We start from the raw sequence: 72089 nt of genomic DNA, 5'->3' as shown, positions 1-72089 counted from the left end.
TCATTTGCATAAAGTTTTAAAGGTACAGTATTAAACAGTCTGAAAGATTCAATTAGCAAATCACAACAAATCTTATTTGAATATAGTTTTGAAAGTACAGTAATAAAACAGTCTGAAACACTCAATTAGCAAATAGCTCATTTGCATATAGTTTTAAAGGTACAGTAGCAAAATAATCTGAAACACTCGGTTAGCCAATCAAAACAGTGCTCATTGGCATATATGTTTAAAGGTACAGTAGTAAAACAGTCTGAAACACTTGATTAGCAAATAAAAAAGTGCTCCTTTGCATATAGTTTTAAAGATACAGTGGGAAAATAATCTGAAACACTCAAATAGCCAATCACAACAGTGCTCATTTGCATATACCCTAATGTTACATTGGCAAAACAGACTGAAAGACTTTATTATTGCAAATACCAAACAGCTCATTTGCATTTTCTGTAATTTTAAAGGTACAGTAGCAAAACAGTCTGAAACACTCTATTATAGCGAATAACAAAAGAGCTCATTTGCATATAGTTGTAAATGTACAGTAGCAAATCAGTTTCGACCAAATGACAACATCCTGAACATTCCATTAGCAAATCAAAACTTAGTTAGTTTGCACATAGTTTTAAAGCTACAGTCCAAAACAGTCTCAAACACTTGATTAGCAAATCACAACAGATCACATTTGCATATAGTTTTAAAAGTACAATAGCAAATCAGTATCGATTAGCAATTAATAACAGTCTAGACACTCCATTAGCAAGTCACAACTTAGTTCTATTGCATATAGTTTTAATGGTAGAGTAGCAAGGCAGTCTGAAACACTCAAAAATGATGTGAAGTACTAAATTGCTGCATTTTAAGTGCGAGAAACCTTGACATTATGAATGGAATGTTAAATGTGTCAATTCTAATGTCACCAAAAGAAACCGCAAATATAATAATAATAACTGCTTTTAAGTGCGTAAGAGAAAGCGGCGGCGGCAGTCAAATGCACAGAATGTGAAACCATTTCCCAGCTAATGGCAGCTGCACTCATTTGAATCCTTTTTGCATAAAATGACCGAAATTTCTTGTCCTTTGAAAGAAGCGAACAAAAAAAATATCCATATGAGAAGAAAGAAGGCGGTAGATGGACGGCGCGACAGAGCGATTGAGGCATTGTATGGCTCCTCCATCTCTCTGCTTCAAATGATTGGAGTTTTGTCTGGCCGCCTTGAATCCTTCGCCGATGGAGCTTTTACTTTCCTCGTCCACACACACAATAAACCCCCACAGATTATTATTTTTTTTCAACCGCCGTCTCCATTCTTGCCATTTTATCTGCAAAGCTAAGAAAACGATGCTTCCTTGAAGATATTGGGATGCGAAAACAAGCGCGCAAATCTCTCGGTTTTTCATCAAAATAGTTGAAAGGAATGGTATACGACAACATCCATCATTTAATCTGTTTGTATAAATGTGTTTACAGCTCTTAAAGTCAAGCCAAGCACAACCAAAAGTCTGTTTTTGGAAAAAAAAATCTTGACGTAAACTCTTTAATGTTGTTTTTTACTGTGGAATTGTCGCTTCTTTTTCCATCTCTGGACTCCATTGAGTGTTTGAAAGCTCTATTGCGTCCTTCAGGGATGAATGGATTTGCATGCAGATGATTCAGTGTTTTTCTTTGCTCTCTGAAGGTGAAGGGTTGGTAATGATGGTGGCCAGACATGCAGAGATTACCTGGAAAATGAGAGTATTAAGATGAAGAGCAAGTGCGTCCGGGTTATAGAGAGCTGTTTGATTTCACATCACCCCATCAATGATTTTTTTCCCTCCCAGCAGTGTTTTAAAGATTGTTTTCATGGCTCTCAGAGGATGAAAGGGCTTTAAGTCTATGGTTTGTAAGAAATTAGATGGAAGATCTAGTTGTGTGAAGATGTGTGTGTGTGTGTGTGTGTGTGTGTGTGTGTGTATGTGTGCTTTGACTTTAGGATGTGCTTTAAATCAGTTATAAGCCTAAAGGTTTATTTAGTGGTAAGGGCTAGACGATAGCTATTTTATTTTATTTTATTTTATTTTATCCCAGTAATTACATAAATACAGTAAATACAGAAGTTCCTGATAGCTGTTTGAATGAGTGTGTGTGTGTATTTTCTCTTGTGTTTTCCTCACGTGTGGTTGCGTGTTCTCCTCAGTTGCCCGTCCGAGTTTAAAAGCCCGAGGTGTGACGAGAGATCAAACCCTTGCGATCACTACTGTCAGAACCAGGGCGTTTGTTCCCTCACCGCCTATAACAAACCCCGCTGCAAGTAGGTCCTCCAGCTTCATCCAGTGTCAGAACATCCCAAAAAGCACGACCACAGTATCGTCCCGCACCGCTTCCGACAGCACGATTCACGCACATCTCCCTCTGCAGTCATGCTGCTGACGTTTGAGTCTCTCATCTCTTTGTGTGTTTGCCATGACTGGAGTACTTCAGTATGTACTGTATTACTGAGTGTTATTAGCCTGCATATGCTAAGGATGACGGTGCTTTGGTCCTCTACAATACATTTTGCAGCATCCTAAATATCACTTCATATTTTCTTTGGTTGACATTTATTTATTTATTTATTTATTTATTTATTTATTTATTTATTTATTTATTTATTTATTTATTTTATTCATTTATTTATAGTTTTTTATTTATTTATGTGTTTGTTTGTTTTTTATTTATTTATTTATTTATCAGTTTTATTTATTTTTTATCTGTTTTATTTATTTATCTGTTTTATTTATTTATGTATTTACTTATTTATTTATAATATTTATTTATTTGTTTAATGTATGTATTTATTTATTATTTATCTGTTTGTTTTATTTATTTATTTAATTATTTATTTACATATTTATTTATTTATTTAATCAATTTATGTATTTATTTATTTATGTATTTATCTGTTTTATTTATTTATTTACTTATTTATTTATTTATTTATCTGTTTGTTTGTTTTTGTTTGTTTATCTGTTTTATTAATTTACTTATTGTTTTTATTTATTTATTATTTTTTTTATTTATATGTTTATTTATTTAATTATTTGTTTATCTGTTTTATTTATTTATCCATTTTGTTTATTTATCCGTTTTATTTATTTATGTTTTTATTTATCTGTTTGTTTGTTTTTTGTGTTTGTTTGTTTATCTATTATTAATTTAGTTATTGTTTTTATTTATTTGTTTTATTTATTTATTTGTTTATTTATTTATTTGTTTATCTGTTTTATTTATTTATCCTTTTTATTGATGTATCTGTTTTTATTTATTTATTTATTTATTTATTTATTTATTTATTTATTTATCTGTTTGTTTGTTTTAATTTGTTTGTTTATCTGTTTTATGTATGTATTTATTTAATTTATTTGTTGTTTGTTTGTTTGTTTATTTGTTTGTTTGCTTTTTATTTTTTTATTATTTTTTATTTGTGTTTGTTTTTGCTTGCTTGTGAGTTAATTAATTAATGTATTAATATTTTTGTTTTGTTTGTTTATTTGTTTATTTATTTGTTAATTTATTTCTCTGTTTGTTTGTTTTTATTTGTTTGTTTGTCTGTTTTATTTATGTATTTATTTAATTTATTTGTTGTTTGTTTGTTTGTTTATTTGTTTGTTTGCTTTTTATTTATTTATTTTTTTATTTGTGTTTGTTTTTGCTTGCTTGTTAGTTAATTAATTTATTTATTAATATTTTTGTTTTGTTTGTTTATTTGTTTATTTATTTGTTAATTTATGTGTATTTTTGTATTCATTAATAAAATGTGTACATTTTGTTTGTCTTTTGTAGCTTTTCATGAATATTTTACTATAGCTATTCAATGAACATCAGATTATATAATTATGTATTTTTATGTATATTTTAATTATTAGATTTTGTTTATTAAATATATTCTTATATTTTGTTATTATGCATTTGTAATTGTCAATTATAGCTAATATAAAACAAATTATAATAATATTTTTATACTATGATCATATTCTAAATGAAGTTGTGATATTATAAATAAAAAAACCTCATCGTGTTTCTTCTGGATGTTTCTGAGCAGCGTGTTCATGTGCAGGAAACACAATCTGTGTCCACAGGAAGTTTGATTAAACCACGCTTTCCAACACTTTCATTCCTGTCACCATTTCTCATAAGCACATAATCTCTCACGCTCAGTCGACGCATGCGGATCTTAAGAGTCCTCGTCACACACAAACACGCACTTGCATGAGTCTCAGAGTAAAAACAATGCATCATTTATGCCTCCTCCTATGATTTACCCAGCGCTTATCATTAAAACACGATGTCATGCTTGTCAAAGGCTAAACCAATAGAACAAATGATACTGTAATAATGCATTTATCATGTAGAGAAAAAACCAAAGTGAAAACTAATTTTTGTGGTTAAGCTTGTAGATTAATATATTTGTTTATGTGTGTGTTTTTTTTTTTTTTTGCTGAAAGTCTAATCTAATCAAACAATGACTTTACTAATCTGTGGTATTTGTTTTTGCGTCTCTGTTCACAGGTGCTCTGGAAACTGGTCAGGAACGCAGTGTGAAAGACCTGCAACCAAGACCAACCGCTTGGAAAATGTCAGCGGGAGTGAGTGTCACACACGCACACACTTTTTCTCCCAAAATAATTAAGAAATACTTTTCTTAGTTGATTCCAATGTAGTTTGTTGTTAGCATGTTTTGCTAAGCTAATAGGACTAAGGAAAGAAAAAAAAAATATGTAGACCACATAATACTTGGGTGAAATATTCTGTTTTTAAATAGGTTCTAAAGTTTTAAAAAAGGGTTAAATGTTAATCTTTATATAGTTTTGGCTGTTGGTTGTTGACACATTTTCATTCACAAATTTTCATACAGTAACAGTCAAACTGTAGCCATCAGTTTAAAGAAGGTCGATCTTAATTGTCGTCATTGTAATAATTTCTTCTCTTCATTGTTTTTATTATAAAGCATTTTTTAAAGAAGCTCCATCAGAAATAAAGTATAATTAAAGAAAAAGTTTACATTTTTTGTTCATTTTATTATACACTTGTTCAAAATCATGCATACAAATATACAAACTTTGACAAACATTTTACCTAGCTGTCTTCATATCTTTATAAATATGAATGAGATTTTATGCTTATGAAAGTTGTCATTAAGTTTTCTTTACTCAGTCATGTAATTGAAATGCAAAGATGACTTCAAGATGTCTTATGAAAACTTGACATTAACAAAAACATCATGACCTGTCAGTGTCTTTTTCATCACGACTTGACATTGACTACCAGTTCAACAAAACTTGTCATAAATCTGTCATAAACATGATAACCATGAGGGCAGAATTATTATATCAGGAATATATCTTCTTTTTTAGTTTTTTTTGTGGAACAAATTAAATTTCTCATCACATTTCACAGTATAATTGTAAATAGTCTGTCAAATAATTTTAACAGCTTCATTAATATTGAATTTGTCATTAAATTGATCAATTTAGCATCAAATTTGTCATTAAATATTATTACTGTCAAAAAATTTATAGGAGTGTAATGAATATTTTGTTTATGTGTTTTTTTTTTAAGTTTTCTCCAACAGAAATTCAGATAATAGACCATTTAAATTCTCGTTATAAATCATTTAATATAGATAGAATGATAGATAGAACAATAGATAGGTAAAACAGACGGACAAACAGACAGATACGATGGATGGATGGATGGATGGATGGATGGATGGATGGATGGATGGATGGATGGATAGATAGATAGATAGATAGATAGATAGATAGATAGATAGATAGATAGATAGATAGATAGATAGATAGATAGATAGATAGATAGATAGATAGATAGATAGATAGATAGATAGATCGAACAAAAACTGTAAAATACAAATTCATTTATTTTTTCATCTGTTATCTTTTCAGGAAGTATTGCCATAATAGTGCCTCTAGTTCTTCTCGTATGCATCATCACCGCTGTTACAGTGGGAATCCTCATTTGCAAAAGGTGTCGAAGGTAATTATCCAAACACATGATCTGTATTGGTGTCTAATCATAAAGATAACACAGATGATTTCTTTATATTGCTTCAGACTGTCCGCTGTTGTGCTAAATGTTTCTGCTATTGCCACAAAAGTAATGTATATGTCACTCCTTGGCAGAGGTAAGCAGGTTCAGCGGCAGCCCATGGCCAATGGAGGCTTGAACGTGGAGATCGGGAATCCGTCCTATAACATGTATGAAGTTGAACACGACAATCACGTAGACGTCGGAAGCTTTCTTCACCCCAGCTTCACACTTGACCCTCACAAGGTACAAGACAAATACTAATCTTAAGTGTTACCACGATTTTCTAGATCCACAATGAAAATCTGCAGTTCATTTGCTCATTCTCTGGTCATCATTTGTTTGTTTGTTTCTTTTGTGTTCAGTAGAACATTAAAGATTTTTAGTTCAAACTGTGGTCTTTGAAGATTTGTAAATATGAGCAAAATATATTCGTCACCTGGGATGTCAAAAAACAGAGAAGAGACAAAAATATTATGTATGAGTCAAAATTATCTTTTTATTTATTTATTTTTTATTTTATGCCAAATTTCATCAGAATATCACGATATGTTGTGCCTTTTCTTTTGTAAATTCCATAAAACTTGATTAATTTTTGATTAATATAATGCATTGCTGGAAACTGACCCTGGAAATGACTGCACTGTATAAAATATATTGCTGTCTAATTTTTTAAAGTTGAATCAAAGGGACTCAACTTATCTCAACTTAAATCAGTCAAACTGACTAAAAATATGAAGTTAGATTTTGTTAAACTAAAAAATGTTAGTTTAAACCTGATTAACTGATTAAAACGAGTTAAAGTAACATATTTGTTTTTATAGCTTTTTGTCATATATTTTATTTTCACAGTGTGGTTTTATGGTCCAGGGTCACATTTACGGGCAAAACAAAATTGGTCACCCTTTACAATAAGGTTCATTAGTTAATGTTAATTAATGCATTAACTAACATGAACAAATAATGAACAATACATTTACTACAGTATTTGTTCATGCTAGTTATTGTTAGTTAATGAAAATACAGTAGTTCATTGTTAGTTCATGTTAACTCATGGTGCATTAACTAATGTTAACAAGCACAGACTTGGATGTTAATAATGCATTAGTAAATGTTCAATTATGATTAATAAATGCTGTACATGTGTTGTTAATGATTAGTTTATGTTGTAAATGCATTTACTAATGAACCTTTTTGTAAAGTGTTACCACAAAATTAATATTTGTGGCTTTTGATGACACATTGAGCTCTTATGAAGTGAAACAATTGGTTTGTCCAAAAAATGACCATTATTTAGAATATTATTACCTTCAATCTACAACCTTGTTTACTGGGTTGTGGATTCAAGGTCATAATATTTTAAATAATGTTCAATTATTTAATAATGTTGGTGTTAATAATGCACAGAGCAATCTTTTTTGTTTAATTTCTCAGACTTGGGTTCTATTGTGTTGCAACTAAACTCTAAAACCTCTTCATTTTGCTTGTTTTACTAAAACATAGTTTCTTTAGTTTAGCCGTGCTCCCATGAGGACTTTGTCTTTTTGAGCAGAGATTTTAAATCAATTAAGTTTGCAAAAGTAGAAAATTATTCCAAACAGAACAGTGATTTATAAGAGAACTCTTGCTTTATTAGTAATTATGGTCGTGACTACAATTCCCCAATTGATTTAGTCTAGTTTATTAGTGCAGTCTGTACGTTTGTGTATATGTTCAGTTTTTTGGTGCACTATTCAGCTGAATCAGTGCTGTTTTTCAGGGCTGGTGTGTGAAGTCTAGCGATCCGCGCAACTTGCCCCCCGCTCGCCCTTTGACAGCACACACTTTACCAATCCAGAACGTTCCAAAGGAGCTGATTCCAGGACAGGTGGATTCCTATCATTCATGACTGCATTAAAGTGCAACTATTATGCTATTTTAAAAGTTTACTATATCAGATTTAATTCATCCAGTGTCATAAAGTCTTTAATCTTTTCATAATTTTTTAAAAGAGTGTCTGAAAAAGGATCCAGTCTCTTGAAACCCCTTCTTTCTGAAAATCTACTCTGCTCTGATTGGTCAGAGAAAGGCCTAGTTTATTTGAAAACCAACAACCTAATTAGCATATCTGAATTTCTGATATTTAAAGTGAAATCTAAAAACTCATTTTGGGGCAGTTCTGAGTGAAAATAAAACAGAAATGATTAAGGTAACATCCTGAGAAAGCAAAATACGGGCACTTTAATGCTATCGTTTTACTATTATTAACTAAATATAAACCAAACTTAAAACTATAACTTTGTATTTTGCAGGCTATGAACTACTCCAACCCCATCTACTCAAAGATGTACCATGACGGACAACACTGTCGAAAGCCCGTCATCAACCTCGACATGAGACGCGATTTACTCCCAAAGAGACTGGACACGACCATTCGAGAAACGGCAGCATAACCTTACTTTTCCACAACCTGCATTGTTTTTGTTTTTTGTTTGTTTGTTTTTTATAGAAGATCTGTATAAAATGTATTTAAAAAATACTTTTTTATGTCCAGTCAGGTTGAATCATCCTTATGGAAGGCTGTTTCTGTCATAAGTAATTGAAAAATAAGTCAAAAAAAGGCACAATTGTGAGTTTTTTATCTCACAATTTCTTGCTGTTCTGATAAACGACGGAAGTGTAAGCGAATTTGTATCTCACAATTACAAGTTTATATCTTTCAATACAGAATGCACTGAATTTGTATTTTGCATTTGTGAATTTATATTATGAAATTGTTATTTGCGTAATTATTATCATAATTACAAGAGCAGTAAGAATTGCAATAAGGTATAAATATATCGCAATCTGTATCTCGCAGTTGTGACTTTTCACTCAGAATTGTGAGACTTGAAGAGATGTAAATTCACAGTTTTTTTCTCAGAATTGCTTATTTTTATCTTACAGTGGAATTTTTTTTTGCTGCAAGATATAGACGGTAGCATTGAAATGTATAAACCACAAAGATACATAAAAAAATGTGAGATACGAATTCTTGATTCAAGTTTGTGTTTTGCAGTTGCTATTTTTTTTCTTAGAAATGCAAGACAAACATAATTAAAGATTCAAAATGATAAGTAATTCTACTAGAAGACATTTGAAATGTGATATAAACTCAGAATCGTGAGATGTAAATTTATCATTTTAAATGTTCTGTTATATTTTTTTTCATCATTAATTGTGAAATAAATGTGCATTTAGGTTATAACAAGATTCTTGCCATTTCAAATTTTAACTCCAAACTGCAAGGCGCAAACTCATTATTATAATAATAACAGTCTAAACTTTGAGATGTAAACTCAGAATTGTGATATTCTGAGACCTTGTAGACGAAAATTGTGAACCTTTGTTTTTCAGATTAACGATTTTAAAGCTCACTATTTTTGGATGTAAGCTCGCAATGAAAGTTGAGTTCGCAAATTTGTACGCAAAATTTAAATCTTACAAAATTTATTTTTTTTGGCGAAATATAAACTCATATAAAAACAATTTATTCAAAATTGTAATAGAATTGAGATAAGATTTAAATGTCTCGCAATCTGTATCTCGCGATTACGAATTTTGACTATAAATTCTGAGATATGAAGTAAATTCTCAGTTGCTAAATACAGAATATTTTTTTTCAGAATTGCAAGTTTTTATCGCACAATTGCATTTTTACTCAGAACTACAAGATATAAACTAAGAATCGGAAGTTATACAAACTCTTGATTCGAGTTTATATCTTGCAATTACGTTTTTTTGTTTGTTTTTTTACGTATAAATGCAACATGTAAAGTCAAAATTATGAGAACAATCTGAAAAGTGATAATAAACTCAAAATTCCAAGGGATCAATTTGTCATATTGATTATTTTCGCTGTTAATTGTTATATATAAATACGCAATGGCAAGTTCGTTTTCTTCTCAGAACAGCGAATTTGTTTCTTGCAATTGCTAAATTTTACTCTGACTTAAACTTGTTAATATAACAACAGTCGGAATCATGAGATATAAACTCAGATGTGGTATACTAACTTACAATTGTACCTTTTTACGCACAGTTGTGTGTTTATGTCTCACTATATAATTTTATACTCAAAATTGTAAGATATAAGCACGCAATAAAAGTCAGAATTGTGAAAACGTTTATTTTCATGGCATAAACAACCTTCCATAAATCTCACTTTGCGTCCCACATAAATGTGCCAATTTTCGTTTAACGTTTTCTTGTTTTGTTTTTTCTGTCGCAACCAAAACGTCTTTTATAAACGACCAATGCAGTATTTTGCTTTGTGACTTTGTAAATGCACTACACAAACACGACTAAATGAAACGAGAATCATTCAAAGCTGCTCAATCTCAAAAGGCTTTATATACACATAAAGACATTTAAGGAGAATTTTATATAGGTTTATTTACGTACACACTATGTATATGTTTTCCTGTTGGTGGTACGATCGCCAATGCCTAGATATTCCCAAGTTGCCTCTTACATTTAGCCGTATTAGGGGAAGAAAAAAGAAAGAAGAGACACTTATTTAATAAATGCATCCTATGCTCATCACAGATTTTATTTTTGATATTTCTCATCGATGTTTATCTTTTAAGTTAACCAGACGCTTCAAATATGCAGTCAAATCCGAAAGTGAAACCAAACCACGACGGTTGCAAGCTGTACAACTTGAAAACATTTCATTTGCATATTGCAAAACATGTCTTTCAGCACTTAAAAGGACTACAAAAAAAAAAGGACTTCATGTCACACACGACACACTTTCACTCACGCGGAACTCTTGTAATGCCATGTTTGATGAGCAAATGTAAAAATCACATTCTCTGTGCAAATGTACACAACTATAGGAGGAGGAAAAAAAAGGTTTTATAATTTTATAGTTGATTTGTATGTCCGGTTTGCTTGTATTTTCTGGAAATGTATTAAATGTAGAACTTTTTTATACAAAACGATGTACACAATATATTGGTCCGTCTTCACTTTGGGCTGAAACTGAGGCGTTTGTTTTTTTTATTATAAAATAAAACAATCTTGCACTGCGCAATCGTAGTGGTTGCCGATTTTGAAGGTGAAACGAAGGACATTTGTCGTTTAAATGCATATAAATACACCTGATGGGATTTTGGACCAAGAACTATGAAATAAAATGCTTTTTCTGGCCATTTTAAATGTTAAGTTGTTATTGAAATGTGTACTGTTGCATAACATGCAAACAATTGTTGTGTTTTTGCATGTCATATTCCTTGTTAAACCGGCTTTCATTATTAATATTTACATTTCAGGAACGGCAGATGATATTTACATAGATCAGATGATATCCAAACCATCATCAGAGTAACTGCGCTTGCACTGGAGAAGATGTCGTTGCCTGAGCAAATGACAAACAATCTGGAAAAGATGAAAAGTGGATTTGGCACATTTCCATTTACTATTGCATTATTCGGATTGGAAATGTTAATGGATCGTGAATTTTCTTGCCCGTGTGACCCAGGTCTCAACGTGACCCTGATCGTCTTCCTCTTCGTCGGTCCTGCTTTCCTGGCTCTGACTGTGTTGGTGTTCATTCGGAGACCTTGTAAACGTAAATCGCAGAGTTCCGCTGAGGTCTTTTCATTTTGTCTGATTCCTCCTTCACTGTGGATCTTTCTGCTGTTGTTTGAGGGGGAATATTTGGCTTGTGGTTTGGCGCACTGGGAAGGAGACTACGTTTTGGATGAAGGGCGTCAGATTAAATGGTGCAAACCCAGTGGATTGAATGACAACAAAACGATCAGAACCGACTTGCTAGAACTGACTGAAAAGGTCACTTTCTACTCAAGGGTGAGTTTACGCTACATTTTAATGAACAAACAATTCAATTGAACACATTGACATTTTATTAATGCAGGGATGAATTCGCACCAAATAAATAAATAAATAACAGATTTAAATGCCATCTGAATACACATCCTGTAGTGTCTAAAGGAAATCAATCAAAATGTTTTGGCCACATGGTAATTTTCCACAGAAAAGTGGCATTTTGTATATTAAAAATGGACACATTGCCAAAATACTAAACATTTAGTGTTCGAGCACTCTGTTTATCATTGACTAACTGTCAAAAGCCAATTTTTTGAGTTGTGTTGTGGTCCAATAGTTAATTGGCTGTCTTGACAATCATGCCAGCTAACATGCTGCAATTATTTTCAGATAAACAGGCAGTTAAATTAGTTGCTTGCAGGTTTTGACCATATAAGAGTTCCATTAGGGTTACATCAGTCATGTCCAATCAAAGAACGTCAATATAAAATATAAGGATTTAGATGCCATGCGTTCACACTGCAGCCAAATGTGGCCCAAATCTGGTTTTTTTGCCCCACATGTGACTGTTTTTGACATGACAGTGTGAACCGCCCAAACCGCATGAAATCTGATCTTTTTTTCATTCCAATTTGTGCCACTTTCATAAGTGGTAATAAATCAGATACAGATCTAATGTTTTCCAATCAGACTGCACTGTGAACAGATATGTAGGAATTCATGTGACTTTTACATAATTTTTGATTGACACATGTCTTTATTCTGTATTTGTTCATCCTGCAAACATCCTCTATTCCTCAGCAGCTTAGAATTACACATCAGGCAAATAGTTTACCCCAAAAAAGTTTAAAAGGTTGTCAATTTTGAGCTAGTGCTCATTAACCAAACATTAACCATTAACCTGTAACCCAAAACAATGCTTCTTTCAGTTAGATTTAAAATACCACCATAGTCGATTTGCATATTTAAAAATGGTAAAGTGCATAGGGCTACATGAAACTACATGAAACGGTAGGCAATGTTTCAGGTTTACTTGTATGAGTTTGACTGGATACAGCCTATGTTGTTTATAACAAATTAAAATGAATTAACAGTAAGCTAGATTATCAGACTCTGCAAGCAATATCATTTTCAACACAGAAAAACAGGCGTGAGGCATTACCCCTTAATGAGTTCTCCACATCGGTGGTTAGAGAGACTAGGACCATGCTTGTCATAAATGACAATTATCAATTTGATCACAAAAAACACTAAAATGCACATTAGAACCAGCAAAACAACCATTCAGTTCATAAAAAACACAGCGGTTGTCTGTGAAAACATCAATAATCACATATAACACCATCTGACAATGTTATTTATTAACTTCACACTATACACAATTGTTTTGTGCGTAGTTGTACTTTTGCTCATTCAAGTCAGTTTAGAATCAGGATCTGTTTACACTGGAAATCTGATATTGGCCACATGTACAACAACAATGTGAACCCTTATGCAAAAAAAAAAAAAATCTGATCTGATAAAAAATCAGATTTGAGCAGATTTGAGTCTTGCAGTGTGAACGTAATCAAAGACTGTAAAATACACAAGATGTGTCCCTCATATACTTTTGAATGGGCTGAAGTGTAACCGTCAATAAGGTGAATGAAGCCCCACCTTCTAGTACAGGAGCCAATCAGCGATCACTATAGAATGACAATTCTCTGGGGGAGGGGCTCAGACTAGACATGAGTTTCTGCAGATTTTGTGTGATACAAAAAATTAGAAATGAAACTAAAGAGACAGTTGTTGTTTAATATTATTGGTTATCCATGATATGTAATGTAATCGTAAGATTGGCAGGTAGTTTTGGAGAATTTGATTCTTCCCCGTTTAGACAGAATGCCCGAGCATACTGCCCAAAAGGTGTTTCAAATATGGCTGCCAAGTGAAATGACTTGCCTTAAAGGAATTTAGACATAATACTACACACAGTAGCCCTTTGAGGACTCAACTCTCCATGAGTGTCTTGTAATCCAACATTTAAACAAAGTCTGGAGAGATTGGTAACCATTATATTCGTTATTCTTTGTCCTTGTGTTTAGTCCCTTATTTTTTAAGAGGTCGCCACTGTGGAATGATCCACCAACTATTCCGGCATATGTTTTAAGCGATGGATGCCCTTCCAGCTGCAACCCAGTTCTGGGAAACACCCATACACTCTCGCATTCACACGCACACTCATACACTACAATTTTTGTTTGTTTTTGGAATTGTGGGAGAAACCAGAGCAACCGGAGGAAAGCCAAGCAAACACGGGGAGAGCATGCAAACTCCACAGAAATGCCAACAGGCCACTTCGGGACTCGAACCAGTGACCTTCTTTCTGTGATGCAACAGTGCTAACGTTCGAGGTTACAGAAGTAACCCTTCGTTCCCCGAGGAGGGGAACGGAAGTGCCATGAATGGGAGGATTCGGATCAGAAGCCGCTTATCTGGAGAGTATTGAACGGGCCAATGAATGAAATTAATTGGCAGCGTAAGCTTGCGCAGGTGTGCGACATCTGCAATTATCTCAGCATATAAGCACACCTGAAGCCAGCAGACGCCATCCTTTTAAGCTGAAGAGACTTTCAAACAGCTAAGGGACAGTCATTATGGCGACGGAATATGGCACTTCCGTTCCCCTCCTCGGGGAACGAAGGGTTACTTCTGTAACCTCGAACGTTCCCCTTTGGTTGGGGAACTTCAGTGCCATGAATGGGAGAATATGGAAAGCGCCACAATGACTGCACCTTACCAACGCCCCCGATGAGGGGATAGTCAAGCAAGCGTGACGCACCCACATCATGGGAGGCGCGGTCCTCCAACGTGTCCCTGGCCCTAATTTATCCTACTTCAACAGAAGTCTTACGGATTTCGATATACTTTTTGGGAAGTCATGAGCATCTAGATAACTCTAGCAAATACGACAGTACGTTGGGAAGCGTGCAATCCCGATAGGGAGGACGCTGCGGAGGCCATCCGTTACCCAAGGGGGGATAGATGGCAGAATTTACATATGGACTAGCCCTAAAAAGGGGGAGTACGCATAGCAAAAGAGTGGTTAGCGGAGAGGGAAGACACGGGTCCGCCCGGGGGGGGGGGGACTTAACCGTGGCGGAATAAGCATATGGGATCGCCTAGTGGGGATCACGCATAGCAGGCACCTATACCCAAAACGCGGGCTGACCAGTGGGCAGACCTACAACGTAGTTGGCCAGCAAGTGACTCCTCCGCTGAGTCAGTGCTGGGGGCCACGGAGGAATCTGCAGGGCTCACCTGACCGGGAACTTTACTGACAGATAAAAAGGGCGCACTTATCTCCGTGTTAGGGAAAATGGCGCAGCAACCGTGTCTCAACACCCTAACGAGTTGTTTCCTCAATCACCGAAGGGTTACCTAATACCCTTGAGGAAACCGGCTCCACTTGCAGATTGTAAAACCTTGCAAATGTGTTGGGTGTCGCCCAGCCCGCAGCTCTACAGATGTCTGTTAGAGAGGCGCCGCGTGCACGCACCCAAGAGGATGCAACGCTCCGAGTGGAGTGTGCACGCACTCCCGGGGGACACGGCTGACCTCGACTCGAATAAGCGAGTGAAATGGCATGGTTTCGATACGGCACTTCCCTGCTGCCGACCGCCATAACAGACAAAGAGCTGCTCAGATGATCTAAAATTCCGAGTATGGTCCACATAAATGCACAGAGCGCGAACTGGACAAAGTAAAGAAAGGGCTGGGTCTGCCTCCTCCGGGGGCAGCGCTTGCAGGTTCACTACCTGATCTCTAAAGGGGGTGGTAGGAACCTTGGGCACATAACCCGGGCGGGGTCTCAGGATGACGTGAGAGTAATCCGGCCCGAATTCCAGGCACGAGTCACTGACTGAAAATGCCTCCAGGTCCCCGACCCTTTTGATGGAGGCCAACGCAACCAGCAGAGCTTTCTTCAGGGACAGAAATCTTAGAGATACTGATTCGAGTGGCTCAAAAGGATCTGCTCGCAAACTCGTGAGAACGAAGGCGAGATCCCAAGAGGGCATGAGAGGGGGGCGAGATGGATTAATTCGCCTAGCACCCCTAAGGAACCGGATGATGAGGTTATGCTTTCCCACGGTGCGCCAGCTACCGCGTTATGATAAGCGGAGATGGTGGCCACATAAACCTTGAGAGTGGAGGGCGACAGCCTGCTGTCCAACTTCTCTTGAAGGAAAGAGAGCACAACACTAATCTGGCAGTTTCGGGGGTCTTTTCTGCGAGAGACGCACCATTCAGTGAATAGACTCCACTTCAGGGCGTAGGCGCGCCTCGTGGAGGGGGCTCTAGCCTGAGTGATGGTATTAACCACCGCAGTCGGTAGGTTACCTAAGTCTTCCTTGCGTCTAAGGACCACACGTGGAGGTTCCAAAGATCGGGGCAAGGGTGCCAGATGGTGCCCTGTCACTGAGAGAGTAGGTCCTCTCTCAAAGGGATCCGCCAGGGGAGGGCCATCGCGAGGAGTTCCAGGTCCGGTTGGGCCAGAGGGGCGCAACTAGGAGAACCTGCTCCTCATCCTCCCTGACCTTGCACAGTAACTGCACGAGCAGGCTCACTGGGGGAAACGCATACTTGCGCATGCCCCGAGGCCAGTTGTGGGCCAGTGCATCCGTGCCGAGAGAGCCCTCGGTCAGGGAAAAAAACAACTGGCAATGAGCATTCTCGGGGGAAGCAAACAGATCGATCTGGGCCTCCCTGAATCACGCCCATATCAGCTGAACAGGCTCGGGGTGGAGTCTCCATTCTCCAGGGCGTAACAGCTGTCGTGAGAGCGCATTGGCTGCACGATTGAGCGTGCCTGGAACGTGAATGGCGCGCATCGATTTCAGCCGCGGGTGACTCCAGAGGAGCAGACGGCGGGCGAGCTGAGACATGCGGCGAGAGCGCATACCCCCCATGCGGTTGATATACACCGCCGCCGCCGTACTGTCCGTCCTGACCAGCACGTGTTGCCGCTCCAGCACCGGTAAAAAGCAGTGGGGAGCGAGGAACACTGCCAACAGCTCTAAGCGATTGATATGCCAATGCAACTGGGCACCTTTCCACAGGCCCGCACCCGCATGCCCGCGACACACGGCCCCCCAACCCGAGTTGGAAGCATCTGTTGAAACAACAACATGGCTGGACGCCTGTCCCAGAGGCACACCGGCCTGTAGAAACGAGGGGTCGTTCCAAGGGCTGAGGGCGCGGCGACACAGCGCAGTAACAGAGACCCGGTGTGTGCCCGCGTGCCATGTGCGTCTTGGGACCCGATCGTGAAGCCAGTGCTGAAGTGGTCTCATCTGGAGCAATCCGAGCGGCGTGACGGTGGCTGCGGATGCCATATGCCCCAGGAGCCTCTGAAAGAACTTCAGTGGGACCACTAGTTTGCTGTCGAGCTCCCTCAGACAGTTCAGCAACAGGCGAGCGCGTTCCTCGGAGAGGTGCACTGCCATGTTGATGGAGTCCAGCTCCATCCCGAGAAAAGAGATCCTCTGCACGGGGGCGAGTTTGCTCTTTTCTCGGTTGACCTGAAGCCCCAGTAGGCGGAGATGCCGAAGCACCTTGTCCCTGTCCACAATCAATTGCTCCCGCGAGTGGGCTAAAATCAGCTAGTCGTTGAGATAATTGAGTATGCGGATGCCCGCGAGCCGAAGGGGCGCTAAGGCACCCTCCGCGAGTTTGGTGAAGACCCGCGGAGACAGAGAGAGCCCAAAGGGGAGGACCTTGTACTGCCACGCTCGACCCTCGAACGCACACCGCAGAAATTGGCGGTGGCGTGGAAGAATGGAGACATGGAAATACACGTCCTTCAGGTCTATGGCTGCAAACCAATCCTGAGGATGAACACATTGGAGAATGCGCCTCTGCGTTAGCATTCTGAACGGCAGCTTGTGCAGACAGCGGATCAAAACGCGCAGATCTAGGATTGGTCGTGACCCACCGCTCTTTTTGGGTACGATGAAGTATGGGCTGTAAAACCCACTCTCCATCTCGGCTGGAGGAACTGGCTCGATTGCACCTTTACCAGGAGGGCAGCAATCTCCTCTCGCAAGACAGGGGCGGACAGGGGGTTGACCCTGGAGAAATACACACCCGTGAACTTGGGGGGCCATTTCGCGAACTGAATCGCGTAACCGAGTCTGATTGTGCGTATGAGCCACCGCGAGGGGCTGGCCCGCGCTAACCAGGCAGGCAGACCCCTCGCTAATGGAGTCATCGCTACAATCGCTGACGTACCAGCGGTGGGGCAGCGCGGAGTGGGTGTGCTGATCCGGGAAGCACGAGGGTCCCGCGGAAGAGCTGGAGGAGAGCGATTCGCTCTGTCTCCGCACCCTGACTCCGGAGAGGGGGCTGGAGGGCTGAGGGAAGGGAGACCATCCCCCCAGCGCTCGTGAGCCACTGGCGAAGCACGTAGAATCTGCGAGCCGGAAGGCAGCGCGTCCTGGACTGGCAGAATTTGTGCTGTCACATCCGGGAAAGGGGAAAAATGCTCTTTGATTGATGTTTTGGTGGCACTGAAAAGTACCGTTGTGATCGGGGCCCCGCCCTCCAGCGGGGAAAGAGCAAGTTTCCTCTTCTCCGGATGGCCTGTCTCAGGGACGCTTCGCGGTCCGTTTGCCGGACTTAACGGCACCCTGGGCAGGGGGGCTGCCTGCTTTCGAGGTGTTGGCCGGAGGCGCAGGCGGGGGCGGGGCAGCACTCGTTGGCGGGCGCCCTCAGCGAGGAGCAGCAGAGGTGGATGGCTCGGCAGGCGGAGCGGGCTTATGGCCACGCCGATAGATGACATTGCCCATCGCATCCGACTGCTTTTTCACCGCCTTGAATTCCTGGGTGAATTCACAGACGGTGTCGCCGAACAGGGTAGCCTAGGATATGGGCGAGTCAAGAAAGCGAACTTTGTCAACATCGCGCATATCGGCCAGGTTTAGCCAGAGGTGGCGTTCCTAAACCACAAGTGTGGACATCGGTCTCCCCAGCACACATGCGGCGGACTTAGTAGTCCGAAGAGCATAGTCGGTCGCGGTGCGCAGCTCATGTAATAAGCCTGGGTTAAACCCGCCCTCGTGCAGCTCGGCCAGCGCCTGCGCTTGGTAGCGCTGGTAGGTGGCCATCGCGTGCAAAGCAGAAGCAGCTTGGCCCACCGCTTTATAAGCTCTGGCTCCGAGGGAGGCAGACAACCTACAGGCTTTGGACGGGAGGCGGGGCAAACCCTGCCACGTAGAGGCGCCACGCAGACAAAGATTGACCGCGATAGCGCGCTCCACTGACGGGATCGCCTCATACCCCCTGGCAGCTCCGCCGTCAAGGGCGGTAAGGGGAGAGGGACACGCAGCACGGGCAGAGAAAGGTGCCCTCTGAGACTGCGTGAGCCTACTGTGCACTTCTGGGAAGAAGGGGATGAGAGGCTTCGAAGGCTTCGCCTGGTCCTTTACGTAGCACCCATCTAGTCGGTCCGGCCGCGGAGCTGGGGCATGAACCATCTCCAACCCCACAGCCGAAGCAGCCCGGGAAAGCACGACTAACATGTCCGCTTCAGGATACGATTTGATGGTGCTCACCTGCCCGGAGGGGGTGAGCGGGTCCGGATTTTCGTCGGACAGTGAAAGCCCACCCTCCGATGCCGCGGAGGACATCTGATCTCCGGTGTCAGCGAGCGTGAGAGCTACCATCTGGTTAGACGGATCACTCCCACTACCCGAAGCTTGGATGGAGCGCCGTGAGGAGCGAGAGGTCCGCGAGCCCGTGGGCGCCGGATTATCTCCCACTGGAACCCTCAGATCTGCCCGAGCGCTCGCTGCTTTTTTAGAACAGGAGGCAACTGGGGTGGCTCTCTCTCTTACGAAAGTTAGCCTCGATCTTAACTGTGCAACGGTCATGGCATCGCAATGATGACATGAACCGCCCGCGAGCACCGCATTAACATGCTGGACCCCCAAACATGCAATGCAGTGATCGTGTCCATCATCCGGAGCCAGGAAACCCCCGCATCCAGAAACGCACAGTTTGAGCGCCATCCTGAAAAGGACGTGCTGCACGACTGTGTTGCTCTTATAGGAAAGTTGCAACAATACGCACCGCTCTGGAGGACCGGACCCAAAGAACCGCAGGCAAGGGAGAAACCCAGCTCGACTGTCTGCCGCCGCGAAAACCCACTCTGGACCAGGAGACACTCGTTCGCTCTGAAGTGCTGAACAGCAAGAGGAACCCTCATCGACTCACTCAGAAAGGATCTGAAGCGAAAAGGATGGCGTTTGCTCACTTCAGGTGTGCTTATATGCTGGGATAATTGGCGATGCAGCACACCTGCGCAAGCTTACGCTGCCAATTCATTTCATTCATTGGCCCGTTCAATACTCTCCAGACAAGCGGCTTCTGATCCGAATCCTCCCATTCGTGGATTTCAATCAATCCACTCTATGGCACTGAAGTTCCCCAACTGAAGGGGAACATAACATCCGTCTGCTCTGGATACTGGCTGGATCCATGAATATGTGAACCCAGTGATAAGGAGAAAGAGACTGAGTAATATGAGCATAGATAGCATTCAGATTACAGTGTCTTTTTTGGGAAGTGTCTCAGACTAACAAACGGGTAAAAGAGTCAAACAATGGTTGTCCAGTAACACAACATGGTGTTGCATGTATCTGGTGGACCAAGTAGCCATGTGATCTTCTCACTGTTGTCCTCTGTGTCAGGAAGAGTTGGCTTTCCCAGATGCCAGATGCCATTTATCTTGATAAGTGGGGAGATCAAAAGAAGAAAGGAGCTTGCTGAATGATTTTGGTGCAATGTGAGAACATTTGGGAAATAAAAAAAAACTTAAACCTGACTTAAGCTAACCATTAAAGTTTCCCTTCTTAAAAACATATAAACATAAAAAGTACTGTATGCAAAAATTCAAAAGTTATGTTAACAGATTTTACTGAAATTAATAATATGGTACAAATTATTAGCTATTAGGTCACCAACTAGTAAGGAATTGCAGTCATATTGTATGGTTAATTTTGGCATCCATGTTCAGTTGGTCTCAGACATTCATCCACATTGCCCACAGACTTAGTTTGAGCACGATATAAGTCAATAGATTTTTTAAAATTTTACTGGGATTGTACTAATGTGGCTGCACTTACATTTTAACAGAAAGGGAAAAAAAGTTGATACATTTTCAAATGTTGATATGAAAGTATTTTATGCATTGTAGCCTCACTGGTACTAAATAAGAAAGACAAAAACAGCCATAACTCACTATAATTCTAATCATGTGACCAATGGTCTAACGCAAAATACTGTAACATTTCTTTAAAATAAAAAATAAAAAAATAAATAAATAAATGTGAGATTAAGTGCAGAAAAGATTGAACACATGTTTAATAATAGTTGCAGAAACTGAAGGGAAAGGTTCAATAATATGTTATCTTCTTACATGTTCTCTTTATTTCTATTTAAGCTTTCTGCTTTAGCTCTGCTGTCCCTCCTCTGCATTTCTTTCATGACTGTCCTCGTTTGGAGTGACTGTAAAACCAGACCTCTGGAGCAGCTGAAGAAGTGGGATGAGCAAACACAACAAACATCTCTAAGCGGCACGGAAGCAGAACTACAGCAGCCACCAGTTTGAACACTTCAAAAACAACCAGTATAGGTTTATGCTTTTATCTGGAACAACTTTTGAATTTTGGAAAATTTGTCACTATACAGGATATGAGTACCACACAATCATTTTCTAAAGCACTTCTGAACACTAGTAGAAAGAGACGCTCTTGGCAAGCAATACTGTCTTAATAGTATATTTTAAATGAATAAAGCTGATTATTAATAACACTTCTGTTTTTAAAAAAAATCATGTGCAGCTAAATTACAAGATTTATATTTTCATTCATTCATTTTCTTATCGGCATAGTCCCTTTAGCAATCTGGGGTCGCCACAGCGGAATGAACCACCAACTTATCCAGCATTTGTTCTACGCAGCGGATACCCTTCCAGCTGCAACCCATCTCTGGAAAACATCCATACACACTCATTCACATTCATACACTGGGCAATTTAGGATACCCAATTCATCTGTACCGCATGTCTTTGGACTGTGGGGGAAACTGGAGTACCCGGAGGAAACCCAAGTGAATGCGGAAAGAACACGCAAACTCCACACAGAATCGTCAACTGACCCAGCCGAGGCTCGAACCAGTGACCTTGTTGCTGTGAGGCAACAGCACTACCTACTGCGCCACTGCGTCGCCCCATTTATATTTTTAATTTGAAATAATTGATTCAATAAGTACAATTTTTCACTGATATCTCCATTGTGTATGTGACTTATGGAAGTGAAATAGTTGTCCAGAAGTAGTTTCATATGTTTATTTATAACATAAAAAATAACGATATTTTGTTTGTCAATCTATTTTTTATAAACTGAGTAGGTGCCTTGATTATCTGTAAATCTTTTCAGCTGAAATAATAGTGGGGTTTATTTATAATCTAGAAGTGTGAGATATATATATATACATATATATATATATATATATATATATATATATATATATATATATTTTTTTTTTTTTTTTTTTCATAAACTGGCTGACAACTTCCTCTTGAAGCTCATCCCACACTGCACAGGGCTGTGCTTTGTCTTTTAAATTTGTAAAAATTGTTTTGGTGTATGCACCATTTGACGTTTGTCCATGTCACTTGGAAATGTAAAACAACAGAATATATATATAGGCACATGACTTAGGGTGTACTCACACTAGTAACGGTTGTCCTGGAATGTGCCTGGGCATGCTTGTCCCCACTCGGCCTGCACTCACACTGTAATTTTACCTGTTCTGAGCTGGAGGATGCTTGCGTCATTGTTGGTGTGACTGTTCAGTTAGCGCTCTCGCTCAGTACAATAGAGATTGCTTTAGTTATATAGTTTTACATTTGTTGAAGTCGTTTGGGATGCGATGACACACAGTCAAATATTTTGCTGAACAGATCCATTGCTTTTGATGCTTGAAAGTTTTCATGAAAACCATTGTGCTGCACGTATTGTTGTGCAACAGGGGGTTTGTTCTTTAATAAACTATGACAGCTCGAGTTCATTGAAAAGTAATATGGATTAATAAATCCATATAAAAAGTCCCTTAAAAGTGACGTCACGTCTTCAGTGCTCATGCGCGCTTTGCACTCACACTACAAGCGTACCCAACCAAACAACGCTCCAGACCACCACTTCCAACTGGGCCTGGGCTGGCCAACTTAACCGTGCGAACCAGGAAATGGGGGTCAAACATGCCCGCGCACAGTTCTGATGTGGCATGCACTAAATTCCAGGGGTTTCATTACCACGACGTAAAATGGGCGTGGCTCGGTCGGTGTTTGGGAAACGCCCCCTTAAAAAAAAAACAATACTGAGAGGTCACCGATCATGCGCAGTACAGGTTCTTTTTTAGCGCGGTCATTTCAAACAGGATGATAATGGATAAAGAACCTACCGCGGTGGATAACGAGGGAAAAAACAATCATACAGGTTGTTTTTTTGGTTTTATAATGTTATATTTTAAAGATTTCATTAGCAAAAACGGCTGACCTCGTTTTACTCCGTTTTACTGTCTCTGGGCTTTTGTACTTCCATTTTAAACCAAATAATAATAGTTGTGGTAAGATTAACCGTGTTTTTGTAGTTTAAAATATGGTATTCAGTCATGTTTAAACAAATAAATACCACATTTTCTGTAATAAATCGTGGTTAATTTTTCTTTCTCGATCTTAGTTAATTAACATAACTCATATTTATTTTCTATTTTTATTTAAAGTCATCATACACAAAACAACTGGGATCAGGACAGGTATCTGATGTTAACTAATATAAAAGTGATCATACATAAAACCCCTGGGATCAGGACAGGTATCTGATGTTAACTAATATAAAAGTGATCATACATAAAACCCCTGGGATCAGGACAGGTATTTGATGTTAATGTATATAATATAAAAGTGATCATACATGAAACCCCTGGGATCAGGACAGGTATCTGATGTTACTGTATATAATATAAAAGTGATCATACATGAAACACCTGGGATCAGGACAGGTATCTGATGTTAATATATATAAAAGTGATCATACATGAAACACCTGGGATCAGGACAGGTATTTGATGTTAATATATATAAAAGTGATCATACATGAAACCCCTGGGATCAGGACAGGTATCTGATGTTAATAAATATAAAAGTGATCATACATGAAACCCCTGGGATCAGGACAGGTATTTGATGTTACTGTATATAATATAAAAGTGATCATACATAAAGCCCCTGGGATCAGGACAGGTATCTGATGTTAATATATATAAAAGTGATCATACATGAAACACCTGGGATCAGGACAGGTATTTGATGTTAATATATATAAAAGTGATCATACATGAAACCCCTGGGATCAGGACAGGTATCTGATGTTAATAAATATAAAAGTGATCATACATGAAACCCCTGGGATCAGGACAGGTATTTGATGTTACTGTATATAATATAAAAGTGATCATACATGAAACCCCTGGGATCAAGACAGGTATTTGATGTTACTGTATATAATATAAAAGTGATCATACATGAAACCCCTGGGATCAGGACAGGTATCTGATGTTAATGTATATAATATAAAAGTGATCATACATGAAACCCCTGAGATCAGGACAGGTATCTGATGTTAATGTATATAATATAAAAGTGATCATACATGAAACACCTGAGATCAGGACAGGTATCTATTGTTAATATATATAAAAGTGATCATACATGAAACACCTGAGATCAGGACAGGTATTTGATGTTACTGTATATAATATAAAAGTGATCATACATGAAACACCTGAGATCAGGACAGGTATCTGATGTTAATATATATAAAAGTGATCATACATGAAACCCCTGGGATCAGGACAGGTATCTGATGTTAATGTATATAAAAGTGATCATACATGAAACACCTGGGATCAGGACAGGTATCTGATGTTACTGTATATGATATATAAAGTTTTTGGCACAAAAGCCGTGGGATCGGGACAGGTATCTTAAGTTATAACAGTATTAATGTAATCTGAGAGGTATCTTAAGTTAATTTGTTTAATATAACATTCACTGACTTCACATGAAACACCTGCGATCAGGACAGCTATTTAGTACTGCATATAAAAGGCATTTGACACGAAACCCCTGCAATACGTACAGGTATCTGAATCAAACGGCTGTTTTCACAATCTGCGCATGATCCGTGACCTATGCAAATTCACAGATAGGCCACGCCCACCCGATGACGCAGTAGCGGTTACGCTGTACTGAAACCCCTGGAAAAAAGTGCCTGCCGTTCTGATGTAGTGTGAGGACACCCTTAATCTCCTTGTACCCTTTTCCTAAATAAGAATCCTTCAGAGTAAGTTTATTATAAGCTTAGAAAAAAATTTAAACAAAAGAAAAAGTATCATTGTTGTAATATTACTAGGAAACATTGTGGTCAATCAAATGGGTTGAGCATAATAATGATTCTATGCGCAACATATGTATCAGTAGGTGGTTGTTCCGACTGGCCTGATTTTTTACAGGATTTTACACTCAGCTATGCGTAGTATAGCTAAATTTTTATTATATGGCCTTTACCTTTTAGACAACACAATGTACCAGCATGTTGGAGATTTTCAGATGTTTTTATTTCATTATTATGACCAAATGTCATTTTCTTTACTATAGCTTTTTTTTTAATCATAGGAAATAGAAAATGTTATCAATTATTTTAATATTTCACATATTTATTCTCATACCTCTTTAACACAGCACTAATAATAAACATTTAGGAATACAATATAGCCATGTTTGTTTTTTGTTTGTTTGTCTCAAAATAATATATTGAGTTTTAAAGTTGTACTGTATGATGTCATTTTCATAATCCTGTTTGAATTGCTCGATCACATGTCTTCCTTGTCAGAACAGCTCCACATCTGAGCGAGACAGGTAGGGTGCAAATGTGCTCTGTAATGTGGTGTAAAAATGTATGAGGCTAGGGTGTTAAAACTTTGGTGGATATCGATAAATGAAATGTATTCATGCTGGTGTTGTCAAATAATCAGTTTGCACATTGTTATTTTAAGATATATTATACTTTCTGTGTTAAGGAACTGTTTATGAGTTAGATTAAGTTATTACCAGCATACATTTATAGTATTAATTATTTATTATGTTGATATAATTAATATTTGCTTGTTTGTTTATTTATAATATATCATAATTTCTTATAAATGGTCATGAAACCTCTTTTTATTTGTCTACCTCAGATATATGTATAAATGCAACTGAGTTGGGTGTGGAATGTGGATATCTGCCAGCAAAAGTCAGAGGTGTAGACGTGGCAGGGGCGAAAGAGGGGGCAGCAACTGTCATCTGTCAGTGACATATACAAACTAATAATAAGAGGTAAAAGGTGAGGAAGTGCAAAATTTAATGTCTGGTGAAGTTACTTGTTTAAAGCTATAGCTTCATAATGTTCCGATTGTGTTGTTGGTACCTTTCTGGGCTTTGAATGTGTCAGGATTGCATATGGAATAAAATGTATGTATATACACTGTATACACAAATATTATTTTACAAAAATATTTAGGCCTAAAAAAATGTGCTTTGTGTATTCTTATTGCATATAAAATTTACATCCATTTGGATCACATACTTTTAAAATGACTGTACTAATGAACTTGATGTTCCCCTTCGGGGGGAACTTCAGCACTATAAGTGGATTTGATTGTAAAATCCACGCATTGGGAGGTTCGGTTCAGAAGCTACTCGTCTGAAAGAGTATTGAACGGGCCAATTAAGAATGAATTGGCAGCGCAAGCCTGCGCAGGTGAGCGGCATAAGCAATCAACTGAGTATATAAGCTCACCTGGCGCAGCAGACGCTATCCTTTTCGCTTCAGAGACTTTCTGATCGAGTCGATGAGGGTTCCTCCTGCTGTGACCAGCGATTCTGAGCGAACGAGAGCATTCTCCCGGTCCAGAGTGTGTACACGCAGTGGCAGACGGTCGAGCTGGGTTTCTCCCTTGCCTGGCGTTCTTTGGGTCCGGTCCTCCAGAGCGGTGCGTATAAAGTTGCAAACTTCACAGAAAGAGCAACACAGTCGTGCAGCACGTCCTTATCAGGACGGCGCTCCGACTGTGCGTTTCTGGATGCGGTGGTTTCCTGTCCTCGGATGATGGGCGCGGGCACTGTGTTACATGTCTGGGGGTCCAGCATGTTAATGCGCTGCTCGCGGGCAGTTCATGTCGTCATCGCGATGCCATGACTGTTGCGCAAGATCGCGGTTAGCCTTTGCAAAAAGGCGAACCACCCCAGTTGTCCCCTGCTCTGCAGCGGGCACTCGGGCAGATCTGAGGGTTTCAGCGAGAGATAATCCGTCGCCCGCGGACCTCCCGCTCCTCTAAGCGCTCCATCCAAGCTTCGGGCGGAGGAAGCGATCCGTCTAACAGATGGTAGCCCTTACGCCCGATGACACCGGAGACCAGATGTCCACCGCGGCATCGGAGGGTGGGCTTTCATTGTCCGATGATGATCCAGACCCGCTCGCCCCCTTCGGGCTGGTGAGCGCTGTCACTACGGATCCTGAAACGGACATGTTAGCCGTGCTTTCCCGGGCTGCTTCGGCCGTGGGTTGGAGATGGTTTATCCCCCAGCTCCGCGGCCGGACCGACTAGAGGGGCGTTCCCTTCTTCCCGGAGGTGCACAGTAGGCTCACGCGGTCTTGTAAAGCACTTTTTTTTCTGCTCGTGCTGCGTGTTCCTCCACCCTAACCACTCTTGACGGTGAAACAGCCAGGGGGTATGTGGCGATTCCTCAGGTTGAGTGCGCGATGGCGGTAAATCCGCGCGGCGCCTCTTCTTGGCGGGGTCCGCCTCGTCTCCCATCCAAAGCCTGTAAGTTATCTACCTCCCTCGGAGCTAGAGCTTACATAGCTGCGGGCCAGGCTGCTTCCGCCTTGCATGCGATAGCCACCTACCAGCGCTACCAAGCGCAGGCGCTGGCCGAGCTGCACGAGGGTGGGTCCAACCCAGGCTTACGAGCTTCGCACCGCCGCCGACTTAGCTCTTCGGACTACTGAGTCCGCTGCGTGTGCGTTGGGGAGGACGATGTCCACATTAGTGGTCCAGGAGCGCCACCCCTGGCTGATATGCGCAAAGTCGACAAAGTCCGCTTTCTTGACTTCCCCATATCCCCAGCCAGGTTCGGCGACACTGTCTGTGAATTCACCCAGGAATTCAAGGCGGTGAGAGAGCAGTTGGTGGGTGATGTCTTATCGGCGGTCCGTAGCCCGCTCCGCCCGCCGTGCCATTCATACCTGCTCCTCGCCGAAGGCGCCCGCCTACGAGAGCTGCTCCGCCCCCGCACACGCCTAAGGCGAAGCGAGCGCGTCGGGCACCTCGGAAGCAGGCAGCCCCCCTGCCCAGAACGCCGCTAAGTCCGGCAACGGACCGCGAAGCGCCCCTGGGACAGGCCATCTGGAGAAGAGGGAACTTGCTCTTTCCCCGCTGGAGGGCGGGGCCCCATTTCCAACGGCACTTTTTACTGCCATGAAAACATTATGAAAGGGCACTTTTCACTTCCCCAGATGTGACAGCCCGAAATCTGCCAGTCTGGGACGCTATGCTTTCTAGCTTGCAGATTCGGTGCGTTTCGCCAGTGGCTCACGAGCGCTGGGAGGACGGTCTCCTTTCTCCCACCCCTCGAGCCTCCCCTCCGGAGCTCGGGTTTGGAGTGAGAGCAAATATCTCACCTCCAGCTTTTCCGTGGGACCCGCGAGCTTCCCGGATCAGCACACCCACTCCGCGCTGCCCCACTGCTGGTACGTCAGCGATTGTAGCGATGAGTCCATTAGCGAGAGCTCTGCCTGCCTGGTTAGCGCGGGCCAGCTCTTCGCGGTGGCTCATACGCACAATCACACTCGGCTATGCGATTCAGTTCGCGAAACGGCCCCCCAAGTCACGGGTGTGTATTCACCAGGGTCAGCCCCCTGTCCGCCCCTGTCTTGCGAGAGGAGATTGCTGTCCTCCTGGCGAAGGATGCAATCGAGCCGCTCCCTCCAGCCGAGATGGAGAGCGGGTTTTACAGCCCACGCTTCATCGTGCCCAAAAAGAGCGGTGGGTCACGGCCAATCCTAGATCTGCGCGTTTTGAACCGCTGCCTGCACAAGCTGCCGTTCAGAATGCTCACGCAGAAGCGCATCCTCCGGTGCGTTCGTCCTCTGGGTTGGTCTGCAGCATTAGACCTGATGGACGCGTATTTCCATGTCTCCACTCTTCCTCGCCACCGACAGTTTCTGCGGTTTGCGTTTGAAGGTCGAGCTTGGCAATACAAAGCCCTCCCCTTCGGGCTCTCTCTGTCTCCGCGGGTCCTCACCAAGCCCGCGGAGGGTGCCTCAGCGCCCCTTCGGCTCGCGGGCATCTGCATACTCAATTTCTTTACGACTGGCTGAATTGCCCTCTCTTTTGATTATGCACAGAGTTGATTATGCACAGAGACAAAGTGCTCTGGCACTTCCACCTGTGGGGGTTTCAGGTCAACCGAGAAAAGAGCAAACTCGCCCCCGTGCAGAGGATCTCTTCTCTCGGGCTGGAGCTGGACTCGGTCACCATGGCAGCGCGCCTCTCCGGAGAGCGCGCTCAGCTGATGCTGTACTGTCTGAGAGAGCTCGACAGTAAAATAGTGGTCCCACTGAAACAATTTCAGAGGCTCCTGGGGCATATGGCATCCGCAGCCGCTTCATGCCGCTCGGATTATTCTATATGAGACCACTTCAGCACTGGCTTCACGATCGAGTCCCCAGACGCGCATGGCACGCGCGCGCACACCGAGTCTCTGTTACTGCGCTGTGTCGCCGCGCCCTCAGCCCTTGGAGCGACCCCTCGTTCCTACAGGCCTGGGTGTCTCTAGAACAGGCGTCCAGTCTTGTTGTCGTTTCAGCAGACGCTTCCAACACGGGCTGGGGGGCTGTGCGTTGCGGGCATGCGGCTGCGGACCTGTGGAAAGGTACCCAGTTGCATTGGCATATCGCCTGGAGCTGTTGGCAGTGTTCCCCGCTCTCCACCGTTTTTTTCCGGTGTTGGAGCGGCAACACGTGCTGGTCAGGACGGACAGTACGGCGGCGGTGGCGTATATCAGCCGTATAGGGGGTATGCGCTCTCGCCGCATGTCTCAGCTCGCCCGCCGTCTGCTCCTCTGGAGTCATCCGCGGCTGAAATCGCTGCACGCCATTCATATTCAGGCAAGCTCAACCGTGCAGCCGATGCGCTCTCACGGCAGCCTTGCGTCCTGGAGAATGGAGACTCCACCCCGAGTCTGTTCAGCTGATATGGGCGCGATTCGGGGAAGCCCAGATCGATCTGTTGCTTCCCCCGAGATCGCTCATTGCCAGTTGTTCTTTCCCTGACCGAGTGCTCTCGGCACGGATGCACTGGCTTACAGCTGGCCTCGGGGCACGCGCAATACGCGTTTCCCCCAGTGAGCCTGCTCGCGCAGTTACTGTGCATGGTCAGGGAGGACGAGGAACAGGTTGCTGGTTGCGCCCCTGTGGCTCAACCGGACCTGGATGTCAGAGCTCTCCCTCGCGATAGCCCTCCCCTGGCAGTCCCTTCGAGAGAGCACCTACTCTCTCAGGGACAGGGCACCACCTGGCACCCTCGCCGATCTTTGAAGAGATTTTTAGACGCGAGGAAGACTTAGGTAACCTCCGATTGCGGTGGCTAATACCGTCACTCGGGCTAGAGCCCCCTCCCCGAGCGCGCCTATGCCCTGACGTGAAGTCTATTCACTGAATGGTGTGTCTCTCGCTGAGAAGACCCCCGTAATTTGCCAGATCAGCGTTGTGCTTTCTTTACGCCGAGAGAAGTTGGAGAGCAGGCTGTCGCCCTCCACACTCAAGGTTACGTGGCTGCCATCTCCGCTCTCATAACGCGGTGGCTGGCAGCACCGTGGGAACGCATAACCTCATCATCCGGTTCCTCAGGGGCGTTAAGCGAATTAATCCACCCCGCCCCCTCTCATGCCCTCTTAGGATCTCGCCCTCGCTACACAAGCCGCGTCAGATCCCTTCGATCCTCGACTCAGTATTTTCTGTCCCTGAAGACAGCTCTGCTGGTCGCGTTGATATCGATTAGAGGGTCGGGGACCCGGAGGCATTTTTCGGTCAGTGACTCGTGCCTGTAATTGGGCTGGCTTCTCTCACGTATGAGACCCCGCCCGCGATATGTGCCCAAGGTTCCTACCACTTCGTTTTAATACGAGGTAGTGAGCCTGCAAGCGCTGCCCTCGGAGGAGGCAGACCCAGCCCTTATTTATTGTCCAGTTCGCGTTTGCGTATTATCCGGACCGCACTCAGAGTTTAGATCATCTGAGCAGCTCTTCGTCTGTTATAGCGGTCGGCAGCAGGGAAGTGCCGTACCGAAATAAGTTCCCACTAGATTGTGGATGCCTTTCTTTCACTATCAGAGCCGAGATGAGCCGCGTCCCCCGAGAGCGCGTGCGCACTCCACTCGGAGCTTCGCATCCTCTCGAGCGCGCGCACGCGGCGCCCCTCTAACAGACATCTGTAGAGCTGCGGGCTGGGTGACACCCAACACATTTGCAAGGTTTTACAATCTGCGAGTGGAGCCGGTTTCCTCAAGGGTATTAGGTAACCCTTGGTGATTGAGGAAACAATTCGGTAGGGTGTTGAAACACGCTTGCTGCGCCATTTTCCCTAACACGGAGATACGTGCGCCTTTTTATCTGTCAGTAAAGTTCCCCGTCAGGTGAGCCCTGCAGATTCCTCCGTGGCCCCCAGCACTGACTCAGCGGAGGAGTCACTTGCTGGCCCACTACGTTGTAGGTCTGCCCGCTGGTCAGCCCGCGTTTTGGGTAAAGGTGCCTGCTATGCGTGGTCCCCACTAGGCGATCCCATATGCTTATTCAGCCACGGTTAAGTCCCCCCCCCCTGGGCGGACCCGTGTCTTCCCTCCCCGCTAACCACTCTTTTGCTATGCGTACTCCCCCTTTTTAGGGCTAGTCCATATGTAAATTCTGCCATCTATCCCCCCTTGGGTAACGGATGGCCTCCGCAGCGTCCTCCCTATCGGGATTGCACGCTTCCCAACGTACTGTCGTATTTTCCTAGAATTATCTAGATGCTCACGACTTCCCAAAAAAATATATATAAATCCGTAAAACTTCTGTTGAAGTAGGATAAATTAGGGCCAGGGACACGTTGGAGGACCGCGCCCCCCATGATGTGGGTGCGTCACGCTTGCTTGACTATCTCCTCATCGGGGGTGTTGGTAAGGTGCAGTCATTATGGCGCTTTCAATGGGCTCCCAATGCGTGGATTTTACAATCAAATCCACTTATAGTGCTGAAGTTCCCCCCGAAGGGGAACGTTCGAGGTTACTAAAGTAACCCTTCGTTCCCCGAGGAGGGGAACGGAAGCACTATACTCCGTCGCCATAATGACTGTTCCTTAGCTGTTGAAAGTCTCTTCAGCTTAAAAAGGATAGCGTCTGCTGCGCCAGGTGAGCTTATATACTCAGTTGATTGCTTATGCCGCTCACCTGCGCAGGCTTGCGCTGCCAATTCATTCTTAATTGGCCCGTTCAATACTCTTTCAGACGAGTAGCTTCTGAACCGAACCTCCCAATGCGTGGATTTTACAATCAAATCCACTTATAGTGCTTCCGTTCCCCTCCTCGGGGAACGAAGGGTTACTTTAGTAACCTCGAACGTTATGGATATCTTGATATCAAATATTAACAGGATTTATGTAATAATATCATATGTTTAAATGTTTCTTATTAATCTATTGGTGGAGTATAGAGCTGCTTCAGTTTTGCCAATGAATATAAAGTAAACCAATCTCATAGAATTTAACTAAGTGGATCTGGCTTTTTCTACAGTTAGATATGTATACCATGTTCATATCTTTGAACTGATTAAATCTAATAGTATTCAATATTAAAAGATTTAGATTGATTCTATGAAATCTGACAACATAAAAACTGACAAATTTAATAAAACCTAAAAGTTACAAACAATTAATGATAAACTTCATCATGATCCTTTTTTTTTTTTGAGTATGTGTGTATATAATTTTGTTAATTAATTAATAATCTGCTACTAATGAATTGTCTGACCTCACCTCCTGTTCTGATTAAATCTACTCCCAGACTGTCCCACCCTAACATTTCTGTTCACAGAAATGTTTACAAGTTTTTATATTTCTTAAGGACTGACCATACCATTAAATGTTGACGCTGTAGAACAACACAGACTAAGTCTAAATTATACATCCTTAACTTTGAAATACATTTGGAATAGTCACAAAAGTCAAATTGTGTTTTTATTTGTTATTTTCTGTCATTGTGTTTTTTTGCAGATCCGACCTTCACATTTAAACTTCTCTTGAGGATCTTGTCCACCCAAATACAAACCTTTCCATACAACAACAAAAAAAAGACAAAAACATCCCCAAAATATCAAAAAGAGCTATGTGCAAACAAGGCATGACTTCCTTGAAAAACAATATAGGCTCTTTATTTAAGAGCGCACTGGCCAAAACTGATGTTTTCAAATCTTTTCCAGCAAGTCTTTTGTTGTTTCCACTTGATTTTCTGACCGATAAAAAATTTTCATGTCCGTGTAATTCGAGTGAAAAAAAAAACTGCCTAACAGTCTTTGTCTTCGTTGCACCTGCTCTTTTCAGCTTTGCTTTAACCTTTATTTATCTGTGTCTAAAACCTAAAAGAGAAGAGGGAAAGGAAGAAGTCAACAGAAATGATGATGAAGAAAAAGACAAGATAAAAGAAAATAAGAAAAAAAATAAATACCTCAAGTATTGTGGTTATATAGCCATTAGCCTGATTCCACTTGTCCTGTGGATCATTCTAATGCTGTTAGATGGGGATTATGTTGCCTGCATTGAAACACAATGGAAAGGACAGTACACATTTGATGACAAGCTGCAAATAAAATGGTGTAAACCACTTGACTTCATCCCTGAAAAAAATGAGACTGAATATAAAAACCTGACGCTTGGATACATTGAAAAATCACAGGTGAGTATTGGGGTTGTACAGTATTTTTTTAAAGTTAAAGAAAAAAGTAATTTTATATAATAATCGTCCAATAAAAGTAATGATATAATAATCGTCCATTTATCTAAAAATATAGTATTATTATTATTATTATTATTATTAATATGCATGAGTAATTTGTTATTTATTCATTAATTCACTTGTTGATTTTCATTTTCAGAAGTCTGGTTATATCTGCCTCATTTCCTTCAGCTTAATTCTCGCAGTCATAGTGGGTGTTTATAAGTGCTGCGAAGATAAAAAGCCCACAGAGAAAGCAGTAAGATCTCAAGCTGAAGAGGCTGCAACTGCATTGAACCAGGAGGATCAGGTTTAAGGAAAACAAATGTCTATTACTATTTTGGGGTTATTTGACAGCAAATTTATTTTGTTTTGTTTCTTGTTTTTTTCCCCATGAACCACCTCTTTTTTATTTAATACTGGCCTTATTCCCTTTAGGATAGCATTTATAAATCAAAGCTGAGTGTTTAAGTTTTTAGTTGAACAGTAGTCTAGAGCATCTTCACGTTTTGTTAAATGCGTGAGTTGTACAGTTTATCGTTGTAAATCGTCTCTACTGTGTTTTACTATCTTAATATTCTCGTTTATGTGAAGCACTTTGTATTAGCATTGTGTATGAAATCTTCTATGTAAATAAACTGGCCTTGTCTTCCCTATGTCTCTACAGTATAACTATTAATGACTTTTGTTTTTGGACGAATTTTAATTTAAAGCAAGACAAAGCTCTCTCTTTTTCTTGATGAGCGACTTCATACTTTATTACTTTTTTTACTCCAGTTCATTTTGATGTTTTCCATATTCTAGCACGGCGAGAGCAGACATAATTATTTTGGGGGGTTTGAGCGAGAGAAGTGTGTTGCTGTGAACTGGGAAGTGTTTTGTTTGAAAAACAGGAAGAACGTTAAAAAAAGTTTCTAGGAAAATGATTTGCAAAAGCACGCATTTCCTCAAAATATGTCAGGGATAAGTAGATCAAAAGTATGTGGTAGCTTTATTTTAAACCATTCAGACTTTTAAACAAAAAGTAATCTAAAATATAAAGCAATTTGTGGTTGCCACTTTTTTAATGTTATATTATATTTGTATCACATTAATTACAATAAATGAAATTAAAGGGATAGTTGAGCCTTACAGGGCTTGACATTAACAACCGCCAACCCACCAAATGCGGGTAGATTTCAGCTGTGATGGGTTAGACGGACACTCTCACTAGCCACTTTGGCTGGTTGAAAAGAATTTTTAAATCGTAGTTTTCTTAAAAGCAGGGTTCGACAAAAAGGATGGCCCAATATACGTGCAAATGCAAACTTGTGTGAGCAAAAGAAAGCAGGTAAATACCGAATGAGAGGATGATCACTCGTGCAAACAGCTCATGTGCACAATTGTTTAAAACAGCTCCCGTTTTCTTGCGTGAAGCAACCGTGCCTAGCAGAGATGGCAAAAGTACACAAATCCTTTACTGAAGTAGAAGTACAGATACTCATGTTGAAAATGACTCTGGTAAAAGATGAAGTACTTACTCCACTTCTGTACTCAAGTAAAAGTAAAGAAGTATGGCCTCAAAAATGTACTTAAGTAAAAAGTACCCAATAGTACAACATGGTTCATTTTTTTTACTAGGTATGTAAATATCTGGTCCCTCCCGAATTTATTGCAAATATATTTTTGTTTTTGACTGCAAACTATTATTTTAGTGTTTGTTTCCCCAGGGTTTTCTGGATTGTTAATACTTTTATTCTATGCTAAAAGCTACATACATAGGCGTGACTACAACCTCCAAAATATGTGGATGATCTTTTATTAACATGGTGAATTCAGGATTTTTTTTGTAGGATCTTAAATATTTAGGATGTTTTTCTCATTGTATTTTTATTCATGGATTGCCCATATAGATACTTTTGTTGTTGTTAAACATTTGATAAAAAATGAATTAAAGTCTAATATGTAAAATCACAGTAAAAATTCAATAAATAAAATAAAAAAAAGTAGCAGGGTGGAGTGAAAAAGCAGACACAAGTTGTAGGTGAACACACCCATCTTTATTTACAATAAAGGTAAGGTGAAAGTTCGAGGAGTGCAGGTGTCTTTGGTGAACTTCCCTCGATCCCAGTGTTGCCGTGCTCCAGGTGAGTTGTGGGTGAGTTTATTGTGAAGAGTTTATTTATTTTAATCAGTGCTGCTGTGAAACGCCGATTGCCCAATCCGATCACTCTGTGCTTTCTGTATGAGAGAGAGAGAACTCATTAGAGTCAGGGTTAGCGGAGAGGAACCCTGGTAAATCAGAGTTTAAAAATCCTGCTAAATCAGTACTGGCAGTTTTCTGAAAAAAGAAGTAGTAACGTTACTGGAAAGTAATACAAATTACTAGAAGTGAACGGTTTATGAGGATGTACAAAGGCAGAATGTGCTGAGGTAATAATAAGTCTTGCTTTTTTAACATGCAAAAACTGTCAGTCAGTTCTTCTTATCCACTTGAATGAAGGATGTAGCTTCTAACTGTATACCAGTGTAATCCCAGCAATCCCATTAATTTATATATATATATATATATATATATATATATATATATATATATATATATATATATATATATTAATTAATTAATATTCAGTTGGCATTTCTGTGTGTAGTTTGCATGTTCTTTCTATGTTCGTGGGGGTTTCCTCCAGGTGCTCCACAAGTCCAAAGACATGCAGTACAGGTGAACTGGTTATAAGGTAAATTGGGCATAGTGTATGTGTGTGCATGTGAGAGTGTATGGGTCTTTCCTAGTGATGGGTTGCAGCTGGAAGGGCATCCGCTACATAAAACATGTGCTGGATAAGTTGGTGGTTCATTTTGTTGTAACGGCCCCTGATTATTAAAGGGACTAAGCCAAAAAGAAAATGAATGAATATGTTTCTCGTTTGTAACAAAAATATCTGGTGCATATAGACAGAAAACAGTGTGTTTCCTACTGGTGTTTTGTTATGTCCACTCCATCAGAATGCCCAATGCTTTTCAGGAAACATGGGAGTGTATGTATAAAATTCAGTGTCAGTTGTCACCTATTAATGTGTAGCTGTTGTGTGAGCACTTCTGGTTTTTCTGCACATCCTTACAAAAAGTGGTACCTAAAGTAGTTTTTTAAAACAATAACAGAAAACAAAATATTGCAAATATGTTATGAAGCTACTGTTAATAATACTAAAACTAATTAATGTACTCATTATACTACAGTTTTTTTAAACAACTAACAAGAATTGTGATGTTCACAAAATGCATGAAATGTTTACTCTTTAAAAAAAAAAAAAATAAATAAATATATATATATATATATATATATATATATATATATATATATATATATATTTTTTTTTTTTTTTTTTTTTTTTACTTGTGACAAAAATAAATAAATCTCTAAATTGCAGTTTAGCGAATATTTTGAAATATTTGCCAAAGAGATTTAGAAAAACTGCAGAAGTTTTATTTTTATTTTTTATTCTTATTACACATTCTTAAGCACAATCAAGACAGTGAAGTAGTGGTAAATGAAAAATTGCATACTAATGTATATGAAAATTCAGAAATAAAAGGTGTAAAATTCTGAAATGCTCCATGTTGTTAGAGTGTTTATGTCAGTGTGTTATGAATGAAATGTATGTTTTCGGAATTAAAATTGTGGTCAGTGGTTTGCTGAATTAAGCTTAGTTCGAGGCTTATATGAACTGTTGTGTTAGTCTGAGTGAGTTTTGGAGATGAGCTGAACTGTTTGGTAAAGAATCATGTTGGTAATGCACACTTTGTGTGAACACTTTTTAAAATATGGTTTAATTATTGTTAACAATTAAAAAGGAAAAACTGTAAATACCTCTGAATGGCCAAATGATTGACCTATATGTCTGTGAATAGTTGCATGTCTGCAATGTTGAGCAAACACAATTACTCAATTATTTATAATATATTTTTATAATATAATGTGCATGCAGGCTTGTCTGCATCTGCGCAGAATAAGAAGGATCTGAGAAAGGGTACAGAAACTAGATGAGAATTACAGCTTCATGGTTATTCTGTAACTATATTTTAAACATGGGAAATAGATTTGCTGAAATGACAGAACTAACTATAAATATATATTTTTTCTGCTTATGGTGGTACTTAGAACAAATGGTTAAATGTTTTCACTTTCGCCATTACGCTTGCACATATGCTTTATCCTACAGTATATAACCCTCTGTGTGCACTTGTTTTGCTCTGTGAGTCTTTCTGCTGCAAACAAGAAGGTGCCTGATTGTGAATCAACACAAAGACAAAGAAAATTTTTTTTTTTATGCTGCAAGGTAGGACACATGATATGAATTTAAGTAGTTTTAACACAAGATGTAAAAAAAAATAAATAAATAAAATAATAATAATAATAATAACAATGCAAAAGGTGCTCATGTTTTTCATCACCAGAAATAATTTTTCTATTGTTTTGCTCTGTAAATATGTTGCTTATAAATGTACTTTACAATGTACTTGTTAAAATGTATAAATATCTTCAGCCATCAAATGCTGATTGCTATCTTGGTCATTGCAGGAGATCCATCTATCATTCCAATATAATTTGACCTGCATTTTCTGGACTGGACAGACAGCAGATTGCTATAAACCCTCAACATCATTCAAATTTGTTGTGTATTATTTGTTTGTTTGTTTGTTTGTTTAATATACATTGTTAGTTTAGAAAATGCAGTCTGCAGGAAGTTTGTCTAGCCTTATTCAGATTTCCAGTCCACTTCAACAACAGGATATTATCACCACTGTAGTGATGATTGTTTTGTTAGTTTCAATGCAGGCATTGATGGATTTCACATTTTCATGCCCATGCAATGGACACTGGAACTGGATTTTATCATCCTGTGCCTTTCTTGCACCTGCTGCCTTTGCTTTCTTTGCATTGTTCATTCTTTTTACACTTTCTAAATGTTCTAAGCAGAACGATGGTAGTATTTCTTGTGCCAAAGCTGTTTTAGTTTCACTCATTCCGGCATACATTTGGATCTTTCTGATGTTTCTCCATGGTGATTATCTAGCATGTTTACTGACAGACTGGGATGGACAGTATGCCTGTGATACAACACTGCGGCCTGAATGTTTGAATTGGTGCAAACCAGATTCAGCTGATGCATCCTCTGGGGCTGAACAGAAACAGAAAAAAACACGAAAGTGGATACTGATATCAAAGGTAAGAATTGTGTAGGATTTTTTAAAATGCAAGTTAAACATATAAAATGAAGGGTTCCTTTATGTAAAAAAAAAACATTTATAAGGATAAATACAAATATTAGTAATACTTTTATTATTATTATTATTATTATTATTATTATTATTATGGTACAGGCTTGTGCACTTGTTTTAATATACTGATTTATTTACCCCCCTCCCCCGTTTTATCTAGTTAACAGGTTATGCTATGGTCTTCATCTTCTGCATTGCAGCATTCTTTGTGATCTGGTTTGGGCGGAAAACTAAAAAAAACAATTCAAATCGTGGACGCCAACAGCGTAGTGGTTAGTGCATCAACACATAACACCGAGGTGCTCACGGCGACCTGAGTTCAATTCCCGGCTCAAGGTCCTTTGCCGATCATTCCCCTATCTCTGCTCCTCATACCCTGTCTCTAATCTCCACTGTCTTATCAGTAATGGTGAAAACCGATAAAAAATAACAATACTAAAAAAAAAACAATTCAAGCGTACAACATGGTTAAAAATGCATGTATGGACAATTTTTTGAGACATTGAGATGGTCATGCACTGTATGTCGACATGGCAATATTGATGTGTGGGTTTGATGGAATACAAGTATTTTGTATTGTGTTTTAGACATTTTTGTTAAGTATATGTAATCAATTGTTGTGTTGTGTTAGTTTTTTTAGTTCACTTTTATTTTACAACTTGCAATTGTTGAAATATGTGTATCTTATCTAGCACTGTACTTATCATGCTTTTGTAGAAATTTGAATTTGTAAAATAATTTTTTTCATGTTTTCATAATGAAATGTTTTATATATGTCATTCAATATAAATAAATATGTTTTATTGTTTCATTAGTTTGTTATGAGACAAAATAGGCAAAATAGTTCATATAAGAAAAATCATATATATATATATATATATATATATATATATATATATATATATATATATATATATATATATATATATATATATATATATATATATATATATCAATCAGAGGTCGCGTTAGACTTTGTCATTGTCCGTCATTTTGACGGAGAGGGTAGTAAAAATTCCGTCATAACTTATTGACCGTCATTTGATTTGCATATTTTCTAATCGTCTTTTTCATTCATATTTTAATAATGAACTTGCACGACGAGCATATAGGCTAAATTATTCATTCATTTATTTAACAAATGAACAAAAACTCATATCTGCCTTACCTCATATCTTCCTCCTGCGTCGACCTGAACTGGGTGCTTGCCTGTGCGTAATCAAACGCATCAAGAAGACAAACTGATGCAGAGGCAGTTGTCATTAAATTCAGTTTCTTTGCCTCGGAATTTCGACTTCTCGTGACAGTTTTAATTTTGTTCTGGAGGCTGAAGCCGCGTTCTGCTGCCACACAGGAGAGTCCTTGCCAGAAGCGGCTCGGACTCTACAGACTCGGGCCAGATATGGTTAACAGGAATAGGGCCAATGCTTTACAGCCGCATCACAAAGGCATGTGCGGGAGCGAGCTGTGGGCCATACTCAGCCCGGATAACACTGTCCGATGCCGAGTTGGAGCTGGAGGCGCCGAAGGGCAGCCAAGCTGTGGCCGATTACTACCTGCTATCTGGGTTGCGCCACTTCAGACTGCGTTTTGTAGTTAGGAAACATTGCTCCTAAGGAAGTGATCAGAAGTTTGGTGGATTTTCTGAATGTGGGATTTTCCGGTCCTGCAAGCACTCGTTTCACCGGGAAAAAATACTGCAGCGCACGCTTCTTCTGCACCAGGGGCGCGGCTTCACCCCACTGCGTTCTCACAACGTACTCCAAAGCACCTGACCTCCTTGCTGCCGCTTGGTTGGCCCGTAACAACAGCTGTCGGCGACTGAGGATTTTTGTCTGTTTGTTCTTCATCGTCCACTGCATCACTTCCTCTTTTTTCACCTTTATCATTAATATCGCAACTATTTGGCCGTTTAAGGAAACTTCTCACACTCAGCTGCGGTGAGATTTTTGTTCGCTGCGCAGCGGTGACAAAGAAGAGACAAAACAAGGGCAATCGCCGTCAGCTGGACAGGAGTGGGAATTAAAGCTAATTTACAAACTACAAAAGATCACTCTCAGCATAATTCGTCAAAACAGATCACCTTCAAATTTTTCCATTACAGCTGAAAAAAAAATCTGTCAATGACGGAAATATTCGGTTAACGCAACCTCTGATATATATATATATATATATATATATATATATATATATATATATATATATATATATATATATATATATAYAYATATATATATATATAAATATATACGCTTACGATAAACGCAAACAAAAAGCATTGCGGTGTGTAGGCGCCTTTAGCCTACTATGACCAAACACTTTGGCAGTGGCAGTGAAGATGAATCAACCACTGGAGCATGTACATTAAGTTCATTTTCATTTGTGACTTTTTAAAGTCTGCTTTATATTCTGAATATATCTGCAATGCGTGACACCTTTAACTTTATTTTTTTATTTCTATACTGTATGTATTTGTAAAAACCGAAAGTGTCCATGTTATAGATATCTATTTTAATTTTTAAACAACAACCAGCCTTTCAACTCTAGAAGAAATCCAGATTTGGTAGAATAAGCATGACTTCAGTCTAAATAAATGAAAGCATCTCTTATTCTGACCAACTGTCCTTTTCTGAGCTATAGCTTTTTGTTTTATTCACAGGAAATTAAAAAAGTACACGTTATTATATTATATATTTATTTTCTAAACTTTTTTTTACATAACACTATTATAAACCATCTAAGAGTATAATTAGGCCATTTGTTGATGTTTTAATATTGTGTGATGTCATTTCCATAATCCTGTTTCAATTGCTCGATCACGTGCCGTTCTTGTCAGAAGAGCTGCAGATCTTAGCAAGACAGGTATGTTGCAAATGTACTGTTGTGTCATCAGATGTTTCAGGTTGAGTTCAAATCTTAGTTGATATTAATGGATGACATGTTTTGATGCTGTAACAAGTCTATTCGTGTGCTCATAGGTTTATTTTCATGTAATTCTTTTGTGTTAAGGAGCTGTTAATGAGCTAGATCAAGTTACTGACTGCACTGTTTTTATTAGATTTGTGTTTTTTTGTTTGTTTGTTTGAAAAATATTTTGTATTTTGCTGTTTGTTCAATCTACTTATTTAAAATAAGCTGAATCAACAATTTATTTTTTTTTTGGGGGGGGGGGGGGGGGGCAACTTTATTGTTTTATGTTTAATCCACTTTTTAATTATTAATACAATTAAGTTAACCTAATTAATTTGTGCTGGGAAAACATGAAAGTATTGTGTGGAACTCTCGTCGTTTTTACAGTGAACTTTAAAGGGTCATGAAACTTTATTTCACTTTAACTTTCAGAATAAAAAAAACAAAAACAAATGCAACTGAACTGGGAGTTGAATGTGGATGTCTGCAAGCAAAAGATAAGCAAGGGCAAAAGAGGCTGCTGCAACTGTCATCTGTCAGTGACCCAAACAGATGAAAAATCAGCAGCAAAACATGAGGAAATGCTTGATTTTACAGCAATTAAAGTAGCTTAAACATGTTTCTGTTGCATATGGTCTGTTTTAAGGATTGTTGGTGCCTTTCTTTCTAGACTTTGGGCCCTATCATACACCCGGTGCAATGTGGCTCAAGGCGCGGTGCAATAGTCTTTTGGTAGTTTCAGCTTGGCGCAAGTGTCGTTTTGAGGCGTTGCACCACGCTGTGTAAATAGCAAATGCATTAGCGCTCATATGTGCACCCATAGGCGTTCTGGTCTAAAAAGGAAAGCGTTCTGAGGCGGACCGCTGGCGCATTGCTATTTTGAGAAACTATAATAGATTTTTCATTAGACCAAAAAAAAACCCGGTCTAAACTCTGGCGCAGAGTTGCACCTCACTTACACACTGCTTAATACGCACAAGAGAGCAATAGGCAAATATCTTTACATATGAATATATATATATGAATATATATATATATATATGAATATATATATATGAATATATATATATATATATATATATATATATATATATATATATATATATATATATACATATATATATATATATATATATATATACATATGAATATACATATATATTTGTTTTATTAAAAACAAGCTTAGATTTGCCTACATGCAGGTTTTAGACCATAAGGGGCACTGCATGTGTTTTAGGATATAACTCATTATTTTATATCCTTATATATTTTATGAGCACATTTTGCCATTATTATTAATTTATTCGTTTGCTGGAAATTAGAACTGAATTAAGAAATAGTTTTGAAACAAATATTTGCGCTTAACAAACTAAATTAATTATTTATAGACTAATTGATGTCTGTGCGTAAAGGTTTCCCTATCCAAGAGCGAAAGTGAAAGTAGTTCCATTATCTCTCATTCTCACGCAGTAGATGCTCTGTTTAACAGTTTTCTGTAAAAAAACAACAACAAAAAAAAAACTGTTAACTGTTTGCTAGTGAAATGCTCATTTTTTCCACTTAGACTTACTTTACGTCCTGTAAATAACGAATGCGCTTATGGCGCAATGCAGCTGGCTCCTAAAGGGAATGGAAGATGAGACTATAATTGGTTTATTCTCAAAACACACCTATAACTCATTAAGAAAATAAACTCAACCCTTTTAGACCATGTGCCACGGTGCAAAGCGGATTTTCCCGTCCTTAAATTAGCAAAAATGCGTTCTGACACGCCCTGATAGTGTTTGCGCCCTGCGTTTTGCGCTCTGCGCATAGCCCGTCAAAATAGAGCCCTTAGAATGAGTCGGTACTCAAGTGTATGGGATAAAATCCCACATGTTCAATGTATGTGACTTAGTTCTCATACACTGAAAAAAATTATTCAAAGATGATTCCTTGGATTTACTAAATTTTTTTTTACGTTAAGTGGTTGTAAACAATTTATTTTGGCTGAATTTAAACAAAAAAAATGCTGAGCATTATTAAATTTAATTTGTTTGTTTACATTTAACACAAATTGTTTGCCACAGTTCTGCATGCAACACTTTTTTCAGTGAAGAAGCTGTCATTACCAAAAGGCTTTTATACACTCAAAAACATTTTGTTACTTGTTCAAACTCCTTGTTTAAAATGAGCTGAATCAACACAATTCTTGAGATGTCATTGGGACAACTTAATTTTTTTATGTGCAATCCACATACATTTGTTAAAAGTGTTAAGTTAACTTAATCAATTTGTGTTGGAACAACATGAATGAATTGTGTGGAACTCACAGTGTGGCATTTTTTTTCAGTGTAGTATTACTACTATAAATAAAGTGGTAACACTTTACAATAGGTTGTATTAGTTAATATTAGTCAATACACTTACTAACACGAGTGATACATTTATTAAAGTGCTTATTCATGCTTGTTAACTAATCCTCATCTTAGAAGTATAAGGTTTGGTAGTTTCAGCTTGGCGCAAGTGTCGTTTTGAGGCGTTGCACCACGCTGTGTAAATAGCAAATGCATTAGCGCTCATATGTGCGCCTATAGGCGTTCTGGTCTAAAAAGGAAAGCGTTCTGAGGCGGACCGCTGGCGCGTTGCTATTTTGAGAAACTATAATAGATTTTTCATTAGACCAAAAAAAACCCGGTCTAAACTCTGGCGCAGAGTTGCACCTCACTTACACACTGCTTAATACGCACAAGAGAGCAATAGGCAAATATCTTTACATATGAATATATATATATATATATAAAACCTTGTTGTAAAGTGTAACTAATAATGTAGTACAAATAAATTAAGTCATAAACACATGTTAGTATTTCAGCAATTTATCTTTGTCGTTCATATTTTATACAAATAACCATTTCTAAAAGTTTTTTTTTTTTGATTGTTTGTTCGTTTTTTTAACCAATACCTGCTACAATTTCATGTTGCTGCTTTAGAAATATATTTACCTAAAAAAAATCATGTCATGTTCAATACTTATTTTACCCTCTCTCTCTCTCTCTCTCTCTCTCTCTGTGTGTTTTTCATGTTTCTTGTTGAGACGCACATCGCAGATACCGACGCAGCAAAACCACACACAGAGAAGAAAACACAGAGCAAGTCTGAAAACATATAAGTCTTTAAAATATATAATAAGTTCTTGAAAAAATAAAGTATGTAAGTAAACGTATAAGTAAACATACCTTTGCTATTGTTATAACGTCAATTATTGTGTTTGCATTTTGATATTTTTGTCATTTTGTGTTTTTGCAGACCTGTCCTTCACATTTTAACTTCTCGTGAGGATCTTGTGCACCAAAAAAAGACCAAAACATCCCCAAATATCTAAAAAGAGTGATGAGTAAACTAGACATAATGCCCGTGAAAAACAAAATATGTTCTTCGTTTAAGAGTGGACTGGCCAAAACTGATGTTTTCCAATCTTTCCCGATGAGTCTTTTGTTGATTCCACTTGATTTTCTGACTGATAAAAAATTTTCATGTCCGTGCGATTCAGACTTGAAGAAAACATGCCTGACAATCTCTGTCTTCATGTCGCCGGCTCTTTTCAGTTTTGCTTTAACCTTTATTTATCTGTGTCTAAAACCTAAAGAAGAAAAGGGAAAGGAAGAAGTCAAAGGAAATGATGATGAAGAAGAAAACAAATGTTGCAAGTATTGTGGTTATATAGCCATTAGCCTGATTCCACCTCTCCTGTGGTTCATTCTAATGCTGTTAGATGGGGATTACGTGGCCTGTATTCAAACACAATGGACAGGACAGTACACTTTTGATGACAAGCTGCAAATAAAATGGTGTAAACCACTTGAATTCACCCCTGAAAAAAATGAGACTGAATATAAAAACCTGACACTTGGACACATCGAAAAATCACAGGTGAGTACTGTCTCTTCAGAAAATATGAAATGTTTGAACAGTATTTGTTCAAGTTAATCTCATAATCATAAAGGTAAACACAGTATAGTGCTTTATTTTGAAAGACTGTTTGTCTGTTTACAAACTCACAATATAACTCAGGGTGCTTTCACACTAGCACTTTTGGTCTGCTTCCTGGTTCGTTTGACATCAGAGTATGGCACGCTTCACTAGTGTGAACGTGCTTTCTGAATTTGGGTGCGCACCCGTGAACCGTACCCGAGTCTGCCTAGGAAGAGATGGTCTGGGGAATGATTCCTGCGAACTCTGCTCTGGTTCACTTCTGGTATGGATGCAATTGTACCAAATAACGGAAGTAAACCGCCAACTGTACAACAAACTGTTGTTTTCATAACATTCATTTGTGTGTGTGTGTGTGTGTGTGTGTGTGTGTGTGTGTGTGTGTGTGTGTGTGTGTCACGTGTTGTACCTTGGTGACAAGCTGGACCAAGCCAGGGCAAACACAGTGATAATGTATGCTTGTCTCCTCTAAAAACAGCTCATGCAGACACTGTGAATATTTTTTGCGGCAGATAGATGTAAGTCGCTTTCTGTATGTTCAAAACCAAAAGGTTCAGTAAAAGCAGAATGACCACGATGTGCGAACGTCTCTCCCTATTTTGGCTTTCGTGACCATCACCTAGCAACAGCTATAAACAAAAGAGCAGCTCGATGACACAAGCGTACCAGAAGGAAAAAGACAGTGGCTGCGTCCAAAACTGCCTACTACTCAGCAGGTACTGCATTTGAATTTAAACGTACTACTCGGCTGTTAGAAAAGTACGTTCTATACAGTATGAATGTGAAAAGTACGAATGGAATTCGGACTTACTACATCCGCCATTTTGTCATGGTCACGTGGCCTGCCTGCATCAGTTTTGTAGCTTCACTCCCATTCATGAATTCTCTCGCATGGCGAGATGGGATCGCGCATTGTGCATGGGATGCGCACTTCAGAATCTTGCCGGAAGTAGTAAGTCATCCGGGTACTTCTCGCATACTTATTTTCGAATTCTATGATTTTGGACATACTACTCGGCTCGCATACTGATTTTAGCATACTATATATTATGAAGGTATGCGGTTACGGACGCAGCTAGTGTGAACACAAACCATCCGAGATGGTGGCAAGGGGAAACAATCGAACTTGGGTACAGTCCAGGCAATTGAACCAAGTGTGAAAGCACCCTTAGACTAATTGCTGGGACAGATCAAGTTGACAGTCAGCCACTGGGTCATTTTAGTCCAAACGGAACCAGATATGAGCCAACACAAGGTGACAAGACTGTTACAGTTACAAAAAAAGGCCAGTTTTATACTGTAGGTATACTATTTAAACACAGAAAAAAAAAACACTTTTTTACTGCTGATTTGCTCTTAAAAGCACAGAAAATAACCGTTTTTAATATAAAAAACCTTAAATTAATAGAAAATGTTTCATGTTTTCACAGAAGTTTAACTGTGAAAAAACTTTTTTTGTTTGTTTTTGTTTTTTTCAACAATGGCACACGGTCAATTAATGGAAGTTTCTGTTTTTAATTTATGGTAAAAAAAAGAAGTAAATAAATCCGTGTAAGGAGCTGCCAGTACATTTTCCCATTTTTTACGAATTAGAGTGTATGCTAGTTGTTTGACCCGGCCTGAAATAATCTCCTCAGATCACCACAAGGGTGCACTGTTTTAATTTTATTCTATATTTACAAAGCACTAACTTTATTTATTTAATCTTCAATAAATCTTGAAAATATATTGTTATTTTTGTTACTAACATTATCATCCTCATTGTTATTTTTCTACATGTGTGATTTATTTCTTCAATTCTTCATTTTTTGCTTTTATTTTCAGTGTATTGGCTATATCTGCCTCATGATCTTCAGCGTTTGTATCGCATCCATAGTGGGTGTTTATAAGTGCTGCACTGACAAAAAGCCCAAAAAGCCCACAGTGAAAGCAGTAAGATCTCAGGCTCAAGAGGCTGCAACTGAACTGAACCAGGAGGATCAGGTTTAAGGAACAATCATCAGACCATATTTTGGTCAGTTTAATAGTAGTATGAATTAAATTTGCGTTTTGTTAAATACATGACGTACGATGTTTGTACAGTATATGTACATTTATGACTTTTGTTTTTGAATGAACTATTTAGAGCAAAACCAAGCTCTTATATTTGCTTATTTATTTATTTAAACAATTTTCTTTCATATTTTGCCATTTACACTGTGTACCTTATGACTTTTTTTTATTTCTGTTCATTCAGATTTATTTATTTATTTGTTTGTTTGTTTATTTATAATTTTTTTATTTATTTTTTTATTTTTATTTATTTATTTTTAATTATTTTTGATTTTTTTTCCCTAGCATAGCAAGAACAGACAGAATTATTTTTGGTGATGTTACCTTTGGTTTGTAACCTTTGGCTTCATGAGCATCATTTTACTTAAAGACTAGTTAAATGTGTGATATTGATGTTGTGCAACTCATTTTGTTATTCAGAAAATATACATTTGTGGTTGTTATTATTATTAGATGCATATTTAAATTTTCTGCTTTTAGGCAAAGCAAACATTTCAATGTTTTTAGGTTTAAAAATGCCTTTACAATGGCAATGTGATTATTTTTGATGTGTTTATAATGTTCATATAATGATCATATTACAATAATAATGTCATAATTATTATGTGCAGTTTTTACATTACATTACGCTACACTGTTATAAACTCTAGAGAATGTTTTGCTTAAATGTCAAATGCAAATGCTTAAATGCAAACAACCCATGCCACATTCAAAGTCACTTAAATCCCCCTTTTTATTGTACAGCTTCAATGTGAATGCATGGGTGTTTGCATTTAAATAATAATCCTGTTAAATTGCTGTGTGATCCATTAAGCTAGTAAAATCGGATTGATAACTTCTCAGTGGCATAACTATATATTGTAATTTTCCAATGTGTGTAAATTTGTTCCAATGCAAATTTAGTTACAAAATATACAGAAATAATTACTGAAATAGTTTCACCATAAAGTCAAATTAAATAGTGAATTTAAAGTCATAATGAGAAATGAGCTCATAACAATGACTTTCCCATTATAATGAGATACTTTCTTGTAATAACGACTTAATATCTTGTAATAATGACATATATTCTTAGATTAATGACTGACTTTCTTATATTAATGACTTGCTTTCTCATAATAATGAGACAATAATTAAATGGCAGAAATAAATTTATATATTTTACAAGCATTTTTTCCAATCCAGTGTTGAGCTTCATTGCAAGTCAATTTGAACCATTTTTTTTCTTTTCTTTTGAGTTGTTGGAAATATTTAATAACATATTGCACTGTATTTACGTTGGTGTTTAAAGGTCAGTTTCACCCACAAATTTAAATGCAAAGAGGCTCATTATAAACTCATTTATAAGCTGTAACGACGGGGAGTGACACTGACAACAGAAGGTAGGATCCAATATGCAGGTTTATTCACAGTCAGGCAAGCAGTGGTCAATACGGGAGCAAACAGGTATGTGAGGACAATCCAGAATCGTAGTCAATTAACAAGCAAGAGGTCGAAAGGCAGGCGGCAGACAAGGATAACTAAATAAACAAGGCTAAGATCAAAACACGGGAAAACAAGACCAGGATAACGCGTTGTAATGTCACCTTACAGATAAACAAGACTCGGCAAACTGAAGGGGTGAATGTGTGGCTTAAATAGTGTGTGTTAATCAGTCTCTGAAAGTCCTCAGGTGTGCTAATGTAATCAAGCTAGATGAGAAAGCAGGTGTGTGGGTGAAGAGCATGTATGAAGTTGAAGTCCATTAACTGGCAGATTTGTTGTTTCATGAGTGATTGTTTACCAGCGACATCTGGTGGTTTGTTCACTGGTAAACATGACAGAGCCCCCCCTCTAAAGAGTGGCTTCCAGACACTCGTAATACTGTTCAGGCGGGAGGTGGAGCGGAGGCGGAACTGGGGGAGGGATGGAGGGCCAGGACCATGCAGCTGGGGCATACCTGGGGCGTGGAGCTGAGGCGGGCCTGGAGCGTGGGGCTGCGGAGGGCCTGGAGCGTGGGGCTGCGGAGGGCCTGGAGCGTGGGGCTGCGGAGGGCCTGGAGCGTGGGGCTGCGGAGGGCCTGGAGCGTGGGGCTGCGGAGGGCCTGGAGCGTGGGGCTGCGGAGGGCCTGGATCGTGAGGCTGCGACCATTGAGGAAGCTTAGGTGGCAGCGCCATTCAGGAAGTTCAGCAGGCGGCGGCGGCCATTCAGGAAGCCCAGGAGGCGGCGGCCATTCAGGAAGCTCAGGAGGCGGCAGCCATTCAGGAGGTTCAGGAGGCGGCAGCTCTGGAGGGTCTGGCAGCTCTGGAGGGTCTGGCAGCTCTGGAGGGTCTGGCAGCTCTGGAGGGTCTGGCAGCTCTGGAGGGTCTGGCAGCTCTGGAGGGTCTGGCAGCTCTGGAGGGTCTGGCAGCTCTGGAGGGTCTGGCAGCTCTGGAGGGTCTGGCAGCTCTGGAGGGTCTGGCAGCTCTGGAGGGTCTGGCAGCAGCTCTGGCAGTAACAGCTCTGGTGGTGGCAGCTCTGGCAGTAACAGTTCTGGTGGTGGCATCAGCTCTTGTAACTCAGGTGGTGGTGGCCATTCTGGTGGCTCAGGTGATGGTATTTCAGGAACTAGAACAGGAACTATGGCAGGAACAGACAAGGAACAGGAAACCATCTTCTGAGCTTGTGTCAGATTAACTCTTACCACATTCTGAGCTGGAGGGCTGGATGCGGCCATTTTGTGAGCTGGAGGAGCAGCCATCTTGTAAGCTGGAAGACTGGAGGCGGCCATCTTGTGAGCTGGAGGAGCAGCCATCTTGTAAGCTGGAGGACTGGAGGCGGCCATTTTGTGAGCTGGAGGAGCAGCCATCTTGTAAGCTGGAGGACTGGAGGCGGCCATCTTGTGAGCTGGAGCAGCCATCTTGCAAGCTGGAGGACTGGAGGTAGCCATCTTGTGAGCTGGGGGACTGGAGTCGGCCATCTTGTGAGCAGGAGGACTAGATGCGGCCATTTTCTGAACTGTGTGTGTGTTGGTGGAATGAGCAGTAAGCCCCGTTGCCAGCGGGTCTTGCTGTCCTTTGCCCCCCCCCAAAAAATATTTAGGGGTGTCCTCCACCTTGCCAACAGAGAAGGAAGACCCACTCATTTGCAGTGCAAGATCAATGTATTTTTCCATTGTCCAGTGGGGTTCGTACAGTGGTATACATGAATACAGAGGTTCAGATAACCCGCCATGGAAAAATATCATCTGGCACAAATTGTCCAAAGCTGTAAGGTGGGCTACCTGAATAAAGTTCTCCACGTATTCGTCGATGGGGCGATCTCCCTGACGAAGACACAGGAGTTGAATTCCTGCTGGATCCATTTTGTGGCCGAGTCTTCTGTAACGACTGGGAGTGACACTGACAACAGAAGGTAGGATCCAATATGCAGGTTTATTCACAGTCAGGCAAGCAGTGGTCAATACGGGAGCAAACAGATATGTGAGGACAATCCAGAATCGTAGTCAATTAACAAGCAAGAGGTCGAAAGGCAGGCGGCAGACAAGGATAACTAAATAAACAAGGCTAAGATCAAAACACGGGAAAACAAGACCATGATAACACGTTGTAATGTCACCTTACAGATAAACAAGACTCGGCAAACTGAAGGGGTGAATGTGTGGCTTAAATAGTGTGTGTTAATCAGTCTCTGAAAGTCCTCAGGTGTGCTAATGTAATCAAGCTAGATGAGAAAGCAGGTGTGTGGGTGAAGAGCATGTATGAAGTTGAAGTCCATTAACTGGCAGTTTTGTAGTTTCATGAGTGATTGTTTACCAGCGACATCTGGGGGGTATTCCAGAAAGCTGGGTTAACTTACCATCTGCTAAAACCTAAACTCTCGGTTGATTTACCCAAAACCTGCTTACCGCGAGTATGTTGGTTCCAAAACAGGTGACAAGAGTTAGTTAAATCAACCTCCTGAAGATAACCGCGGGTTAATGCGCGTGCACGGCACACACCTGAAGGCATTTTCAGTAGATCGCCGAATTCACCATAGAAAGTCACGGTGAGGAAAAAAAGGGCAACGCACTTTACAGAGGCGAAGCTGGAGGTTTTAAACACAGAGATTACACATCTGCTTCAACGAAGGAAAGAAATATAGAGTAAGAAATAGATAAGAAAATAAAAAATAAATAATAAGAATTTTTTTAGTTCATTAAATTACACATGCCACCCTCCATTTTATTGTAATGATAAATTAAACTACTCTTTAACATCCTTTTTGAGTATGTTGTGTAACCATTCATGCATTTATTTTTCTTGCCATTAATTTCTTAAGGCCAATATGTGTATTGACTAATAAGGCTTATAGAAATTGTAATCTTTCTGGAGCTAGAACTCTGTCCAAAGTCATTAAACACAGAAACATTATCATAAAAGGTAATATTTAATTACTGGAGCTCTTTATTTAACACTCTAGAATATTCTTTCTGCCATGCAGCTTATAGAAAGAGGCCTGTCTAACTGCTGTGTCCTATAATAAAGGCTTTTCAGTGGTTGAGTTTTTGACTTAAACCACACACTCTGTCACTGTTGTAAGTGATTGTTGTCAGATAGCTTTAGGTTCTTTTTATTTTGCATGCAGACGAAGTTCCTTCTGCCTCAACTAACAAGCAGTGTAAGAATTTTCTGCACTTTTCCATATTTGAATATTACTCTTGGATCACAAAATCTTTTATCTACATATTTAAATTCTAAAGTAGCTGTATAAGGTCCATCTTCAAAGATAAAGTCACATGAGCATCAACTTAAGGGGAGAAATGTATATGAAAAATATGTTACACGTTGAAAGGTGTGTGTATAAAGCAGTGTACAAAATCATTCATTTTATTTCAGGAAATGAAGAAATCAACAGATCAAACTATTTGATTAAACATAGTTTTTTGACTAATTATATTTTTTTAGCACTCTTCCATCTGTTTTGTCTGCTTGGGTCACTGAGATTTCCTCTGGGTCAGGCTGCAGGTACGTGTCATCGTATAAGGCAAAAAAAGGTATCTTTTGTCCTCCAGCAAGTAACAATGTAGTGCCCAGTAATGATTCTATTTTATAATACAAATATAATAAAAATAAACATTGTGTTAAGCAACATTTGCTTTATAGTTTTTTTTTTTTACTATATTTGTGTTATACACTTGAATCATTACTTCCTGAAAATCAGCCATTTAGCCTCAACATAGTGATGAGGTGGAGTGTGTGATGAGCTGGTAAGTGGAAGCAGTAATGAGTTTAATAGTTAAAACACCAAAAGATTAAGGATAGAAAATTAAGTTGTACCTGCACACCTATACTTTGGACAAATTTTATATTATCAGTGTCCTTTAGTGACTGATGGAGCTTTAAAATCGGCTGCAATTAATGCACACAATAGCATTTAGAAACCCTGAAAAAAATATTATATTAAAAAATGTAGGTGTGTGTGCGTGAATGTATATATAAGAACGATGTCCTACATCTTAAATTAAAGATATATTTTCCTACAAAAGACAAAGCTGCCACTTATAATATTATACAGAAAAATGTGAGGGTGCAGAAGGAGAGAAAAAACACAAGATCTGTAAGTGAGATACGAACTCGCTCCGTTGTGTGCTCCGTTGTTCTTTATCGACGCACTGTCCACTACGCTATTCCCGTGCTCTGAATCAGCTGTGTAATGATACGCAGTAATGTATGACCAAGGAACTGTTCAAAAGTGTAAAAAACAGTTCAGTGCCAGGCGTACTGTACAGGTGGTCATACTGCCACATTGTACAGTTGCCTAAAATGCCCTGACGCGAATACAAAGAGCTGCACTAAATGTTTTTTATGGTAAGCACAGACCCGCGGTTTGTCACATTTGATTTCAAAAAGGTTTGTTAAATACATTAACATTATGAATTTGGTTATGAAAAAAACTATGCACTTATAACCCTCTCACAACGAAAAAACTTGTATCTGTGTGTCCACATCCATAAATATTCTCATCAAAAGAGCACGCAATGCTCAGTAAACTCTCTGAAACAGACAAACTCTGAAACATAGCAACTTACTCTCTGAACATAACCTGCTCCGGAGCAGGTTATCTTCAGAGAGTAAGTTGCTATGGCTATTTAACACACCCAGAAGTTACCTCCGAATTTGGAACCAAAGTTGAGGTTATCCACCTACTTACTCTCAAACTTACCCGGGTATGTCACATAACCTGCTTTCTGGAACAGCCCCCTGGTGGTTTGTTCACTGGTAAACATGACATAAGCTCATTTATACAAGGTGTAAAACAATTTTTAAAATATTGATGCTAAAATAGTAGTTCATTTAGCTAATAAATCAACCCTGATCTCACAGAGAAGTATACACTACCGGTCAAAGGTTTTGGGTCAGTAGGATTTTTAAATATTTTAAAATATGCTTCTCCTGCTCACCTAAGCTGCTCAAAAATACAAAACAAATTGTAGAATTGGGAAATGTTATTGCACTATAAAATAACTGTTCAAAAGTAGTTTATCATTTAATTTAATAATTTATTCCAGTGAATCTTCAGCTTCATATTACTCTGGTCTTCAGAATCACATGATTCTTCAGAAATCATTCAAATATGATTTATTATTATTATTATTATTATTATTATTATTATTATCATCATCATCATAATTATTATTATTATTATTATTATTATTATTATTATTAATGGTAATAGTAATAAAAAGCAATAATAATTGGACTAATCATTTCACAAACGACATACAATAAGTAATACAAAATTTTTAATAAATTAGTATTTAACAATTTACCTTTTTTCACATTTAATAACATGTCACCTTAAAGAATCAAATCATATTCTTAAAAAAAAAAAAAAAAATGAGAGAAAAAGAAAAAAACGACCCCAAATTTTGACCGGTAGTGTACTATTTTACATATTGTCAGAAAAGTGGCTAATTCTGGTACATATTCAAAATATTTTTCATTATCATATTGCTTTTTAAAAGGAGGTCTCCCCCATACCCCACCTCTAAAATATCCCCCTCATTAGGGGATGAGCAGATCTTACTAAAATCTAGCAAATCAAATTAACACGATTTAGTCACTAAATCAAAAGTTAAGGATTCTTATAAGATTGTATTGGATAAAGCAGAGACTAAACCTAAGGTGAGTGAGTGATGCTAAATGTTTAAGTAAGTGATTCTTTGTTATTTTTCCATGTATGTTTTTTTAAAGCTATTTCCATTATTACATAAAAGTCATAAACAAGCTACACAGAAATGAAGCTGTTCTAATTTATATCCAGAGTTGCCTCCTATACTCTCATTTAGAAGAAATACACTTAATGCAAAAAATATCTTTTAACAAAACAGCAGGAAAACCATTAAACAGATTCTTAAGTTTAGCAAGGTGGCGCAAGTAGGTCAGCAAGTGATGCAAAAGTCAAGAGGATGTCAATTCAAACAAGCATGCGCTAATGGAAGTTGTAAATTACACTGTAAAACCCAAAAAGTTAAGGTAACCCAAACCAATTGAGGAAACCGATTGCAACAAGCCATTTACGTCCGAAAACTAATCCTAATGAGTGCTGTGAACTTAATCCATTTAAGTAAAAGAAGCAATTTGAGCACAGTAACACCCAATAAATGAAGAGAACTCAAACCAACTGAGTACTGTAAAACCTACTGTAATAAGTTAAGGCAACTCAAACCATTTGAGTTAAAAAAAATTATCTATATGAGTACTGTAAAATTACTCCATTTAAGGTGAAGTAATGAGGTTGACATTGAGTTCAAAACTCTTTTCAAATCAGTAGAATAAACATTCAGTCAATTTTGAGTTAACTACACTCATTTCATTTGATAAAGTTGACTGTTGGGTTTTACAGTGTAGGACAACTACTTTGTTTTATCGTTATTTTTTTCTCTGATTGTTCGACAATAATCATTTTTCTTGCAAGGATATTGTTAAGTTTTGTTTGTCTTACTGATCTTGCGATTTAGTTGTTACATCAGCAAATATTAAAAATCCTGTACTTGTTTAACAGGTTTTGTGATACTGCAAGCTCATTCTCTCTCTGTTCACTACTGATCTCACCAGGGTTTTTACTTTATAACAGTTTCTTGCTGGCGAATATTCTCATTCTCACGTGCTCTGATAAAACTGTCCACATTTCACAGACTCTGAAAAGACTGAACACTACAATCTGATACACTTTATTAATGCTTTGAAGGTAATAGTGAAGAATTAGTGCTTATGAAATGATAATGTGTTTCTTTACTGTTGGATTGTTTTTCACCAACTTTATTGATCACTGATATAAAGTTTGTTCAAATTTTGCTATTATTTATTCAATCTCATGACGTCATTCCAGTTTTCTTTTGGTTTGTGATTAAAATGTAAATAAACATATTTCATGAAGTATATAAAGTATATACTGCGGTGGCGCAGTTGGCAGTTGCCTCATAGCAAGAAGGTCATAGGTTCGAGCCTCAGCTGGATCAGTTGACATTTCTGTGTGGAGTTTGCATGCTCTCCCCGTGATCTCGTGGATTTACTCTGGGTGCTTCGGTTTCCCCCACAGTCCAAAGACATGCTCTATAGGTGAATATGGGTGTTTCCCAGTGATGGGTTGCTGAATAAGTTGGCGGTTCATCCCGCTGTGACCACTGAATAATAAAGGGACTAAGCAGTTTTTGTTCTGGGTGTACTTTTTCCCTTACTTTGTTAATTACAACATTTACCAATGCATTATTAAACGTTGTGCTTGTTAACATTAGTTAATGTATACTGTGACTATATGACTATATGTTTATTACCTAACATTCATTAATTCGTTCATTTGCTTTTCGGCTTAGTCCCTTTATTAATCCGCGGTCGCCACAACATAATGAACCGCCAACTTTTTCAGCCTGTTTTTTACGCAGCGGATGCCCTTCCAGCTACAACCCATCTCTGGGAAACATCCACACACACTCATTTACACTCATACAATACGGACAATTTAGCCTATACCCAATTCACCTGTACCACATGACTTTGGACTGTGGGGGAAACCAAAGCACCCGAAGGAAACCCACACAAACGCAGGGATAACATGCAAACTCCACACTAAAATGCCAACTGACTCAGCTGAGGCTCGGATCAGTTTGAACTAGTACCTATAGCTAGTATGTACAGTAAATGTCATAAATTGCATCTTTTATACCTATAATTTTTTATTGACCCTCAATCTGTACTTAAGAATTATCTAAAAACACATTTTCATTTTTGATCTGTTTCTGGCTGGATAAAGAAGCGCTGGTACAATGTTACAATCTTTACTTGTGTCATAATTTCTTAACACCCTGACACTTTAACATCAGAACCAAACACCAAAATATACAAAATCACACTAAATCTCAGCCTTTTACCCAGTTTTCAATTTTACAAAACGTTTTTGCAAAACACAACACACAATTCCCTAATTAACACACACACATCGAACACGAAGCATCATTATTTTATTTTCCAAACACACCTAATCAAATGACCACACTAACTCATCAGTGCCTCACACTCACTGTCTACATTTGCAAATTTCATTACTTTTATACTCTATTCACACACAACCACACACACACACAAAATATTTTGGATTCTTGGATCTTGCAAAGGTTACAGAAAAGGTTTTGCATTTTGAGACAAATTCCAGTGGGCACCTTAATGGCAAAACAACATCAAAAAACACATCAAAATGACGACAGGACAGTCCTGTTTTTGACGCCAATGTTAGATGTCAACGTGATGTCGTTTAACATCCAAAAAAATGCAACTCAATTTAACATCAGTTGGAAGTATGAATTTCGAATACAGTGCTTCATTTTACACGATATGTAAGCCATTTTGCATTTCGTGTACAGTTTAACAAATGTATAGCAGTTTTAAAAATAAATACTCTTCATATTAACATCACTACAGGTATGTTAAACAGCATTTCAGTTACCACACATTTAGTTTACATGTAAACTAGCATGGTTTTACACTGAGGTAAACAACACAACATCTGAGGAAACAAAAAATCTGCTTTCATAATGTACAACAAATCAACAATAATTGCAGCTACTATTCTCTCACTAGTCATTTTCTAATGATACTTAGTTTACTAAGAGTGCCAAAATACAGTTTTCATCACATTGTTATGACAGACAAATAACAATTATTACGTTGTTATTTTATGACTCTGTTTTTTGCCATAAATGTCATCGGTTTTGCAAGGTTATGCGAGATAGCCATTACCACATCACAGCACAGTGGACATGCTGACTCGACACCCACATGTTACAAATCAGGCAGGCTGGACTTTCTATTCAACTTTGTTCATGTCTTTTAATAGTGTGTAACAATTTATTATAGGTGACTCTCAACGGCCACTTAATTAGGCACAACTTAGTATTAGGTTTGACCCCCTTTTGCCTTCAGAGCTGCCCTAATTTTTTTTGGCATAGATTCAACAAGGTACTGGAAATATTCCTCAGAGATTTTGCTCCATATTAAAAAGATAGCGTCACGCAGTGATCCTGCTGGAAGTATCCATCAGAAGATGAGTACACTGTGGTACAACAATACTCAGGTAGGCTGTGGCATTGACACAATGCTCAATTGGTACTAATGGGCCCAAAGTGTGCCAAGAAAACATCCCCACACCATTACACCACCACCACCAGCCTGAACCGTTTATACAAGTCAGGATGGATCCATGCTTTCATGGTGTTGACACCAAATTCTGACCCTACGATCCGAATTTTGCAGCAGAAATCGAGACTCATTAGACCAGACAACGTTTTTTAATGTTCTATTGTCCAGATGGTGTAACCATCAAATTGTGCAAATTGTAGCCACAGTTTTCTGTTCTTAGCTGACAGGAGTGACACCCAGTGTGGTCTTCTGCTGCTGTAGCCCATCTGCCTCAAGGTTCGACATGTTGTGCATTCAGAGATGCTCTTCTGCATATCTATAACGAGTATTTATTTGAGTTACTGTTGCCTTTCTATCAGCTCCAAGTCTGTCAACTCTCAGACCAGCCCGTCTGGCACCAACAAACATGCCACATTCAAAATCACCTAAATCACCGTTCTACCACATTCTGGTGCCTGGTTTGAACTGCAGCAGATTGTCTTGACCATGTCTACATGCCTAAATGCATTGAGTTGCTGCAATGTGTTTGGCTCATTAGTAATTTGCATTACCAAGCAGTTTGACAGGTGTACCTAATAAAGTGGCCGGTGAGTGTATGTGTGAAGTAATATATACAATCCACTTGTAATTAAAACGTGAAACTGGGACTGATTTTCTATTACCTGAAAAGGCTCCACTAAACTTGAACCCACTTAACATCCAATACGCTCGTATGGGTTATGTTTATTTGTATTAATCTTGGAGATGTTTATCATTGTGACACATCAATTAAACTCCATCTAATACCTATTGATTAAATTACATGATTTTACCAGAGAGTGTGTATACCTTATCAAATAAGAGAGTGTTTGTTTTCATTATGTTGGGCAAACAAAAATGTCACTTAGTTTTGATAAATTTCCTTTAATCTCGTTGTGGAATGGAGCATGTTTGAATTATTCCCAACCCAAATAAACTCTCATTTACACAAATCGTTTCCATTGTTCTTCTTCAATATTCCTTGTCTAGTTTATTAATGACACGTAAATAAATACAAATGAGCTTTAAATGAGATCCACCATTTCTTATTGTCTGGTGAACAAATACAGATGCTCTGTTCTGTTTTAAAAGTACTGAAGTAACCTTCAAAGGCAGCAGTTTCATCTCGTTCATCAAAGATGGTGTTTCTCGAGATGTTTTTGAGCAATCCAGAAAAGAAGAAAAAGGATTCTGTTGTTGTGTTGCATTTTTGCTTTGCATTGATTGGACTGGAGAAGTTGATGGATCGTGAATTTTCCTGCCCATGTAACCCTGGGTTGAACATGATCCTGATCAGTTTAATCTTCTCTGCTCCTGCTCTTCTGGCTCTGACCGTGTGGGTGTTCATTCAAAGGCCTTGCAGACGTCCATCTTCTCATTGCCTTGGAGTTTTTTTAATAAGTCTGATTCCTCCGTTGTTGTGGATATTACTGCTGTTGTTTGAGGGTGAATATGTGGCTTGTGGTTGGGCGTACTGGGAAGGAGACTACATTTTAGATGAAAATCTTCAGATGAAATGGTGCAAACCCACTGGAATGAATGACACTGATATGACGGGAACTGACCTGCTTGAACTGACTGAAAAAATTAATTTCTATTCAAGGGTGAGTTGAGTCTACTGTACAGTTTCTAGCTTATTATTATCTAATAGTGTTTGTTAGAGTAATATTTTGTGTTATTTGTTAGTTTTCAGCCTTGGCCCTGCTCGCGTTCCTTGCTGCTGTTGTCATTGTCACTGTAAGCTGTTTGGATTGTAGAGCAAAATACCTGGAGAATCAAGAGGAGGAAAAACCTCAAGAACGGCCAGAATCATCCATCAATGGCTCTGAAGTTGAACTGCAGCAGACTTTTTGATTTCTTCATGATTGTTTACTTTTCCATATTTTGTAGGTGAATGTTACAGAGAACAACTTGATGAGTCAATTGTTTGATGGTGTGTGCTGTTTGATTTATTATTGTGCTGTTTGTTATTATTAACTCTGTTAATAATAGTGGTGATATGTTAGCTAAAAGATGTGATGAAACAAGACTACTGGAGCTTTTGTTGAACAAAAAAGAAAATTGTAATCAAGTTGAATGGCCCCCTGGCCATCAAGAAAAAGGTGGCGGAGAACCGACAAACTTTTAAATAATTGAAATAATAAAAAATAAAAAAAAACACTAAAAAGGCTTGACTGGGCTGGCGAGTGAGGGCAAAGACATGATAAAACCAGGTGCAACAACACTGGGACAAAAATAAATATAATATCAACATTTACATAGTTCATTAACATACCAATGATGAATAAGCAAATTATTTCACAGACATGATGTACAACTCACGCATGGAAAAACTCTTGAGACGTGTATAATATACAGTGTTCAGCATAAATGAAAACACACACTTATGAAAATGAATAGTTTTTATCCATTTCTCAGTTAATATAGACAATATGTGTTGGTGCATTTAAACAAAACTGTTTTATTAAACATTTATATTTGTTAACATCTTTAGATATAAACGATAATACATTTTAATTCTACAAAATTTAACTATAGCTTAAAAAATGAAATTCAGTTTTATGATTCTCTTGATTTTTATTTTATTTTTTCATTTTTTCTTAAAATTGTAATATTTTAACATTCATTAGGATGTACTGATTTTTACACCATAATCTTAGGTTATTTGTTTAGATTTTGCTTTTAGTAGTCACTAATCTAATGTATACACACAGATATTTTATTGTATAGCATCGTATAGATCATTTCAATTTAAAAGAGCGATCTGGATCTGTAAAAGATTTGCAAATTTGATCTTCTTTGTAACTGTAAGATTGTGAATCTGTTTTCCTTAAAAGCAAACTAAAACAGTCTAGCATGGCAATGATGCCATTTTTAAAAGCTGGCATTTTCAACATGCTCTAATTTGCCAACATTGCAATCACTTAAAATTGATTGCAACACCTATAAACCATAGAATACTGAACATGTATTTAGTTGTATAATTCATTCATTCATTCAAATAATTTGTGACAATCTCCTTTGTCTTTTGCCTGTGATGAAGCATTATTTAAATGATTAGAGCTGTCCAATGGAAAACAGTTTTAAATAAGATGCAAAACTTAAAATGGAAAACAATGAGTGAAGAACAAAACATCACATTCCGGCACGCAACACCACAGCATCACCTGAAAGTAAGTTTAAAGACACACACACAAACTGTATACTTAATTTTATTTATTTTTGTAATATTTCTTTGCCCTGCTAATGCATTACCTGTGCTGAACAAATGTTAAGAAAATATTGAATTTGACTAGTGTTCTTTTGATTTGGTATGGGTTTTTGCGTGTGCGTAGACCAAACTTAACAATAAACAGTTAGTTAATTAAACTTATGTAAGTTTTATCATGTCAATGTGTGAACCAGTGCTAACAACAAATTGGTATACTAATGAAACTAAACACTACACCATTATGAACTCTATCTATTTATTTAATTTTACTTTTAATGTCCTTACTTATGCAGAATCTGCATTTGATAGAGATGTATTATACTAGCTCTTTTTGCTTTTATATCTAAAATCTTGGGAAATTCATTCATTTCAAAAGGATGTTTTGAAAGCAAAGCTTTTGTTTGTAAAGTATGTAAGATACAGTGCTGCAAAAAAGTTATCTGTGAGTTTGTTTGATTGTAATATAATGGACATTTTTGTTTTGTCAGAAAGAAAACCTGTCAAAAACGATTTTTTTAAAACACCAAGGTAACATTTCCTTTTCTCTCCCCTCTTGTTTATAACCTATTGTATTAACTGTTGAATTGATTTGAGACTATTGAGAAGTTTGTGATTATGTGAATTTTTTTTATCATTTAAGAAAATCTGTACACACTGTAAAATCTCTTTCTGTAGATGCCCCAAGCAGAAGTCGTTGTAAGCAAAGTGCATGAATATCTAAAAGGAACTGCAGCTTTTACAACTTTTCCATTGAGTCTTCTGTTAATTGGATTGGAGGAGTTGATTGAAGTACAAATTTTTTCATGCCCATGCAAAGTTGAGCTTAATGCCCTGCTTACAGTGGCTATCGCTTTTGGGCCCGCTCTTTTTACTTTTACTTTAATATTCCTTTTTTTGAGGCCTTTTAAACATGGATGCAGTCGTTGTTGTGGAGGAGCAAAAAACAAAAATACCCAAAACTGTCCAAAAGCATTTGCCATTTGTCTGATTCCCCCAGTTGTTTGGCTTTTTGTCTTCCTGCTTGATGGTGAATATGTTGCTTGTGGCATGACAACCTGGAAGGGAGTTTATGTGTTTGATAAGGAGCTCAACAGGTCTTGGTGCAAACCTACTGATATGAGCCGAAATGAGACAGAGCTACGAGAACTGACTCGCTATTTCATTCACCAGTCTCAGGTAAATATCACATACTGTATCATAAAATACTATTCCTGATAAAAAAAATATTATAATTTAAATAATTAAACTCGCCCTCAAATCAAACTAAAATGAGATGTTAGTATCTATAAGTAAAGAATAATGTACATCCAGGCAGTTGTTATCGTAGAATATACCCTGACAGGCTTATCTGTAGCCCTATGCATGAAACGGAGAACTGTATAAAACTGCAGTGCCTTATTCTGTGATAACAACCGCCTGGATGTACTTTATTCCACTGATAACATACGTAGCTACTTGACACAAAATGTAAACATTAAACACACAAAAAAATGTTCTGATCAAAATGGTCTATTCATTCTTCAATTAAATACCTGATAGATGCTTAATTGGTTGAATGGAGCATACACTAACCTGCGTATTATATAGTCACAAGAAGGTACAAACTGTCAAAAACAGGTGTGTGACATATTCACTGACAGTCAAGATGACTCAAAGAACCCGGATGAGCATTTGTTATTAGTTTCAGTTTCAGTGGCTGGAGTAACATATCTTGGAATGTTGCAACTGACCAATCAAAATCAAGTTTTCCAAAGAGCCGTGTAGTGCATTGGCTCCAAAACAATGACAAAAATTTTATTTATAAGTTTTACAAGCTTTCAATGTTTCAACAGAGTTTTTCCAATTCTCTCAATAGGAATCAACAATTTCCATGAAATCACTATGCACTTTAGCTTCTCATCAGATCTTCTCATCCAATTAGATTCTCTCAAGACAAATAAAGCTTCCCACCCCACCACTGAAATCAATCACTTACTCACGAAATTGATAGTTCACACAGGTGGTGCTTCTCCATTACTATTTGTGCATCCTAGATTCTTTTCTAGCTTCCATTCTTTACATCTTGGCTCCACCCCTTCACGGCCACAGCCATAACACCCTGCAGCACAAGACCAGTTACTCACTAAAGCTAAGCAGGGCTGAGCCTGGTCAGTACCTGGATGGGAAACCACACAGGAAAACTAGGTTGCTGTTGGAAGTGGTGTTAGAGAGGCCAGCAGGGGGCGCTTAACCTGTGGTCTGTGTGAGTCCTAATGCCCCAGTAAAAGTGAAGGGTACACTATACTGTCAGTGGGCGCCGTCTTTCGGATGAGACGTTAAACCGAGGTCCTGACTCTCTGCGGTCATTAAAAATCCCATGGCACTTATAAGATATTATAAGTGCACGTAATATATTACATGGCACATAAATGCCCCATTCACACGAGGCTTCAGCGTCAATGCTTCCCATTCACTTTGAATGGGTGACGTCAGGCTTTGCCGAACTGGATCCGTCAGCGCTGCTTCAAAGGTGTTGCTCGCTGCAGAAGTTGCGACTGGCTCAACTTTTCAAGAGCCGGCGGAAGCGTCAGCCAATCAGATTGCTGTATGCAAATACACAAGCTCAGACAGTGGCCTATTGCTGACTTAATTTCATTGGCTGACGCTTCTATGACGATCGCTTCAGCTCCAACTTCAGACACGCCTTCAGTCAAGCGTTGACGCTGAAGCCCCGTGTGAATAGGGCGATAGACCAGGGGTGTAACCTCAGTGTCCTGGCCAAAGTCCCTTAATTGGCCCTTACGATCATGGCCTCCCAATCATCCCCATCCAACGAATTGGCTCTATCACTGTCTCTTCACTCCCCCAATAGCTGGTGTGTGGTGAGCGTGCTTGTGCCGTTGTCCTGTGGCTGCCGTAGCATCATCCAGGTGGATGCTGCACACTGGTGGTGGTGTGGAGAGACCTCTTTCATGATTGTGAAGTGCTTTGGTTGTATTGCCATACACAATAAATGCGCTAAATAAATACACATTACATTACATTACAGGAAAGACACAAGCAAAAGATGCAAGGACTGAGAAAATAAAACAAGCTTAGTGATATACTGTATCCTTGCTTCCTTTAGCACCATTTCAAGTCACCATCAGTAAATTGTATACTATACAATTGTATAGTATACTATTTAATGCCATCTTGTGACTCAATAATCCATATGTTAGTGTATGCTCCATTTTTATTTCTTTTTTACTTCATTTTTATTTATGTTTTGTGCAAGTAGCCATGTAATAAGTGATATAAAGTACAACCACATTATGAATGAGAGGCTGAATGGTTGCAGACCCTCTAGACGTCCCATCTCTGAAATCAACAGCTATGTTTCCATCCACCTTTTTTATGTACAATTTGGATATTCGCATAAAAATATGGTAGGCTGAAACGCCAAGACGTGAATAAATTTTGAAAAACATGCGCATAACTGAGTAGGATAAACTTTATTCGATAAGAAAAGATGCGCTTAAACTATGATGGAAATATGTTTACCGAACAAATTCCAGTATTTGCATTAAAAAAAGGTCATGTAATTTTGTTACAAGAGATCATGTGATGATAAAAAAATATTTGCGAATGGATCAGCAGGCTGAACACATGTGTCTCACGCCTTCAAACGCCACCGCGTGTTCACTGCATGTCAGGATTGCCTTCTGAGGCGCAAGTCATTTATTAAATGAAGAAAAGATTCATGCAGCTTCTCCTACCACAGCAAATTCCGCTTTTACTGTTGATATTTGGCGCCAGTTAATTATAAAGTGATGATTTTGTTTGCTTTGACTCATTGGATGGAAACACTGCTTTATTCACACATCTTTTATCATTTTTGGATGGAAACATAGCTATTGAAACACACTGTAAAATAGACAATTTACTTATGTATAAACCACATATTTATACACTCTGAAAACAAAATGTGGTCTAACAGCAACAGTGTTTGTCAAACTATACAACACATTCTCACTTCTAACTTGTCGTATATAGATGCTTGGTCTGGACCCTTTCTCGTCACTTTGCAATACTTCAGGTACCGCTTTGGGGTCATTTTACGATGTGCTGGGTCCTCCAATGACTTTGGTCATTTTAATTATGCTTCCCTTTAAACAGTTTGCATGTATTAGTAAAATACAGATCATTTTATAAAATGGCAAAATCGTTTTACTAAAAGTAATATTAGAAATAACAGAAATATTTTGTAGCACCCACCCCACACGTAACCCTAACATGAATAAGCAACAGGTAAATAAATAATAAGCATGAATAAGCAGCAAATAAAAGTGGATTCATGTGTATTTATTGCAAAAACAACCATTAAAAAGCAGTACAAACAAGATGCAATCCAAGTCCTGTGATTTATGAAGTTTCAGAAGTTAAAAAATGATCCGGCTACCACTCATTGATATTTAAAAAATCTCTCAAGGATTAGCACATTAGCATGACATTATTGGTCACAAGACAGAAAGGGAGCCAGTAGCATTTGACTCGATTGGTCATGAGACACAGAGTGAGCCAATAGCATGTAGTGAGCCAATAGTTTTCCCGGAAGCACCATTTGAATTTGTCACAGACAACATCTGAGCTGTGCAGCGAGTGGAGATGCATCAGTTTCTTCCAGAAATAACTCATGCTGATTCAGAAGACTTGTAATATTCAAATCTTTTGAATAAAATGCAACTGTAGGTGTATCTGTCTGCTATATCCTGTGTTTTATATGGACCAATGCTTATGTTTATTGCTAGGAGCTTTAATACATGCTCGTAAATGTGTTTGTAGTGTAACAAATGTAAAATAGTTTTGACTGTTTACTTTAGGTTTTACCCCGAGCACCGAAGAGTGACAAGAAAGGGGCCTGACTAAGCTATATTTAGTTTAGTTCTCTTGCCTGGCACTTTGGCACCTTGGCAGGTGAAGAGGCTAAATTAGTGCTGATACTACTAGAATATTGCATACGTAGCTTTCAAGGAATCCAATTTGAAAACCAGAATGAACTTATGTGTATGTATACAGAGTATATATATATATGTGTGTGTGTGTGTGTGTGTGTGTGTGTGTGTGTGTGTGTGTGTGTGTGTGTGTATGTATGTATGTATGTGTGTGTGTGTATATATATATATATATATATATATATATATATATATATATATATATATATATATATATATATATAGTATAAATATATTCTATAATATATTTTATCATTAAGATATTCAGTTTATTTATCTTTCCCAGTATGCAGGTTATATCTTGGTCTCAGTCTTCAGTTTCTTGGCGATTGTCTTTGTGACTATTTATGACTGCTGCATGAGTGGAAAATGTAACTGGTGCCCAAGTCAACTGCTATCCTGTTGCAGACGAACAGCAGAGGGTAATGAGAGTCAAAACAATACTGAAGCAGACTCAATAGGACAGGAGGATACCTCTTTCACCAGCAGCACTACACAAAATCAAAGAATGCTTCCTCCTAAAGTGCCCATTCGTCCTCATCAGCCTCCAACTAATTGAAAGAAATTTGGGGCAAAAAAACAAAAAACAAAACAAACATCATTAGTTCACCTTTTCTGTCTACGAGTTACATTATATATCAGAAACGTTCATGATTTTACTGATTTGGTTTAATATTATACTTATGCTTGGTAGTGGACACAATATTGCTTTAAAAGTAGAAGGTTGTAGCAGTTTACAATAGTTTACTTTCTATCACACTGTAAAAATATCTGTTAATTAACAGTTTCCATATTTTGTTTTGCGCATTTCATTTCTACTCAAGGGTGAGTCGAGTTTACTGTACAGTTTCTAGCTTATTACTATCTAGTAGTGTATGTTAGAGGATTAGTGTGTTTTGTTTACCTTGGCCCTGCTCGCGTTCCTAGCTGATGTTGTCATTGTCACTGTAAGCTGTTTGGATTGTACCTGGAGAATCGAGAAAAGCAGTAAAAACCTCAAGAACTGTCAGATTCTTCCATCTTGGCTCTGAAGTTGAACTCCAGCGGACTTTTTGAAATCTTCATGATTGGTTACTTATAAAGTATATTCACATAGATGAATGTAGTTTATAGAACATCTTGGGTGATGGGTCAGTTTTATGACTTCTGCTGTTTGGAACTCTGTTAATAGACTATTTGACTAAATCTGCTACTCATAACAACTTTTTAAAAAATGTATGCATTATGGTTTTCCAAAAAAATACCCATGGCTGTTTTTAAAATGTTTACAACAGAATTTCAATAAAAAAATTTTTAAGTCTTCCAATCACTGACTGAGGGCGTACTCGCACTATGTACAGTTGCCTTGAACCAGGCCAAAGCACGCTTGTCGCCTCTCCCATCTCCCCCGACAGCCGCACTCACATTACACTAGGGCCTGGACACGCTTACGTCATCAAAGATGCACTGTTTAGTAAGCGCTTTCGCTTAGCACTGTGGATATTTCTTCAGTTATAGCATGTAGTCGTTTGAGATGCTGTGACACGCTGTCAAATATTTCGCTGAACAGATTAGCCAATAAATAATCACAAATTCCTCATGCTGCTGGAACTAGGAGGTTTGCTGAAGGTGCGCAGCTGTCGTGCAGTGAGGGGTTTGCGTCTTTAATAATCTACGACAGTTCCGGGAAACGATTCGGGAAACAGGCCTGGGCAAGGTTTGAATGGCATAGTGTGTGTAGGCCCTTAAATTGTGTTATCTACAACCCCCTGATATAAAATGTAGTTTAGATGAAACCAGATTTAAATAGGGTACTTATAAATATTTATAAATTACTTATAAAAATGTATTGTGCTTATAAACGCCCCTAAAAACTTTGCTGTCTGTCATGTATTCAGAAGAAGCACATTCAAACACAGATGAGTTAAATGATTGTCTTGTTAAGAACAAAAACACGGACAATAATGCTAATTCTCTTTTTTAAAAAACAGTAAAAGTTCTAGTGAACATAATGCAAAACAAGTACTTGTACACGATAAGTTTTAGAGATTTAGTAAGGATATTTTATTTGGATTAATAATACTGTACCTACATTTGATAGTTGATTGCAATTTTAATGAAATTATTCAAATACCTGGTGATTGTATGAATGTGAACACAATAAACAATTTGATTCAATTTGATATGTCTGATTTATTGATTGTAATGCAAGGGAATGAAAAGTCATGCTTTTGTATTTGTTAAAAAGGAATGGGTTCATGAAATGGGTAATGGATGATGTGTTTTTCTGTTTACCTACTAAAAGTTTTTTCAAGTATGGCTTTTAAAATGATGAAAATGCACAATAAAGCAGCAGCAGTCTGCAGTCCAGTCAGAACTGAAAGTGAAACCATTAAAGTTACGGTGTTGGTTGAATGCTGAATGCTAGGAATACTCAGTAATACTACTTTACATTTCTCCTTCAGGTCAAAAGTAATGCGAGAGCTTGAACTACGAGACGCCGGTTTAGCTGTCATGTTGCATAATTGAATAAAGGCTTCAGTGTCATTTGTGTTTAGGGTAAACTTGGCTAAACAAAAAAAAGAAATTCAGATCATGTTAATTAGAGCTAATTTTACTCCGGAGTAATTTTTAAAAAAGACATTTTGACATGGCCTTTTTAAGGAGACTGAAATCAAAAGATGAAATAATGAAATAATAAAATATTAGGCAGAGTCAAAATATGTGTTATTTGCCAATTGGTGAAGTTTTTTCCTCGCCGCTGTCGCCACTGGCTTGCATGGTTCAGGATCTGTAGAGCTGCGCATCGATGGATTTGCTCTTCAGTGTTTGGACTCTCAGTATTGATTATTAAACCACACTGAACTGAGCTAAACTGAACTGAACTTAAACACTTAAAACTGAATTGACACTGTTTCAATTTACTATGATCTTTGAAGCTGCTTTGACACAATTTACATTGTAAAAGCGCTATACAAATAAAAGTGATTTGAATTGAACTTATCTTGTTTTGATAGAAGAAAGTGAACAATTAATCAGGAACTAACCCAATTCCATCCAAATGGGAGAAATGTATTCACTTTTAAAAAACAATTCTTACATCAGTTTACTAAATAATTGAATGTAAGGATTATGCAAGCTATATTTAGGTTATGTGAATCAGTTTTGTTTCAGTAATTATTCTCAAATCGAAATTTAAATGTGAGGCCAGAAATATGAACAACGTATTAAACTTTTTATAAGAATGACTGCCTATTCAAAAGTCTTATAAAACGCATGGCATTGTGTTTAGATAGAAATTTGAAACCTTTTGTTGCACAGTGTCATGTTTATACCTGTCTGCTTCTGCCCTGATTCAGAGTGCACAAATCAGCATCAGTAATTGAGACTGACAGACCCAAATAACCAATAGCAAGTACCTGATGAGTGAGAGAAAAAAAATCTAAAAAAGAAGGAACAAGACAAAACAACTCATACTTTGACTGAACACAGGCATCTCCTGTACAAGTAAGTTTAAAAAAAAAACTTTTTTATTTTATTTTATGCTTTTATAACTGTACTAAACACAACAAAAAAAATGTTTTTCATTGAAGGTTGTCTGACCATCTTGTGGAGCAAACTACAGACATTTTCCACTGACTTGATACAGAAGAGTTTTCAAAATGCCACTAAAACCCTTTGTTAAAGTAGTGAGTAACTTGTTGTCCAAAAAAAATGCCATCACCTCGGTTCCAATGAGCTTTTTGTTAGTAGGTTTGCAGGCGCTGATTAATGTGCATTTCTCATGCCCTTGCAAATATGTTTGGAATGTAACTTTATCCATTTTTGTCCTCGTTGTTCCTGCTTTTTTTGCTTTTGTCATAATGCTTATGCTACTAAAACCTTGGAAATATAAGCATATATACACAACCTGTAGCTGTTGTCAAAAATCTAAATGTGGAGGAAGTTCTAAGAAAAACGACAACAGATGTCAAGAACAAGAGAAAAAAGGGCAGAATGAAAGTGGAGAAACTCGGTCACAAACCAAGGAGAGCTGTGAATGGGTTTTGTTGGCTTGTCTGATTCCGCCTGTCGTGTGGATCTGCATATATTTCATTGATGGTGACTATGTTGCATGTGCTGCGTCGAAATGGAATGGACGGTATGCCTGTGATAAAGAACTGCATCCGCTTTGTTTGAATTGGTGCAAACCTAATGAAGAAGAAAGTGAAATCAAATACTACGAAAAAACACTGGAAGCTATCCGTGCATCAAAGGTAAATTATTTACCCTGCCTCTTAAAGACCCAAAATAGAACAAAGAAACTCTATTAGCTACACATTTGTTGATGATATTGAAAGTACAAATGCAAAACAGACACAGATGGGGTTCAAGTGTGGGTATTTTTTCGTCTCCGAAAACATGGCTATTGAATTTTGGGCACCTTGTAGACTGGGTTTACAAAGTCAACCAGAACAATTGACATGTTTGACTTGTTACTAAAGGTTGAGGACAATTTTGAAAAAATTCTGCCTCCGTCAGACAAAATTACAAACATGCCTAATGGAAAAGGGTGTAGGGCACATGATAGTGATCATATCGGAACTGTGTTTATTCATAAAATGTACAACAACAATAAAACCAATCACAGGTAAGTATAAATAAAATGCTCTAGAGAAAATACCTGCTTCCTTAACTGTGTTCTTCTTCCTGATTTTTTTCTCCCCTTTTTTGCTAGATATGCGGTTATGTCATTGCCTTGACCTGCTGCATTGTAGCAATGGGATGTGTTGTACATTGGAAGGACTGCTGCTGTTCAGCCACCAAAAGTCCAGAAAGTAAAGATGATGGAGAGGAAACGCATGATCTGTTGAGAAAGCCAGACAAGAAACAAGGAGAAGAACATGAGATGGACCAGTTTAAAGATGAGGACTCAACAAAGAGACATTCAAATCAGGATGATAAAACAGAGTAGATGGTAAAGTAAAGATCAAATCCAATGGTCTGCTTGTTAATTTGCTATATCTGAAACTCTTGCTCTCACTTTCTCATATTATCCT

The 72089-nt window shown here is 38.7% G+C and overlaps 2 protein-coding genes and 5 long non-coding RNA genes across 10 annotated transcripts in view; all 7 read left to right on the top strand.

The window, feature by feature from the left end:
- lrp1ba (low density lipoprotein receptor-related protein 1Ba) overlaps positions 1 to 11236 on the top strand; it is a 470228-nt gene extending 458992 nt beyond the window's left edge. For 2 of the 3 annotated variants that reach the window (XM_017353408.4, XM_073937439.1), the window contains 5 exons: positions 4520 to 4596; positions 5914 to 6004; positions 6151 to 6301; positions 7815 to 7922; positions 8347 to 11236. In XM_017353408.4, coding sequence (XP_017208897.1) covers positions 4520 to 4596; positions 5914 to 6004; positions 6151 to 6301; positions 7815 to 7922; positions 8347 to 8487 — 568 coding nt within the window. In that variant the 3' untranslated portion in view covers positions 8488 to 11236. Of the gene's footprint in view, positions 1 to 2168; positions 2283 to 4519; positions 4597 to 5913; positions 6005 to 6150; positions 6302 to 7814; positions 7923 to 8346 lie in introns of all 3 variants that reach the window. The other variant, XM_021469578.3, reaches the window with a different exon arrangement.
- si:dkeyp-122a9.2 lies at positions 11236 to 22278 on the top strand. The gene is made up of 2 exons (XM_003201019.5): positions 11236 to 11887; positions 21348 to 22278. The coding sequence occupies exons 1-2, from the start codon at positions 11426 to 11428 to the stop codon at positions 21513 to 21515; spliced, it is 630 nt and encodes a 209-aa protein (XP_003201067.1). The 5' UTR covers positions 11236 to 11425; the 3' UTR covers positions 21516 to 22278.
- A 2894-nt stretch (positions 22279 to 25172) lies between these two features.
- si:dkeyp-122a9.1 lies at positions 25173 to 34691 on the top strand. 2 transcript variants are annotated; one of them, XR_012397829.1, is made up of 5 exons: positions 25173 to 25314; positions 25864 to 25889; positions 26210 to 26355; positions 33322 to 34000; positions 34200 to 34691. It is a non-coding gene; the product is annotated as a si:dkeyp-122a9.1 (long non-coding RNA). The 2 variants fall into 2 exon arrangements; XR_222892.6 differs by lacking the exon at positions 25864 to 25889.
- A 3519-nt stretch (positions 34692 to 38210) lies between these two features.
- Positions 38211 to 40112, top strand: LOC137489013 (uncharacterized). The gene is made up of 3 exons (XR_011008343.2): positions 38211 to 38358; positions 38601 to 39248; positions 39462 to 40112. It is a non-coding gene; the product is annotated as an uncharacterized lncRNA (long non-coding RNA).
- A 1999-nt stretch (positions 40113 to 42111) lies between these two features.
- Positions 42112 to 48618, top strand: LOC100332834 (uncharacterized). The gene is made up of 4 exons (XR_222891.5): positions 42112 to 42163; positions 45288 to 45403; positions 45500 to 46123; positions 48008 to 48618. It is a non-coding gene; the product is annotated as an uncharacterized lncRNA (long non-coding RNA).
- Positions 48619 to 61930: 13312 nt separating this feature from the next.
- On the top strand, positions 61931 to 69226 carry LOC141380194 (uncharacterized). Its single transcript, XR_012397827.1, has 4 exons — positions 61931 to 62060; positions 62587 to 62626; positions 62774 to 63274; positions 67358 to 69226. It is a non-coding gene; the product is annotated as an uncharacterized lncRNA (long non-coding RNA).
- Positions 69227 to 70412: 1186 nt separating this feature from the next.
- LOC141380190 (uncharacterized) overlaps positions 70413 to 72089 on the top strand; it is a 2721-nt gene continuing 1044 nt past the window's right edge. Inside the window, exons 1-3 of the long non-coding RNA XR_012397822.1 lie at positions 70413 to 70557; positions 70644 to 71306; positions 71768 to 72089. The exon at positions 71768 to 72089 is cut by the window's right edge and continues 1044 nt beyond it. This is a non-coding gene — a long non-coding RNA (uncharacterized lncRNA). The remainder of the gene's footprint in view (positions 70558 to 70643; positions 71307 to 71767) is intronic.

The sequence above is a fragment of the Danio rerio genome, chromosome 22 (assembly GCF_049306965.1).
Source record: "Danio rerio strain Tuebingen ecotype United States chromosome 22, GRCz12tu, whole genome shotgun sequence".
NCBI lineage: Eukaryota > Metazoa > Chordata > Actinopteri > Cypriniformes > Danionidae > Danio > Danio rerio.
The sequence above is the reverse complement of the archived record's forward strand: the minus strand, read 5'-3'. Positions and strand labels throughout refer to the sequence as shown.

Coding starts and splice junctions, on each gene's coding strand:
- si:dkeyp-122a9.2 (XM_003201019.5), top strand. CDS start 11,426: ATGTCGTTGCCTGAGCAAATGACAAACAATCTGGAAAAGATGAAAAGT. Junction 11,888..21,347: donor AGGTCACTTTCTACTCAAGG/GTGAGTTTACGC, acceptor TTTCTATTTAAG/CTTTCTGCTTTAGCTCTGCT.